This window comes from Papio anubis, chromosome 6 (assembly GCF_008728515.1).
Source record: "Papio anubis isolate 15944 chromosome 6, Panubis1.0, whole genome shotgun sequence".
In the NCBI taxonomy this organism is placed as follows: Eukaryota; Metazoa; Chordata; class Mammalia; order Primates; family Cercopithecidae; genus Papio; species Papio anubis.
Window position 1 is genome coordinate 39,932,916 of NC_044981.1, and position 69,779 is coordinate 40,002,694.

Below are 69,779 nucleotides of genomic sequence, written 5' to 3' on the forward strand. Positions count from 1 at the left end.
GTCTTTTGATGCCTTGAGCCCCCACAGTAGCTCACAGGGAGCTGGGAACTGAACTGGCCTGGAGATGAGGGGTAAACTGAACTGAAAGTGAAGGATTTCCCAGGGCAATCCCTCTGGGCAAGTGAGCCCATGTGTGAGGTACAAGGGCTGCTGCAGGAAGGGGACGGGAAAAGCATTCAGTGAACCAGCCAGAAAAGGGCTGGAGAAATCCCTCAGAGGTCACCTTATTCCATGGCCCCCTACAGAAATTCTCTCTTTTGTCTCCAAAGCCCCTAGTTCGCACCCCACCCTCAGCCTTTGCTGCAAGAAGGATGGGAAGGAGAACTGAGGACATAGTCACTGGCCCAGCTGGTCTGACACAAGGACCTGCCACTCCAGGCTTGGCCTGGGGCTGTCCACACACCATGACTTCCACCAGAGCTGGCCCTCGACAGAAGGTAAATCAGATAGTGCTACCAAGGGCTTTCTTTCTCCCGGAATATCCTTCCCCTCAGCTAACCCATAAGCAAGCAGTGCCACTTCAGAGACCACCATGAGCTTCTTTCTTGTTCTCATTGAAGTGGCTCTAGTTGGAATCTGGCTCATCACTGACCAGCAGCTGTGTAAGCCCAGGCAAGTGACTTGATCTCTTTGTGCCTCAGTTTCCTCTTCTATAAAATGGAGATAATAGAAATATCTCCCTCCTGGGGTTACTGTGAAGATTAAATGGCTGGTGAGTGGTACGACTCAGATGTTAGCTTTTATTTTATTCTTATGGCTATGGTTATCTCAGTTGCCACACTGGAAATAACACCGAGATATCCACATAAATGGCACTTAGAGTCTTCCCTGCACAATTTCACACCTAGAAATCTAAAATGCTCCAGCAAGACCTAAGTATGCCTGTCACACTTGCCCAACAGGGCAAATACATAAAATGTGGACCCGTGCAGGTGTCAATAACATTACAGAAAAGGGACAGAAGTGATGAAAAACAACCCAAGAGGGTGCCTCCTCTCTGACATCCCCTTTCCTTTCAAGGCCCACTGGAAGGGCCAAGAAATCCCCTCTCCCCAGGCAACTAAGCATCAATCCTTGCAGCTCCACCCCCACCCCTCAGGCTTCCAGCTCCCACTCCACAGGGGCTCACATACTATGCCTGCCCCTTGTCCACCTGCCTGAGGATTTAGGACCAGGGGAGGCTTCAAGAGCCATTGTCTTCCTGCCCTGATCCCACAGCAGGATCCTCCCTTGGTCATGGGGACCTGGTATCACTGAGCTGGGTTGGGGTACTTCATGAGGACTCCTGAGGCCTCCTTCACTTCTCCCCACCCCCAACACACGCAGACAGATGGGAGATGTTGCCGGCGTGTGTGGGGCGGGGAGGTGGGACGGGTATTCAGATTTCCATGGGACTCTGAGTGGTGCGTCTGCTACCAACACAGCCCTGCCCCTTGGGCCGTGGGCATTTCCTTACCCAGACCTCCCCCTCCCAAGCCAAACACACCATCGCCACCACCACCGCAACCCCTCCAGTCCCCCTGGGCAAAAGCGATGTTCAGAGACGCGGAGTTTTGTTTACAATCTAATTTGTCCTCAACTTTGCACTTCACTTTGCCCGCATGGCTCTGGCCTTGGGCCCCTTCTTCACTGGTTCGCAGAGCACTATACGGGAAATTCCCTTTCCGCAGAGGGAGGCAGTGCGCGCCTGGGGGTGACCGTTCACAAAGCCCTGAAAGGGCCTCCCCACCCCCTACCCTCGGCTCAGAAAGCCCACCCTCAGCCCCCACGCAGTGGGGAGCAGGAGGGAGGCCAGGCAGGGCCCGAGCCTGACGCTGGCTCAGTCTCTGGGCCCCCGGCCACTCCCCGCGCCGAGCGCAGCCCGCCGGGAACCAGTGAACCGTGTGGGAGCAGGACTTGGCCGTACCTCCAGACTCCAGGGGATGGCCGGGGTTTGCAAGCGCGCCATAGGATGAGTCCGAGGCCAGGGTGAATCCCTGGGGTCCCTCCACCTACCATCTTTTTCAGATCTGCCGCCCCACGTCTTCTCCCCACGTTCCCATTTTTCCTCCCCTAAAGTTTGGTGCACGTGGTCTTCTCTAGCTCTCAGCGGGCTGCCAGGCGGGGTGAAAGTTGCTGCACCTGCTTTAGGCGAATTATGGTAGCACTAGAAGTTGGTCTCCCCTCCCTCCGCCGCTTGCTCTCTCGCTCCCTCCTCCCTCGCGCTCCGCGCGCTCCCTCCTTCCCTCTCCACCCTCCTCCTCCTCCGCCCCATCCCGCCCCGCCCGCGCGCCGCCCGCTCGCAGCCACTCGCAGCCCAGGCTCAGTCGCAGCCCCTCGGAGTCCGGAGCCCACCGCCCCTGCGGACCGGACAGTGAGGCCAGCGGCCGGGACGGAGCCCCCAGCCCGCGAAGAGGGCGCGGCGCAGGCGGCGGCGGCGCGGCGGGGAGGAGCCCGGGCCGGAACCAGGGCCGGGCCGGGGGCGGGGACGCCGGGGTCCGGGAGCCCGGGAGCCGGAGCGAGCTGACGAGCGTCGCGGAAGGACTGGGAAGGAGGAGCGGAGCCGGAGCGAGCCAAGCAGCCCACAAAGTGCGATGCCCCGGCGGGGTTGAGGCGCGCAGCGGTCGGCGCGGCGCGCTGGGAGGACGCCCGGGAGCTGCGCGGCGCGGGGCGGCGCGGAGGGGCAGCCCCGGCGGGCGGCGGCGGGCCCGGGCTGCGACCGGAGCGAGCCCCATGCCCCGCGCGGGCTGACGGGCCGGAGCCCGCACGGAGCGGCCGGGCGGGACAGGTAGGTGTCGGGCCGGGCCCAGGGACGCGGGTGGGGGCTGGGCAGGCTACCAGACCAACTCCCTTGCTCGCGCACTCTCTCGCCCGCTCGCTGGCTCACTTTGTGTTTGCAAACTGCCCGCCCGAGACGCGCCGGGCGCCGGGAGGAGCCGGGCCCTGGCCGGCGCACTTTGTTCCAGCCAGGGCCGGCCGTGGCGCACTGACCCCACGCAGCCGCGACATTCCGCCCCTGGCCCGGGCCCCCGCGGGCCGGAGCTGCCTCAGGAACAGGTGGGGGCTGCGGCGCGACGGGAATGGGGGCAGCCGGAGGCCGGGGCGGGGAGGGGGGCGGCCGGAGAGGCCACCGAGGCCCGCCCTTCCCCAAGAATCTGGGCCCCGCCCCCTCCCTGCCGTGCCGCTGGGAATGGGGTGTACGGGGGCGCGACCCCCTCCCTGCCCGGAGTCAGACAAAGAATACTTCCCGGCCCAGACTTTCCTGAGCTGGGAAGGGACGTGGCTCACCCCAACTCTAGTCGGTACTGGACTCCCCAGGACGCGCCGGAGGCAGATGAATGTGGGGGCAAGAGAGCGGGGGATCGCGGTCCTACCCGCCGCGTCGTCTGTGGTGAAGAGGGGACTCGTCTTGCTGAGGTCGCACCTCGGAAGTGCCAGGGCCGGTCAGCCCCTTTCCCATTGCTCAGTCAGCTCGGGGATAGAGCGGAAAACTTCTTGGGGACTTGAGAGCGTCTGGAAATGGCCCCTGTGATTTGTGCGCCGGAGGTGGAGGGTGGGGAAACGATCTGGCTGACACCTCTACTCACCCGCTGTGGAGAGAAAGAGCTCCCGCTTCACCACGTAGGGGGAGAAGAGGGTAGCCGCGGGGGGCCCGGAGGCCACCAGGGAAGGAGCCCGGAGTGACCGAATAGGACCTCCCCTCCCAACTGAGGAGTCAGGTATCTCCCCTGGACAACCTCAGCACCTCTCTGGCCGGCGGCGCTTCAGCCTCGGGCTCCCCATCCACGCCAAACAAACTTCCTTGGGCTGCATTAGAGCCGAGCCAGTGGCGCTAGAATGCGACCTGGGGTCCCTACCGCCCGCGTAAAGGACCGCGTAATTTCGCGGGATGCGGATTTTGAGGCAGAGGCCCAGACAGCGGCGGATTCCCTCTGTCCCCCAATTGGGGCAACCTCGTGAACACACCTGCGTCCCACCCCGATCCTAGGTTAAGGGGAAAGGATATGGGAACCCTGAGCCCAGAGCGCGCCCCGCTCTTCCCTTTGCTCCCCGGCTTCCCTGACCAGCCCCCTCCCGGCTGGTTTCCTCGCTCACTCGGCGCCTGGCGTTTCGGGCGTCCGGAGATCACCGCGTGTCTAGCACCCCAACGCCTAGTCTCCCCGCAGGTTGACGGCGGCGCCTGGAGCCGGGGACAGGGGGTGGGGAGTCCGGAGAAGCAAACCCGAGTCTGGAGTTGCCATTCGGGTGGCTCCTGAGAAAGCCCGGGAGCATTTTGGCCAATGCGGGTTTTTACCTGAACTTCAGCATCTTCACCCCGGTTTTGCAGGGCAGCCTAGATTCGTCCCAGCACGCACTGTGTCGGGTCTGGGATTGAGGGTTAGGGCAGCACACACAACTTGAGGGGCAGTTGGTAGGACTGACCCGAGTGCCTGCAGAAAGAAAGAGCAGCGGGATTGTCCTATGGCCTGTAGCTGCGGAAAGGTCTGTGCCGGTCCCACCGCCGAACCCAGAAGCTCACTTTCCTCAGATAACCAGGGCTGAACGGCCCCTCTGACCCCCATGCCCTGCGGGCACCGGGCATTTTGAGCTCCCCTCCGCCCCCCCCCCGTGAACCAGCCGGTAGGTGCAGGGGCCGAAGGCCGGGCCCAGTGGACCCAGCCGCCTGAAGGGGAGCCACGGCCTCAGAAAACCTCTGCCCGCCCCCACGGAAAACCGCTGTAGGGAAGTCTGAAGGCCTTTTTTTTTTTTTTTTTTTTTCAACTGGAGAAACTTTTGCCTCAGGGTTTTGGGGCTCTGTTACCTGGTGGCTGGAGGGAGGATACTGAGGCTCTGCTCTTGGTACCTGGACAATTGTTGGCTCCCGTGGTGCGCTTTCAATCTCAGACTCTCCGAAAACTGAGTTGGGGGAGTCACTCACACTCTAGTCAGTGGGGCAAAGTGGCAAGGGGAAGAGGTGGCTTTGTGGTTGCCCCCTCCCAGCCTCCACACCCAGGGCCAGGGTGAGTGCTGAATCTCTCCTGGGGGACCCTCAGGACCCACTTTATCCTGGCTCCAGCCTTGCTACTAAGTTTGGGAGACCATGGTAACCTCTCCTGGCACTAAGGGCTGGGCGCCTGGGTGGGGTTTTCTGTGCTTCTCCCTGTCCTGGGCAGGTTTCCCAGGAGTTACAGAGTTGGGGAACCCTGAGCCCTGGGGAGAGAAAGACCTGACCCCAGTGCTGGAGAATGCCAGGGCCAGAGCACTTGCAACGGGTACCACTTACAAAGGGACCTGCTCCTGTCCCTTTCCGTGTAGGGACCCTCCTCACATCTGGACACCCCCAGCCCCCTTCCTCTGCCTTTAGAGCCAAAACCTTCGTTTCTGGCTGTAGGCAGGTAGGTCGCTTCTTGCCAGGAATGTGCATATCCTGCCGGGCCCCTACCCCAAACATGCCTCTTCCTTGGTGGGAGGGAAGTAGAGGGACTGGGAGAGGAAGTCTTGCTTTTGATTCAGTAATTCCCCCAAATGTTTGCTGAGCCCCTACTCTGCCTGGGCAGGTCCCAGGCTGAGTACTGGGGTACCCAAGCAGTGAAGGCTGGAGTCTGCTCTCTGGATCTCAGATTGTTGGGGTAGGAGAGACAGGTAAGATGTCACATCGGGGAGAGGAGGATGGGAACAGGGTGTCTGTTTCAGAGGAGAGGTGTGAGGTGCAAGGGGAGGGAAGGGTCGTCTCCCCAGGAAGCCCTCCCTGCATCTTAACCCTTCCTACCCCACTGCCTTGGCGGTTTTGTGTCTTTCTAGCCACAGTGCAAGCCCCCCAGTCCCATCCTAAGCAGGCACAATGTCTTTACTTTTTGAATAGCCTACACTGTGTGAAATAATAATTTCTTCCATCCAAGAAACTCCTCACAGTTTCCCTTCTTGCAGATCTTACCACGATCCAGCTTCCCCAGACCAAGGCAGGGCAGGTACTATTTTTGACAGGACTCTGAGGCTCCGTTGGCTGGAATGGCCTCCTCAGATTTGGTTCTAGAACTCTGGAACCCAGAGCAAGGAACTGAGGCCTCCCCAGGGCAGAACATGTGTCAGAGTGGAAAAGGCTTTGGGACTTGGCAGTAGAGATGGGACTCTGGGGAACTTAATTAAGCTCTTCGAACCTCAATTTTCTTACATTGTAAAGTAGGTCAATAATACCCACCTTAGAGATTCCGTTTGGGAGTCGAATGAGAAAGCAGATGTCAAGTACCTAGCACAGTGCTGGGCACATGGTAGTACTGATCAAGGGATGACTTTTATTAATAATTTGCTAGCACTGCCAGGCCACACGTCGATTGAATATGGAAATACTGAAGTATTAATCTTCATTTTATGGGTTGGGAAAATGAAGTCCAGAGAGAAGAGGCAACTTGTCCAAGGTTACACGGCTACATGGTAGCAGAGCTGGAACTAAAATACGGGGTCCTCGACTCCCAGTACAACCAGTAGGGCTTGAGCCTATGCTGTAGTGAAGGGAGAAAGGAAGGGATGGGAGGAGCTGCCACTCCTCCCCCTCCTCCACAAGCTTGGCCTAGGCCGCCTGCCTTCTAGTGTGAAGGCCACCTTTCTCTTTTCCCTTTAAGCGGGGAGGGGGACTATAGGTTCAGAATCTGGTGTTTCCACCTGCACACAACCCTGGAGCATTCCCCATTCCCCAGGCACTCCTGAGGTTCTTGTGAGAGACACATAAATGGGAGAGAGAATTCCCTAGAACGCGAAGAGGAAAAATGACTGATAACCCCTCTCTCCAGAAAGGGAGATTTTTAGGGTTTGGAACCCTAGCCTACACGTCCTTATGGAAGATTTTGGCAGCAAGTCTCAGACCAAATTGGGAGCTATCACTGAATGGATCATCTCAAAGAAGCAAAAGGAAACTCCCCTTGAGCCTGAAGTTATTGGCTCCCTTCAGCGTTGCCTCCTAGGATTCTCTGTGGAAATACACACCTTCAGCCCACTGCCAGTTCCACCAAGCCGGGATCACAGCAGGAACCCTCTTTCCTCCAAATTCTGCCACTTCGGATGCTATGATCTTGTAAGATGTTGCTCCTGGGCCCTTGCAGAGCCTGGACGCAGGGCACACCTGCCTGAGCTAGAAAACAAGAGCTCCTGGCACAAAAGGTACACATCTGGACAGGGCTGCAGGTGTTGGGCCGTGGAGTCAGTGTTGCTGTGGTGTGTCGCCCGGGCTGGGCAGGCCTGGGCCTGGCGAATGCCCTCCTTGCCTTGATCCTGGTCCCAGGATCCCTCCTGAGACCAGGGTGTTTTCCCGACTGTCCCTCTGGCACAGCCCTGCACCTTCCTTTCCCGTCTGGATGGTAGCCATACAACCGCCTGTGCCCTGAATCCCAGCTGCTCTGCCCACCTCCCTGGGCCCCATCCTCTGGCCAACTGGAGCCTCCACAGCCAGGCCTGATGGTGGGTGGAGCCAATTGATAGTGCAAGGTAGAGGTAAATGGTGTTTCCTTTCCTGCTGCAGTTCTGATGGTCTGTGACCCAGGCTACCATGTAAATGGAAAGTGGGGCGACATGGTGGGTTTTTCTCAGACTAACAGTATGTGGACTAGAGACCATTAGGCATTTGTTAAGGTAGTCAGGACTGGTGGGAGCAGAAGTTAACTAGCAGGAAAGGGGTGGCAAAATGCTGGTGACTTGAAGGCGAGGTGGCTTAGGGAATGGAGCCAGGGACTCGGTAGTTGTATCCATCCTACGAACACTGTGGAGAACACTGTGGAGCGCCTACTGTGTGCTGGTGGCCAGGGTGGTGAAGGGCACAGCGCAAGGGACCCAGAGAAGGGGTGACTCGCGTGCAACTTGGAAAATCAGAAATGGAGCAAAGGGTGGAGCACAGATCTGTGGGCACTGGCCACCTGAGCCGGCGTGGGTCCTGAAACCCCCAGCTGAGACAGGACATGTCTGCCGCCCAGAGGGCCCTTAGGAGGGCCTCCCTGTGTGAAATGAAACCGGGCGGTGGGGAGGCAGAGGGTGGGAGGTTGAGGTGGTTTCCGTTCTCATCTCCTCAGCGGAGCTTCCTTGGATTCCATTCCCGGCTGGCTTTACTTTTCTAGGAGAACATTTCTGTGGAGACTCAGGCCTAAAGAAGTTGCTCCAAAAGAGGGTGGCGGTGTACTTCCTCCTTTCCTTCGGGTTCCCCTGCAGGTGCACATCCGCATCCTGGAAGGAAGGGGTGCACTGGGGCAAGTTTTGGGGAGATATGAAACGTCAGGATTTGTGGGAGACCCAGCGAGGGGCTGCAGCTGTGAGCACTCGGAGCAAAGCGCCAGGCTTTTTGAGGCTGCATCTCTGGATGGGAGCTGGAGAAGCTGGAGAGTCAGGCCATGCAGAGAGTGTAGAGTTGGTGCACTGAGAGAATCCCTCCTTCAGGAAGCCTCTGAGCTTTCTTTCCCAGAGAGCCAGAGCTACCTGTTCCCCCTCCCCAGCTGAGCACTCGCTTTGGATTGTTCCCCCAGTGAGCTTTTACCTTTTTAACTGAGCGCATCAGTTCCGGTTGCTGGAAGCTTCTGCATGTCTGAGACCTGAGCACAGTGATGTAACACAAGGGCTTTTCGGCACTCACCAGACACAGAGAAAATAACTGCAGCTGGGCCAGCTCGGGCCGGCAGCTGGGGATCCGGAAACACTGGAAGAGGGGACGGCTCAGGCAGCATGGCAGTTTTTAGCCACAGAGAGGGCTGCCCACCCATTGTGGTCAGAGATGATTTCGTGGGTCTGGGCCTAAATGGTCTGGACCCACACGGGTACATCGTGAGGGGCCCTGGTAAGCCCACTGCTGCCGACTTCCTAACTCACTCTTAGGCCTTAGGCATGACCCGTCTTCTTTCTGGGCCTCAGTTTTCCTAACTGTACAGTGGGTGAAGAGGGTGCCTGCAGCCCCACGTCCTCGGGCTCACCATCCTGAAGCTGTGGGTTGGGAGCCAGGCAAGAAGAGACCTGAAGGTCTCAATGCACACCCTCTTTGTTCCAAGGGCGTCGGGAGCCTACTGCTTCCATGGGTCCTTCCTGAAAGGGGAGCTGTGGAGCTCGGGGCAGGGGACACCATGACCCTTGCAAGTCTCCTCCTTCCCAATTAGGCAGTGGAGCCTGATTAAAAGGGGTGCTGCCTGCCCCCTCCCGCCCGATCCCCATCGACGAGATTTCCCTTCATCAGAATCTCACATCCTCCAGAAATTAATTTGATGCCTCGTGTTATCAATTAATTGAATCTCGTTGGGAGAGAGCTCCGCGAGGCGAGGCGGGCTTCAGCTTGGCCCTTGTGCGCCGCCGTCCCCCCTCCCCCTCACACCAGGGCAGCCTTCCCCTCCCCCATTCCTTTTCTTCCGCCTTTCTTTTAATTGCACTTATTTTCTAAAATAAAACCACTGCTCTGCGCCTCTTTGCCCAGTTTGGCTTGGATGGATACCCATGGACTGGATACTGGCTGGGATTTGCCCTTTCTGGGGTGGGGGCAGGAGGACTTCCCCTCCCCTGGACCCTGTCTGATCTCTCCTTAAGTAAACAGAATCTCACCCTTTGGGAATTTGGCCGAGATCCTGTGGGCTCCAGGGGCTACTGGTGAGAAACTTAGAGAGCAGGACTAGGGGAGGGAGGAAGAGCTGGGAACAGACTCCACCCTAGTTGGGAACAGGGGAGGTATAGAAAGACCAAGCTAGGGACCTTTTAACCCTCAGGATTTTGCCATTCAGAAACTGTTAACCCTGCCAGAGCTGATCCATTAAATGCAGGGCAGAGGGCACAGGTGTGTGGTACCTCCAAGCCTCCCAACAGTCAGGTCAGGTATCTGCAGGAACAAGCCCTCAGCATTTTCAAGGACACTTGGAAGCCCTTGGTCTGCCCCCTGCATGGAAGATGGGGGACAAAAGTTCTAACAGGACATCCCTATTAGGAAACCTGGGAGGGCGTTGTGGCAGGTAGAGCTAGGTAGTCACCAGGCCCTGACTGAGGAACTGTGTTTTGCAGTTTCACATGCCTCCTTGTTCTTATCCCCACAACAACCCTGAAAGATTCTCTAAGCAGTGGTAATGATCACTCTCATTTGATAGGTGAAGGACCTGGGCCCAGAGAGGTTACCTGACTTGCCCTGAGTCACAGTTAACTGGAACTTGCATTTCTGAAATGCTGGCCGTAAGGGCTGAGGTCACAAATGGACTAACTTCATCCCTGCTGAGTTTTATTGACCCATACACAGTTCATTACAATGGTAAATTTCACATAAATATCCCCACTTCAGCTCCTTTTGAAAAACCCAAGCCCTCTCAACACTGAACCTGCATTTCTGTGTAGAAAGGATGGACTGGGATTGAGTGACACCTGCCTCCTTGTGCCCTCCTAACCTTGCCTCCTAAGTGACCAGCCTAGCCCCTGAGGGCATTTTGGTTAGCAGTTTTGATGTGGAGATTCACCTGTCCCCAGTATTCCTCAAGGAAAATCTAGTGGGGGACAGTGTCTGAAAGACTCTGCAGGGTCTGGCCAGGCACGGTGGCTCACGCCTGTAATCCCAGCACTTTGGGAGGCCGAGGCAGGTGAATCACCTGAGATCAGTGGTTCAAGACCATCCTGGCCAACATGGTGAAACCCCATCTCTACTAAAAATACAAAAGTTAGCCGGGCGTGGTGGCAGGCACCTGTAGTCCCAGCTACTCAGGAGGCTGAGGCAGGAGAATTGCTTGAACCCGGGAGGTGGAGGTTGCAGTGAGCCGAGATTGTGCCACTGCACTTTAGCCTGGGCCACAGACTGAGACTCTGTCTCCAAAAAAATAAGACTCTGCAGGGTCTGTACAAGAAGTGTACAAGAAGAGCTCAGAGAGGACCTATAAGGACACCGTGACCCAAATCTTACTCCCACGCAGCTACCTAATAACTGATGGTGGGATGGGCACAGTGGCTTATGCCTGTAATCCCAGCACTTGGGAGGCCAAAGTGGGAGGATCGCTTGAGCTCAGGAGTTTGAGACCAGCCTGGGCAATATGGTGAAATTCCCTTTCTACAAAAAAAATACAAAAATTAGGGTGTGGTGGTGTGTGACTGTAGTCCCAGCTACTCGGGAGGCTGAGACCAGAGGTTCACTTAAGCCAAAGAGGCAGAGGTTGCCGTGAGTGAGCCGAGATCGCGCCACTGCACTCCAGTCTGAGCCACACAGAATGAGACCCTGTCTCAAAAAAAAAAAAAAGTGATGGTGGTGGGTGTTTCTTTTTCCCTTCTTTCTACCATAGAGGTTAGGTCTTCTTACCATAAGCCCTTGTGTCTCCGGGGGCCTGTTTCAAGATGAAACCAGCCCATCCCTGACAGGGTGAGCCCCTCTATGATAAAGTTATCACTTGTCCCCTACATCTGGGGAAATGAAGGGAGGGGCCAAGGCATGTCTGGAGCAGGCTGGGCAGAACAGCCAGAGGCCCAGAAATGGCCATACTCAGTGGTTTGTCCCAGGCCCACTAGAGCCCCTCCTGTGCCCACAGGAAACCCTGGTGCCAAAGGCACTACCAGAACCAGGCTCCAGATGGCCATTCAGGCCCTGGGCGAGTTGCCCCTACCCCTTAACCAGCAGGCCCCCCACGTAAGACGTCACTATTTAATTAGCCGTCTCTGATTAACCAAACTTGGCATTCGGCTCCTCTTGCCCTCATCTTTCCCAGCTCCGAATCAATGGCTTTGATATGCTAATTAGGGAGTAATTTAATTTCAAAAGGCCGCAATTAACAAGGGTGTTGTGGACATGCTGTAGTTAAGCGGAGTAATCTAATTTGCATTAGTAACAAGCAGGGACTAATTAGAAGCTTAATTAGACACTTAGATGGCTCTTATGTTTACTTTCTTAATGAGATGGAGTGGGATCTTTGGTTCTCTTTCTTTTTTTCCCCCTTTATTGTTAATTCTTTTTTTTTGGTCTGTGTAGTAGGAAGGGGTATTGAGGGAGGCCACCTTGCCAGGGCCTGTGGGAGCGTTTCAGGGCTGGAGCCAGTAAAAGGTGAGCTGGAGGGTGGTGGTAGGGGTGAGGGAAGGCTTGGATTCCAGAGCGACTCGGGGAGTTAGGACGCGGAGAGGAGCACTGGTTTAGGAGTCAGAAGAGCCACCTGGTTTCAGTTTGGCTCAGCCACTTAGCAGTCAGGTAACCTTGTCAAGTCTTTGGCATCTTTGAAGTGTGGTTCCATCCTCTGTCAAAATGAGCGCAAAATTGCATGGGGGGAGAGAGGAGGGAGAGGCTGTAGAAAAGCACTCTTGCGGACTCTGTGAATCGAATGTTTTTTTTTTTTTTTTTTTGAAATGGAGTCTCTCTCTGTTGCCCAGGATGGAGTGCAGTGTCGCCGTCTGCCACTGCCCAGGATGGAGTGCAGTGGCACTCACTGCAAGCTCCGCCTCCTGGGTTCATGCCATTCTCCCACCCACCACCACGCCCGGCTAATTTTTTGTATTTTTAGGAGATGGGGTTTCACCGTGTTAGCCAGGATGGTCTCGATCTCCCGACCTCGTGATCTGCTCGCCTCAGCCTCCCAAAGTGCTGGGATTATAGGCGTGAGCCACCGCGCCTGGCAGTCGAATGGTTTTTAACAATAAAATATATTCACAAATTGTGTGCCAAGGCCTTGCTGCATCATGGCTCAGCTCAGAAGCCACCTCCTACAGAAAGCCTTTCCGGAGCACCCCTTACTCCCTCCAGGCTCCATGGTCCCCAGTGTCTAACATAACATTTGTAAAGCTGTGTGTGTTGTGTAAGATGGAAGTTCTCAATCCTGGCTGCACTGGGAATTTAGAATGCTTGGAAAGCTTTTTAAAAAATCCATGCCTGGGTCCAATTCCCTGAAGAGTGCGATTTAATTGACTTAGGGTGGGCCATGGGTATGGGTTGGTTGGTTGGTTTTTTTAAAGCTCCCCACATGATTCTGATGTTTAGAAGGAAAGCTTACCTGCCCATTAGTCTCTCCTCTCTCCATTTCAAGCCCTGCAAAAGCAAGGTCTCCGTTTTACTCACCTCCATTTGCCCCAACCCCAGTGCCCATTGTGCTCAGTATCAGCTGCAGGTGAAGGCTCCCTGCCCCACTCTGACCTTAGGGAACTCACCCAGACTTGATAGGGCCTATAGTGTTGAGTTGCAAATGCCTTATTCGGGCTCTGAGAATCTCCTGGAGAAGGAGCTGAGGAGAATTGAGGGAAATCACTAAAGAGGTTAGGGCCCGAGAGTCTTATGAGATGTGGCTGCCTTGCTAAAGGAGAATTGGACAAAATTGGTATGAATTTTATGGGCATCAATTTGGGAATGAATATATCAAGAACCTTAAAAATATGCAGTTCCACCTTCTAAACATGTATCCTAGGCAAATAGTCAAAAATGTAGAGTATCCTGTTCCCATAAAGGTGTTTACTGCAGAGTCATAGTAAAACATAGCTAACAGCCTCGATGTCCAGTTCTAGGGAATTGGCTCAATACATTCTGGAACATGCGGCCCATTCAAGCAACTGTGTGACCATTAGAAACTTGCTTAAGATATTTGATGGCATGTGGAAATGCTTATGATAGTAAGTGGTGAGTGGAAAAAGAAGAAAATTCAAACCATGTACAGATTATGACCCCAATTTCACTTTTTTGATGTTTATATGCCAAAAGAGAGTGAGAGTGGATTGACTGGAAAGGCTGTATATCCCAAAGGGCTAGATCTCTGTGGGGTAGGATTATGAGTACTCTATTTTTTTTTTCCTTTTTTTCAAAATTTTCTACCAGGATGTCTCTTACTTTTAGGATTCAGAAACAAAGTTAGTTGGAACTTGGGAGAGGACCTGGAACAGACAGCACAGGATGGCAGCTTCACCTTCCAAATCGAAGGCTTTGTTGGAGGCTTTCAGATAGGAATGTCTTTGCCCTGCCACTTGTACTGAGCTCCTCTGAGCACCGAAGTGTGCTGAGAGGCCTTGAATGGTCCCTAGAGTTGAGGTAGGTGGCTTCTAGGATATCACAGTCATTTAGGGAGACTCCCAGGCCAGGAACTCAGACAGAGGTAGGGGTACAGAGGGAAGCCCAGGGTGCCTGCCTCTGACCCACACAATGAGAAGTGCCAAAGGAGGGCAGGGGCTTGGAGAGGGATTAAGCCTACGCTGGAACTCACAGAGTCCCATGTGCTTGGGGAGAGAAACTGCTGGCATGATCAGGGAGCCAAGCAGTGCATGACTCACATCACCCAGCTCTGGCTTCAGGACCTATTTTGGAGCTATAGCCACATTCTAACCCATGGGTCTTGCCTCACTTTCTTCAAGTGCTGACCCAAGGGCTGGGAGAGCAGGGTGGGATCAATTTTTAAACCATAGCCCACTCAGAGGTAGGTTGTAGCAGGACTTTCTGGACTCCCATAATTATAGTAACTACCTTTCTCTAAATGTCTTCCTCATGCAGTGTGTCTTATTTGATACCACTCCAACCCTGGAAGGAAAATGTATTGGCATTAACCTCACATTACAGATAAGGAAACCAAGGCTCAGACTGGTGACCTCAGTCCAGAATGTCACAAAGGTAATAAGAAGCCAGGAAGGGTTAGCAGGTCATCTGGCAAATGAGTGGTTGGCTAAGTAAGCCAGAAGCCCCAAGTGGCCACTGCCCTGGAGCCCTCCCCTTACCTGGAGCCTGAAGCCAGAAGCCACTGGGCCTCTGGGGCCAGGGCTGAATGGGGGAGGCTAGTCCCTGGGACTTTGGATTGGGAAGCATCCTGCAGTTAAACTTCTAGGGCCAGGGCTCATTGCTCTGAAAAGCCCTCTGTTTTATATCTCTTGACACAGGTAAGATATAGCAGGATAGCTAGAAAGAAACAAATAGAGAAAGAAGGAACTAGAAGACATCCTTGTGCTCTGGTATCCACATGTGTGTCTTTTTATATAATCTAGAAATGTATGTATTTCAAAGACTTTTAGTTCTGGAAAACTCTGAAACTGATGACCCTTCTTTTGTAAAATAAAGGCCTTTGCATATGTTTGCCCTGCATTCATTGTATACTTTGCTTGGCCAATACCTACTCAGCCTTCATATCTAAGCATAAATGCCCTTTCCTGGGAAAAGGAGACTTTCCCTGCCCCTCTCCGCTTATGTTAGATCCCCATTTATTTCCTGTACCCACACTTGACAGAATGTATCTGACTTAGTAGGCTTCTCCATTTACTTATGTGTTTAGTTAACATTTGTACCCTCTTCATGGGAACATAAGCTCCACAAGAGCAAGGCCTGTGTCCTGCTCTGCTGAAGTCTGCATACACAGAACCTGGCACACTGTAGGTATTTAAATATTGGTCGTACCAATGAATGGATGAAGGGTCATTGCTGATGAAACATGCTCCTGGCCAACCACTGGAGGAGAGAGAAGCATGACTTTGTTCATGGCTAAAGCCCCACTGGTTTTTAGGAAACTTGTTTTGAGGAAAAACAAGTGCCAGCTTTATCTAGAAAAAAAGAGAAGGGGCTAGGACCTCCGGCATTACCAGTTGCCCTTGCTGAGTCCTTTACCTACAGCTCTCAGCATCTAAAGACACTGCTGCACTGCCTCGTTCAGTAGGGCCCACATTTCACTTTCCTTCAGGTAGATCCCCAGTGCTTCACTTAATGGGGCCCTAAATGCATGTTGAATGATTGAATGGCTTTTGCAGATATATCAGGAAATATATATTTTGCCCATCAGGAAACTCAGAACTAAAGTTACTGTTCATCATTGGAGCCCCACTGCCTGGGACAACCACCATCAGCATCACCTGGGAACTTCTTAGAAATACAGATTCCCAGGCCCACTCCAGACCTACTGGGTTAGAAACTTCTACTGGGGCCCAGTAACCTGTGTTTTAACAAGCTCTCCAAGGTGATTCTGATGCACTCAGGTCTGCAACCCCTGATTTAATGTTGTGGTCCATCATTCTCACCTTCTACTCCGTGCTATTGTATTTTAAGAAATCTTACCTCTTACTGCAGTCTGCTTCCTAATCTTTGTTGGAATTATAAATTATAAAATAGATGGTTACATCTAGTCCAGTTCTCCCCATTATACAGAGGAGAAAAGAGGAGAATCAACTTGCTCCAAGTCACTCAGTAGGCCAGGTGCGGCGGCTCAGGCCTGTAATCCCAGCACTTTGGGAGACTGAGGAGGGAGGATCACTTGAGCCCAGGAGCTGGAGACCAGCCTGGGCAACAAAGTGAGACTCCCCCCTCCCCCTTAAAAACACAAGTCACTCAGTAGTAAATTGGTGTTAGAGCTGGAGCTAGACACCAACTTCCAGGGTCAGGCTGTCAGCTGGTTCGCGTCCTGCTATCTCCCAGACTAGATTATAGGTTTCCCGAGAACTGGAAACAATACCTTATTTAAATTCCAACTGCCACCATTGCTCTGGGTATGGGCCACCTATGGTCATTCCCCATCCGTGTATCCCTTAAGAACTGAGGCCGCCGGGCGCGGTGGCTCAAGCCTGTAATCCCAGCACTTTGGGAGGCCGAGACGGGTGGATCACGAAGTCAGGAGATCGAGACCATCCTGGCTAACACGGTGAAACCCCGTCTCTACTAAAAAAAACAAAAAAAAAAACTAGCTGGGCGAGGTGGCGGGCGCCTGTAGTCCCAGCTACTCGGGAGGCTGAGGCAGGAGAATGGCGGGAACCCGGAAGGCGGAGCTTGCAGTGAGCTGAGATCCGGCCACTGCACTCCAGCCTGGGCAACAGAGCAAGACTCTGTCTCTAAAAAACAAAACACAAGCCAGGTGCAGTGGCTCAAGCCTGTAATCCCAGCACTTTGGGAGGCCAAGACGGGCGGATCACGAGGTCAGGAGATCGAGACCATCCTGGCTAACACGGTGAAACCCCGTCTCTACTAAAAAAATACAAAAAAATAGCCCGGCGAGGTGGCGGGCGCCTGTAGTCCCAGCTACTCGGGAGGCTGAGGCAGGAGAATGGCGGGAACCCGGAAGGCGGAGCTTGCAGTGAGCTGAGATCCGGCCACTGCACTCCAGCCTGGGCGACAGAGTGAGACTCCGTCTCAAAAAAAAAAAAAAAAAAGAACTGAGGCCGCATGTCCACTCCAGCTGCGCGTGCACGTGTGCTCCCGGCAGGACGCGCGCCCAGGAGCGCGCTGGGGGCTGCCCCGCCCCTCTCTCCCTCCCCCGCGGGTAAACTCCGGGCATCCATCAGTCTGTTAATTGCACTAATTAGAGATCGCAGAGGTGTTAATTGGAAAACCCTGGTATTGTGCCTGTTTGGGGAAGAAAACGTCAATAAAAATTAATTGATGAGTTGGCAGGGCGGGCGGCGCGGGTTCGCGGCGAGGCGCAGGGTGTCATGGCAAATGTTACGGCTCAGATTAAGCGATTGTTAATTAAAAAGCGACGGTAATTAATACTCGCTATGCCATATGGGCCCGCGAAAAGGCACAAAAGGTTTCTCCGCATGTGGGGCTCCCAGTCCCTTTTCTCCTTCCCCAAAAGCACCCCAGCCCATGGGTCCCCCCTTTGGCCCCAAGGTAGGTGGAACTCATCACTTCCGGCCAGGGAGGGGACGGGGCCGCCTCCGGCGAGTTCCAAGGGCGTCCCTTGTTGCGCACTCACCCGCCCAGGTTCTTTGACGAGCCAGGAGCCTCCGGGGAAGTGGGAGCCCCCAGCGGCCCGCAGACTCCCCCAGAGCGGAAGAGGCAGGGGCGGCTTTGACCCAGCTTCCTTCCGACGGCATCTGCAGGAGCCTCCAGGCCTGACATAGGCTCCGAGGTGCCCTGGCTCCCCCACGGGGAACGCTGCGAGTTGGGCGACTAGGTCCTGCCTAAGTGCAGGACCTGAGCCTCAGACAAATCCTGGACCTGCCAAGATAACTCGGCCTCCAGTGCTATCTCCATTTGCCCCCAACATGTGGTAGGAGAGGGGTATGGGAAGTCTAGGGTGGGGGATAAGAGCCCAGTATTAGCGAACCTTAGACCCCTGGCCAACCCCTACCTTATTGTATGGAGGCAGAAAGAGCACCCTAGTGACTTGCCCAAGGTCACACAGCTGAGCCTAGAAACCAGATGGTCTAATTCTCAGAGTCTCTGCCTTACTGTTCCACAGGTGTTCAGCTGCTCCTTGCTGAGGACCTTGGTGGCTGGGGGAGGAGCATGGATTGGGAGGATAGGGGTGTGTGGAGAAGAAAGGAGGACCTCTTGGAGCTTGCTCCTTGGTACCAGAGGAAGCAGCTCAGGTCTACACTGGGTGGAGTCCACTGTGAAAGGGACCGGGCTGTGACTCCAGCAGACCGTCAGTGCCTCCAGTATTCACTGAAATACTGTGTTTTCATGTCCACATGCCAGGCTGAGAGTGAGAAGAGACCTTCAAGACCACCTATTCATATAGAGATGGGAAATAGAGGCTCAGAGAAAGGGGAAGGCAGAGGAATCTCCATGGTGTGTGGCTGAGCCCAGGTCCCTGCCTGCTCCCCTAGCCAGGGCTCAGGCTCCTGTGGACACTGACTTCTTCTCCACACCCCACACCCTTGTAGTTACAGGGGACTGATAATCAAGGCCTCCCGCTATCACCTTACCCCATCCTGTCTCTAGCTGACTGGGTCCCAGGCACCCAGAGCCTGCTCGCCCACAGTGCAGGGAGCACCCTGGTGCTATCACGGCACCCTGTGGAGAGATGGGCAGGAGACATGCGGCTGCTGGTGTGCTCATCCTTGGAGGGCAGTTATCCCAGGGCAGAGGTGAGAATTCGGAAAGCACCTGGGTGTGCCTGTGTTGCAGGTTTGGGGGGTATGTTGGTAGGTGGGCGGGAGCATGGAAAGAGGCGTATGGGTGTGTGTCAGTGGGGTAAAGACCCTGGAGGGGACAGAGCATGCCACATGGGAATTAATGCCATTCATACACCCTGCGGAAATGACTTTTCAAATGCATATAATCTCAAGCATGCAAATGAGAGGCTTGCTTCACCCTGTTTAATATGAATGATCAGCCCCTGAATAGCTATTATTATACACCACATTGCAGCAATTATGTTGTTCACTGGGTGTCGCTCTATACTCCCCCCCATAAGAAGAAAAGAAAGAAGTACCTCTGTCTGCAACCTCCTCCTCCCTTTTTTCTCTTTTTCCAAACTTACTGTCTGATCTGCAACTTTATGGTATTCCTTGAGTGTTGGAAGGGGGCCACTCTCCCTAACCCCAGGGAAGTAACTGCCAGATTCTCTTTCCTTTCTCCTTTGCATGCATACACACCCCTGAGGCTCTGGTCTTTGTCCCCTGGGGCCCAGGAGTTCTCAGATCTCAGAGAAGCTAGACTTGGAATCAGAGCGGGCAGCTGCTTTCCACCACCAGCAGAGCCAGGGTTGGGGGAGAGGCCCCCCTCCCTGCTGTCTCCCCATCCCCCTCATGTAACTGAGGCCCAGGCCCAAGTGGGGGAAGGTGCTGCTGGCTGGGTGGTTTCAGGGGAGGATGATGGAGCCCTGTGCTGTGGCAAGTGGAGGATGGTGCCCACCCCATCCATCATTTCACCGCCACTAGCCCTCAGGCTGACATGGCCATTAAGGCCTGAGACCGAGTGCTCAATCTCTTCCGAACCATCACTCCCATCCTGCCCTTACTCCAGCCCAGCTCCTCTCAGAACTTAGGAGTGGAGCAGCAGCTGGGTTGGGGGAATAGCAAGCCCTTGGAAACATACAGAGAAATTCACAAATACAGGGCACCCGGGAGGCCACTCAGGCTCACTGGGACAGTGACACCCAGAGTCACGGATGAAGATGGGCCACAGGAACAGGGATGTGGCTTCTGTGGACCCCTTGCAGTTCTCTGTCTCCTCCCCACTCTGCATCCAGCCAGGATGAAAGCTGAGCAAATGGCTTGGTAGAGTGAGGGAGAAGAGTTCTTCTGGAGTGAAAGGAGAGAATTTGGGAGTGGGAGGAAATGCTTTGGGGAGCTGCTGCCTTGGGGGAAGGAACTAGAGAAATCACAGTCCAGTCTCTTTCTGCAGTTTCTCATTGTTACCTACAAGGCCCTCATCTGTCAGTTGAGTCAGGGAGACCATGTGGTTATAGGGTCTGCCTAGGCCAAAAGAGATCAAATCAGGAGGAAAGAAACTGGCTGGCTTCCATGGGGCTTGCTAAATGTTCATGTGGCTTCTCTCCCTTGATGATCTCTGTGCAATCTGGACCAAGTCCTTGACCTCTTTGGGTCTCAATGTCCTCACCCTTACAATTAGGGTGGGTGGAGAAGGCGCTGATCATTATTGGGGGTGCTGTCAGGTGCTGTGTGCATGTTTTATTTGCCCCTCAAAAGACTTGGAGGTCGGGATGAAATATACTTGGCTCTCTTTATCCGCAGGTTCCACATCTGTGGATTCAATCCACCACAGATGGAAAATACTATGCAGTATTTGCAGTATGCAGGACCCACAGATAGGGAGGGCCAACTTTTGTATCCACAGGCCCTGCAGGACAAACTGGGAGGCTTGAGCATCTGGAGATTATGGTATCCACAGGGATCCTGGAACCAATCTCCCATAGGTGCCAAGAAACATTGTCCTACCACAGACAAGGAATCTGAGGGCTGGGGAGTTTAAGATGGATCAAAAATCAGTAGTAGATACCAACCATGGTCTGACCTGTTTGACTGAAATCCATGTTCTTCTCAAGGGACTGTGACTCGGAGGTAGTTGGGGAGCCCCCAGAATTTGAGAACAGCTTTTCATACTAAAGGTATTGGAACCTTGTCAGGTGCAGTGATTCATGCCTATAATCCCAGCACTTTCGGAGGCCGAGGCAGGTAGATCAGTTGAGGCCAGGAATTCAGGACCAGCCTGGCCAACATCTCTACTAAAATTAGTCAGGCATGGTGTTGCATGCCTACTATAGTCCCAGCCACTCAGTAGGCTGAGGCAGGACAATTGCTTGAACCCGGGAGGCGGAGGTTGCAGGGAGCCGAGATTGTGCCACTACACTCCAGCCTGGGTAACAAAGCGAGACTGTGTCTCAAAAAGATAAAATAAAATGAATACACTAATTAATTAAATTAAATTTAAAAAGCTGTTGTAACCTCTGTGAGTTATAAAAAGCAGCTCAGGCCTCCTCCTCCTCCTCACTGTCCTGGCCATCCCAAACACCTACCGTCTCTTTCTGAGGGGATGTTTCAGCCACTCCTTGAGAGGCATTTCTGGGGTCAGGGGATCCAGACCTTGACTCTTTGTCTTGGGTACGTAACCTAACTCTCTGGACCTTCAGTTTTTCCATCTGTAAAATTGGCATGATAACTCTCTCCCACAGTTCTCAGGAGGAGAAATCATGGTTCCTATGGAGAGTGAGTTAACCTTACTGAGTGTCTACTTTTGACCAGGTGCTAGGCTGAGGGCTTTAAAATGGAAGATGGAAAGTGGAACCAGGTCTTCCTTCATTGCACACCTCCATGCCCAAGACCAGTGTCTGGCTCCCAGTAGGTGCTGGGCAAGTGGCAGCCTTTTTTATAAAAGAATAATTGTTGCTTTGGACCTTCTGTGGCCTGGGATGGGAGCAAACACAAAGTCCATTTCAGGTGGGGGTAGGAAGGCAGTAATCTAGTGGGTTCCTAGTGAATAACTTTTGATTTTGCTTTGTTGGTGTAGGTTTAAGACCCAGAAGGGGGTTGGGTGCTGTGGCTTATGCCTATAATCTCAGCATTTTGGGAGGCTGAGGCAGGCAGATCACCTGAGGTCAGGAGTTCGAGACCAGCCTGGCCAACATGGTGAAACCCCTTCTCTACTAAAAACACACACACAAAAATTTAGCTGGGCGTGGTGGCAGGCACCTGTAATCTCAGCTACTCAGGAGGCTGAGGTAGAAGAATCACTCAAACTCGGGAGGAGGAGGCTGCAGTGAGCCAAGATCGCACCACTATGCTCCAGCCTGGGCAACTGAGCAAGACTCCCGTCTCAAAAAAAGCCACTTCTTCATGTCATTATTATAAACAGTGCAAAACCTCAACTGGGGCAAAAAATCCCCACCCAGAGGGGCAGTGCAAGGGCTTTATCTCCTCCCTTCCCCACCCCAGCACGAGGTCTCCTAGAAGTCAAGAACACATGGTGGGGGATGTGGAGCCACCCCTCACCTGGGGGGACTTCCAGAGGGGCCATACTCCATCAGGCATCCCAGGAGCAGCCTCTGGGAAGTTGAGAAGGAGTAGATGCCCAACTGCTCCTGTGGCGATGGTTGTGTTTTTGGGGGTCAGCAGTCACTGCCCTTTCAGCCTTCAGCCTCAGCCTCTCCCCTGGGTCTCTCTTCCTCCTCCAGGTACCACTAGAGCGACATGATGGTGGAATCTGCCTCAGAGACAATCAGGTCGGCTCCATCCGGTCAGAATGGTGTGGGCAGCCTCTCTGGGCAAACCGATGGCAGCAGTGGTGGGGCCACAGGGACAACTGCAAGTGGCACGGGCAGGGACATGACCACAGGTGCAGACAGCAATGGTGAGATGAGCCCCGCGGAGCTGCTGCACTTTCAGCAGCAACAGGTAGGAGCTGGTGCGCCTTGGGGTATCTGGGAGTGGGAGAGGGGGCACTAGGCCGCATTCCACTTCATCCTGGCTGCTGGAGCACCACTCCCTGCCAGGCAGCATCGCTTTACCGTTCTTAAGACAGTCCAGCTTTCAAGGACTTCCTGTCCACCCACCCATTGTGGTGGCCACCTTGAGCCTGGGCTACCACAGCGTTTTCAAGAGAGAGAAGTGGGACTCAGAGGTCTGAGATCATGAAGCTTGAAACTATCCCAGAAATGCCAATAAGAAGAGACAGACACACACCTGGGCAGCAGGCTTGAGATTGGCATGTTGGATTGGTGGGCACTCCACTTTTCACCTGCACACTGGCTAGGAAACTAGCTAAATGAACAGGGTTAAGAGGTTGCTGTGCACACGGGGATCTTCACATTATTTCTGTTGCAAAAGATTATCTGCCTGAGTCAGCCTGGGCCTCCATTTCAAGCAGTGAAGAGAGGCCCAGGCAGCTGGGTAAAGGCCAAGAGAGGTAGGCAAAGACAGGCCTCCATTTTTAGGGCTCAAACTGGGAACCTCTTTCTGTGTCTTCTATTTCCTCTTCCACCCCGAAGTGCAGAGTTCAGGAGTTTAAAACCAACCTCTCTGAGGATCTAGAGACACTAGAATGGGTCTAGATCTGGTTGGGTGATGACAGAGCAGGGGCCTCATGTCCTGGTCCCACCTGGGGAAAAAAGTAGAGTCATGCTCAACAAGTTGAGGAGAACCTGCCCAGCCAGCCCTGGCCTTGGGATTCTCTTTCTGTGTTTTGACTCTGCTCCTGGAATCACTGCTGGTGGTGCTGGCCCTTGGGGTGTGGGGGTCTGCTAGGAACAGGGAGAAGCAGGGCTCTGCGTGTACCTCCCTGCTCAGTACCCCACTACTGCCTCATGCATGCACACATGTATGTACCACAATGCCCTCATGTGCGCCTCCATGGCCCTGCCGTCTCTCCCAAGTTCACCCTGGGACTCTGTCCTCCTTTTCCCACAGCCCAACTTCATTATCCCTAAGGGGCCTTTTCCCATCATATTCGTTGGAGCCAAAAGTCAGACTGGAGGCAACACCATCAGAAGCCTGACTCCCCTGCATGGAGCTGGTCAGCCAGCGCTAAAGCAGGAATTGAAGAAACTTGATTTAAGTCCCAGCCAGCCCCTTATCCAGTGGCATGACCTTGACCAAGTCATGAGCCTACCTGAGCCCTGGCCTCCTTGGCACCTAAAGTACAGAGTTGTTGGGATCAGATGCAATTTGGGTGTGCAGCACGTGCAGCTCACTTGTCGATGTGGATGTGAACAGAACAGAGGACTTCAAAAATCACTTTCTCTTGCCAGCAGTGGAGGCTAGAGCAGGGAAGGGCCTGACTCCCTTCCCCAGGGAGATAGTCTTCAGGAGTTCGCTGGCATCTCCCAAGCCTTCCTAAGCAGGTTCCCTGGGGAAGAGACCCACAGAGTGTGTGCCATCTGCTGGAGACAGAAGGTTAAAGGGCAAAATCCTACCCCTTACCAACATAATAGCAAAACACACCCCACCAGAAATCTCCAACACCACCCATTTTGTATGGCCAGCTCTTCCCTCTCTGTGACTGTGCAGACAGAGTTATGAAAAATTTTAAATGCGGTAGGGGTTGGGGAGTGCTGAAACTGGAAAGTTTCTTTTAAAAAATTACTGAAAGTGAAGAGCGAACACAGTTCTCTGGATGACTGGGGAAATGTTTGGGGTGGGGAAAGACAGAACTGTCTGTACTGATCAGGTTTCTTGGTTCTGCGTTGCACATGAGCCATGTTTTCCCATCTATATTCCACGTTCCAGTTATTCCTGTTTGTTTTGGGGAATATCCCACAGTCCTGGAAAATCCTATATCTGTTTCACAAATAAACTGGGGTGGGGAGTTGGAGGCAGGCAGAGGGCTGTTTTATCCATTTGGGCTCACTATGGGCAGAGCGCCCAGGGCCAGGGAACATATTTGAGACTTAAAAAAGGTTTTCTTGGCTCCAAACTATGAAAAGAACCTTACAAAATTAAAATTATAAGATTTTCAATTAAAATGAAATAGTCCATGGGCTATTCCTCTACCCTGAATGTGTGAACGAGGCTTTTGGGGGAGTTTCAAGGGTAACATTTTCTGGTCCCCAACAAATGTTCGTAATTGGAGAATAAACAAGTTTGGGAAAGAGAGCCTGGCCCTTTGGGCTTCTGCTCCTTCTCAACCCCACCCTGAAAGGACTTAGAGGACAAACCAATGCCTTTCGTCTCTTTGGTGCTTTGGGGCCTTCACGTATGCTGTGTCGTCTCACCATCCCTGCAAGGTGGATATTATTATTCCCATTGCACAGATGAGAGCCAGAGGTAGGCACTGACGTGTCAAGATGGCACAATAAAGGCTGCGTAGACCTCACTCTCCCAGTTCCTAGTTCAGGGCTCAGCACACCTGCCCCTTTGCTGGTTCTCCATCACACAGTCGCCGTGGGAAATGGAGGCAGCGAGGCCTTGAGCATAGTGGGTGCTAAGGAAATGTCTGTTGATGAGTAAATGAGAGCATTTCATTTCCAACCTGAAAGGGTTCTGTGATAGAGAAGCAATGCTGCCCACTGGTCCTAAGTAGCCACTCTAGCGCCATCTGCAAACTTGATAGGAAGTGGAGTGGGAGAGGGTCTGTGGACCACACGCTGATCCCATTCTCCTTGTACCCTCTGTGGCTCTCGAAGCCCCTCTGTCTTTGTCTGTCTGTCTGTTGGTCCTTGTCCCTCTGCTCTCGGTAAACAAGCCCTGGAAATGCAATCCTGGCCTTTGGGAGTAATGAGTTGACAGAGAGGAGAGAGATAAACGGGGCGAGTCAGAAGTCAGGCCTATGACAGGACTTTAGGCTGAAACAAACAGTGCTGAAGAGGGTGGCCACGTCACTTTGGAACAAGAGCAGGCGCTTGTTTCCATGCAACGAGCAGGCTGGGAGCTTGTTTAAACAGAGGCTGGGGGGTGACCTGGCTTGGCTGCCAGGCCAGGTCTGACTAGAGGGAGAGGGTCCTTAGCTGGCTGCCCCATTTCAGCCCTTGAGGCCCCAGCTTCCACCTCCCTCATCCCAGCCCGGTCATTGGTGAGTGACAGAGCCATACCACCTCCACGCTGTCCTTGGAGCTTTCACCAAGTCTGCAGTCTTATGCCCTGTGAGGACTCTGTCTACCCTGAGGAGAAGGTGCAGGAAGTACAGTAGGCTCTGGAGCAGTCAGTCAAGCTGCAAACACACCTTCAGCCTTATTTTGCACTGGGCACCATGCCGGGCAGCTGGCATTACTGATCCCCAGCTGCTCTTAAAGAATACCCTAGACTGTGGACACACCCGCGGCCCATCCGTCCCTTCCCTCACCAAGGCAAACGCTTCTACCACAGTGCCCCTCCCTGCATTTTTACCCTATGGGGTGGCTCTTTTCTTTGAAAGTTGCCCTTGTGTTTTATCCTAATCTGATTTCATTTGTATGAAAATGTTCCCAGTGTGGGGGTTTTCTCAGGCACCCCACAAATACCCTTAGGACACTCTCTGATAGGGGCCATGGAGCCTAGGAGAAGTGTGTGCCAGATTTTGGGAGGGGAGGTCTTGGGGGCTGGTCTGGGTGCGCTAGCCAAGTTGGGGCCAGGAGGGCCAGGCTGGTGGGGTGGGGGCAGGCAGAGCCACTGGCGGCGGTGCTGAGGCCATGCCGAAAGGCGTCCTGGGCCTCTGGAGCGCGCACTCCCATTGTCCATGGGTTGTGGGGGTGACAGGTCAGCAAGGGTCACGGGAGGGTTGCCTAGAGTCTGGGAACTCCCACCGCAGTTGCCGTGGCAACTGGGCCAAATCCCACCCCGTTCACATCCTGTGAGGAGATTCAAAAGGGTTGGGGGGTTCTGCACATTAATGGGCTTTTAACTCACCCCCCTTCAAAGAAAGGGGGGGATGTCAGGCAGTTGGGGGAAGGGAGAAGAAGAATGGGAGAGGCTTTTCTTTCCTTTTCCTCCCCCATCTGGCCCTCCTCTGCCCAAGCTACTTAGAGGGATGACAGCGGGGGAAGGGGAGGATTCAGAGGGTGAATTTACCCCCCGCCCCCCCGACACACACACACACACACACACACACACACACACACACACACACACAGTCAACAGTTGTCTTTCGTCTGCAGGTCCGGGGCCCATTTCTCTTCAGGACTGCTGCCTGTGTGCCCCAGATTCTACTGTTTCCTGTCTGGTCCCAGACCTTCTGCATTCTCCTTTTTCTTCTGGAGAATGAGCCCCTCCCGTGGAGGAGCCATGGCATGGAAGGAGAGTTGGGGCCTGCACTCACCAGAGGGGAGGCTTAGGGACATCACACCAGTTCATACCAGCTGCTGGGGAACACTCAGAAACTGCCCTTTTCTCCTTGGCCTGGACACAGTGAGAGGAGGGCAGGTGGGAGGTGGGAGGAGCCGGGCCAGGAGAGGGCCTTAACCATCCCCCTTGTTGTACCCCTCCCAGGTCCTTGAGAGCCAAAGACCGCCCTGTTTCCTATGTTGGAAAATTCCCCTAGGAGGGAGTAGTGCTAGGAGGGCAGAGGGCGGGACTGGATCCTGGAGGAGGGATCTGCAGACCCTTGCTTTCTTGGGACTAAAAGGAGCCAGCCCACTCTACCAGCAGGAGAGCCCCCAGCTTCCCTCCTAATATGGAATTCTGAAATCCCTCTTCTTCCCTCCCTCACCTCCCCTTCATGGCAGAATTCTTGTCCCTGCTGATTAGAACTGGGGATACAGAGGAGAATTTGGGGAAGGGAGGTAAATGTTCCTTCTGAGAAGGGATTTATCTTGAGGATTGAAGTGGAGAAGGCTGCATCCTAGGGTCACTTCATCAGGGCAGAACTTGGCCTGGAACCCTCAGTCAGAGAGCTGGCTTTTCCCCTGGGGTAGCACCTTTATTCTGAGAAGGCCCACTAGGAATCTCAGGATGAGAACTACATCCCCCCTCACTATTGCCCCCATTCCAATCCTACATTGCAGAAGTGGCTAGAGTGAAGTGGCTCAGAACCCAGACCTCAGCACAGACCCATTTCCGGGGAACTCCACAGATACTGGTGGGAGGGATGTATGTCTGGTAGCCATCTCCAAATGCCACCAAGAATGGGGAAGGTGATCACGGGAACTTCTGCATCACCGCCACTTGGCCACCCACCACCACCTTGGTGATTTCACCTCCTTGCTGGAGGTCAGAGGGTTCCTTCCAGGCACTGAGGACTCCGGCCGTCCTTCTCATGACACCCTGCAGAGCTGGTTTTGGCTACAGGAGCTGGATGAGCCCTGGGCTGCATCATCGCTAGAAGCAGGCAAAGGCCGGGCACTGCTGATGCGAAGCCTGCCTGAGTTTGAGAGCAGTGGTGCAGGGAATGAAGAGAATGAAGGAGCCCTTTGAAAGATCGCAGTTCCTCATTCACGCTGTTGAGTTCAGCTGTAAATTCTCATCTCTCTGAGGCCAGAGACTAGTTCCCTGTAGAGAGGAGGCATTTTCAAGGCACTTGGTGGGGAAGGGGTCTTGAAACCAGGGCTGTATGCCCAGGATGTGAGTCGTCTTCCACCCATGTGGGCCTGTCTGTGTCTGTGCATTGCTGGTTTTCATTTTAATGGTTCTAATTTGAGAATGTGCCGATGTCATTTTTACGAGGTTGGTGTAAAAAAAATTTACAGCCTTTTCCAAAAAGCTTTTTTTTTTTTTTCCAAGGGAAAAAGGTGCGGAATAACTTCAGGGGTTTTATGGTCTCCTCTCCCCACCTTCCTTGTCCCCCTTCTCTGTGTAATTTCATTTTTATGTCTCTTTGCTGGAGGTTACAAAGCCTGGCTGGTCAAGAACTTTCCTCCCCCCAGGTCAGTTCCCTCAGTGGTCAGGGCCACTAATCTCTAACTCCTCCTCCTTGTACCCCTTTCTTCCATCCTCTGGTCCCTGAGGAGTTACATTTTGAGGGGTAGATGAAGAGGTATTCCTTCTTTACTTTGAACCAGTGAGTACTTACTGGCATCCATTGTTTACCAGCAGTAAGTATCTACCCTGAAAGACAATATCACTTCGTACTCAAAATCCTTCGGCGATTTTTCAAGTATAGAATGAAATAAAAAATCATTGTCCCTGTGTAATCTGGCCCCTGCACACCTCTGGGACTTCTTCTCTTGGCCACACTGGCTTTTCAATTCATAATGCACTCAGCTTTTCCCACGGCAGGGCCCTTGGACCATCTGTTCCCTCCACCTCAGATACTCTCCCTTGGAAGAGTGCCTCCTCCTAATGCTGTGTCTCCTCAGAGAGGCCTTCCCTGGCCACACACCCTAGAGCCAGCCAGCCAGCCAGCCAGCCAGCCAGGGTTTGCAGGACACTCACCACCAGCTCAGAGTTTGCATGTCTGTCTGTGTAGTGTCTGTCTCGGCCCATTAGAATGTGAGCCCCATTAAAGCAAAGACGCTGAGTCCCCAGTACTGAGGACACTGTGAGTGCCCTGCAGGGCTTGATAACCACTCATTAAATTGTTGCTAAATTCATAGTCATGCTGTGGCTCTGGAGGTAAAGGTAGTAGGCTTTCCTAGGGATGCTTTTCTGGCTTGGAATGGGGTGAGGTGGGCCAGCACCCTCAAATACCCTTCTAGTCCATTCTTTTCCTGAATCCAGCCAGTTTCCAGTGAAAATTAATTATGGAGACAATTTAGATAAGACTGAATCCCAGTTTTGCCAAAACCAGCCAGAGGCAGACAAAGGAAGTTTGGAGTTTGTTTTGGCTGCCCCTCACCACAATCCAAATTAAACCAGAATTTGCTAGTACCTCCTCCGTCCTGCCCTGCCGGCGCTTGGTGTCTCTTCCCTGTGCAGAGCCCAGTTTCAGGTCTGGTTCATTCAGGTTCTGCTTTTGCCACTGTGTCCCGTTGGACAAATCATTGCCCATCTCTGGATCTCTATTTCTCCATCTATCAGTGAACTAGAAAATACCTATTTTTGACCCACTAAATTGATATTATGACCCACTGCTGGGCCATGAGCAGCAATTTGAAAAATACTGGACTAGATACCCTCTAATACTTGCAGCTCTCCAGGGCTGTGGCCCATGCTCTTCAACTGCTCATTGTCAACAGTCCTTCAAGCTCGTCTCCCTGATTATCACTTCCCTGCCCTCCCGCACACACACAGAATAAGGCTGGTACCCCAACACAGATCTAGGATCCTCCAGCCTGCTGAAAGGACTGATAAATAGCCCCACACCTGGTTTCTCCTGAGAGAGAATGACCCCTTTCCCACCCCTCCCACCAACCCCAAATTCCCAGAACCAGAAATGGGGGTGTGGTCCCAAGAGAGAGACCCCACAGCACCAAGACTTGTTTTTCTATTCATAGCAGCTCCCTGTTGCCCTCAAAGCTACAGCTTCATTCTCCACCATCCCAACCGCCCTCCCTGGATGCCATCCGTTATAAGCCATTTGTTCCTAATTGCGGAGATCCTGCTAATGACTTCTGAATGGGGGATGGGGGGAGGAGAGTTCAGCTTCATTAGCGAGACTGAGTTCTTAAGCTTGAAGGGGGGATGGGGGCTGGGCTAGAAGAGGGTTTGGTTAGCAAGGCCTTCCAGGTGGCACCAGGCAAATGACCAGGAGCTGCTGGTGAAAGATCAATCATAATAGTGTTTGTCCAGGACCTACTGGATGCCTGACAGTGTGCTGAGTACTCCATGTACACAGTCCCACGTGTTCTTCCCAGGAACCCCATGAAGAAAGTATGGGGTTGTTCCAGTTTTGCAGAAGAAGAAATGGAGGCCCAAAGAGATGGCAACTTGCCCAAGGTTACCCAGTATATGGTGGAGCCAGAACTTGGATCCAGATCTCTCTTGAAGTCCATGCATGAATGGACAGTATGCCTCCCTTAGAGGGAAACTGGACATCATCCCCAAACCACAGAGCTCAGCATTTGGTTTTCAGTCTCAGGGGTAGAAGGAGGAAAAATATGAGGTTTGAGAGGCCAGATAGCTCCCAGTTTTCCACTCTGCCTAAGCCCCCTCTTCCTTCCTCCCCTAGGTTTTCCATAATGGCTTCTTCCTGGTGTGGGTATCTGAACACCTTTCTCACCCAGGGCTGTGTTTGGATATCTCTTGTCCGTAGGGAAGGGAAACTGAGCCCACTTTTCCCCTGGAGTTTCCTTTCTTGGTCTTCTTCCTCTACCTCCACCATCTTCACTTCCCCTTTTCACTGGAGGGCTAAACACATGCAGATTAGGGAGAAGGCAGATTTGAAGGCCTCACTGGACTGTGCATGGGATCATGGAGACCCCTCAGTGGGGTGAACCCTGAGCAGTCAGAGGTGTTTGGACTCTCCCACTTCCTAGCTGTGGAACCTCAGGCCTCAGTTTCCTTGTCGGTAAAATAGGGACATCAGTACCTGCTCCACCTAGCTCAGTGTTGTGAAGCTTCAGTTAAATGTTTGAAAAAGTGCTTTGGAAACTGCAAGGCAAATGCTAGCTGCTAAGCTTAGTGTCAGCCTGTGCCAGCCTCCCATATTCAGCCTAGACTAAAATGAATTTCGTGAGTGGGTATCGCATGTCTGCTCTGTGCTGGTGGTTGACGATGGGGGTTCACAGCTATATTTGACAACATCTGTGCTTTCAAGGAGGCCCCAGTCTGGTTGGCATATTCAAAGAAAGTGGGGCTGGGGATCTGCCAGAGTTAGAGTTAGGACCCATTATTTCCCACATCTCTCAGAGGTGGGCAGTCCAGTGGCCTCCAGGCCCCAGTGCCAGCAGGCATGTGAACACATCTGGTGCAGCAGCGTGGTAGAAGTGACCCTCCTCGTTCGCCGTGTGAATTCGCCCTTCAGGTGGCGAGACTCCAGTTAGTGCTGCAGCCACCTCTGGGAAGCCTTCCCAGACTTCCCCAGGTAGAAGAAAGCCTTCTCTGAGCCCTGGCACCCACCCTCACTTCAGGCTAACTAGTTCCTAGTTCCTTATTCTTTTTTTTTTTTTTTTTTGAGACGAAGTCTCGCTCTGTTGTCGCCCAGGCTGGAGTGCAGTGGTGCCATCTCGGCTCACTGCAAGCTCCACCTCCTGGTTCACACCATTCTCCTGCCTCAGCCTCCTGAGTAGCTGGGACTACAGGCTCCCACCACCATGCCTACCTAATTTTTTGTATTTTTAGTAGGGATGGGGTTTCACCGTGTTAGCCAGGATTGTCTCAATCTCCTGACCTCATGATCTGTCCGCCTCAGCCTCCCAAAGTGCTGGGATTACAGGCATGAGCCACTGTGCTTGGCCTATCATTCTTTATATAAGAGGCTATCATCACAGAACCTGAGCTGTGAGCCCTGGGGGGCAGAGGCCATGTTCTCTTTCTCTGTATCCCCAGCCACTAGCCTGGTCCCTGGCACGAAGCAGGTACTTCATAGATGTGAGAGGAGTGGGTGAGTGAGGACCTACGTATGAGAAGAAATGGTGGGAGGGAAGCCTTGACCAGACCTAAGGTCTTACCTGGCTCTCATCTGGCCTAAAGGGGAGAGCCCTGGCCTGGGCACGAAGAAGGAAAGGGGTTGTGGGTACGGGTGTGGGGGGAGGAAGGGCCTGTCACAGGGAGGGAGAGGTCTCAGGAATGAGATTGCAAGGCCTTGCCATTTTTTTCCTGTAAATCGTGTAATTTCATGCTCCAGGGGACCACAAAGTAAGAGAGTCAGTGGGGAGTGAATTCAACTCCCCTGGCCACCCCCCATCCCACCCCAGGAGACTGAGCAGGGCTCTGCCCCCAACTTCCCCCAGAAGCCCCTCCCCTGCTGCTTGCTCCCTCCTGTCCCCCAGGGATATGGAGTGCTTCATCTCCCCACCCCAACCAGTGTCCCTTTTGGGTCTCCTGGGCTGGCCAGCCTCTCTGAGCCATCTTCTTCCCCTACCCTTGTCCCCTGGCCTCTGACCCCTGTACCCCCTCCACCCTACCCTACCTCCACCTTTGGAGGACAAAGAGCACTTGTCAGTAGACTGGAGGGGTTTGTAAAAGGTAGTAGAGGCAGGGGCTCCTTCCTGATGACCACCTGACTCCCTGCCCTTCCTCACCCACCCACCCCACCCTTCCTCCTCTTTCCACAGAGCCTTTTGACTTAGAAAGGTCAGATTTCTGCTTTCTGAAGTGAATCTAGAAGAGGAGAAACATCCTGTTTCCCTCTGGAAGCCCAGGGCACTTCTCTGGGTGTGACATCCGGGGAAGGAGGTGGCCTGTGAGGAGCACACCAATCTGAGCTCCAGGTTTGCTGCAGGACACCTTCCCGTCAATAGGCCAGTGCATATTTAGATGCCCTCCTAAGATAAACTAGATTTAAAGCCTCAGGAGGCTCGGCTGTTCGCACTGATGATAAACAGGCGGGAAGGTGGATGTGTGTATATGCTTGCTACACAGTGGTCACTCTCTTTGCTTGTTGAGCGATGGGTAGTGCAGCCATATCCCACCTTAAAAGGTTTGCCTTGAAGGTGCTTGTGGTGGGGTAGGAGAATAGGGGTCCATATGGCAAAAACAAGTGAATGTGTGGACAGATGTGAAAGCGAGCCACAAGCGGGCGCATTTCGTCTGATAAGTGCGCAGGGCACGAGGCTATGTTGGGGAGAGGCTGTAGGAGGTGAAGTGGAGAATTGTTGAGAGATTAATGAGAGTTGAAGGGAGTGAACACTTCCCGAATGCCGACTGGATGCCAAACATTGGTCCTTTAATCCCCCTAGTAATTTGGAGATGGGTAGTTTCCCAGTTTTGCAGATAAGGAGACTGAAGTGCAGAGAACTGGAATAACTTGCCCAAGGTCATAGCTGGCAGGCCGCACAGCTGGGATTCAAACCCAGGACTGCCTAAGGTTGAAGCCCTGTGTCAAGGGCTTGGATGCACCTGCACTGACTCCCAAAGGGGTCTTGAGCAATCTGGAAGCAGATAAGTTTTTGTGCTCCTGAAATGTGGATTCAGAACTTGCCTTCAAACCTCCCACTGAACCAGAGTGAGGACATAGAGGTCTTGATTGGCCTCATAGATAATTTCCTGGACCCTCCTGACCCCTCACTCCTACCAGATGTCTCACTTTACCTCCCAGGCCCCTCCTACTCCTTGACTGTCACACTGACCCACTAGAGCGATTGCTCCAGCAATCTCCATATGCCTTTCACTTCTGTGACCCCTCTGGCTCAGTTCAGTCTAAGCCACTGTGGCCACCAAGCCCACAGCACGATGGTCCATGCATCTCTGCTGATAGTTCACCTTTCAGAACTTGATCTAATTCCTCCAGCACCATGCATGTTCAATCCTTGAACTCAGAAAGTCACATAGTACTCAGACCTTGTGCCACTGACCCCAGGGCTCTTCCCTCATCCCCCCAAATGTGTGCTCTGGCTCCACAGTGAATACTACTTTTTAGCCCCCAGACTGACCACCCAGTAAGGCAGTTGGCCTTGGAGCCAGGCTTCCTGGGCTCAAATCCTGGCTCTGATGCTGCCTAGCTGTGTGATCTTGGGTAAGTTACTTAACCTCCTAGAGACTCAGTTTCCTCATCTGCAAAATGGGGCAATAATCCCTACCTCACAGCCTTACAGAGGAAGATTAAATAAGCTGTTGCCTGTACAGTGCCTGACCCATAGTAGATGCTCAACAAATAGTACTGATTTACTAATGCCCTGAGTCTACCACCTTTATTTTCCTCTAGAGTCCCTTTTTGACCATGGGCCCTTCCATTTGCTGCCCCCGTTGGGTCCTAACAAAACTTCACTGGGTCCCAGGCTGAGTCTGTAGAGGCTCTGATCCCTGACCTCTGACAGCTCTTCTCAGTGACTCCTACTGCCCTTATCCCAAGCCCTTATGGACCCATGACCCTGTGACCCCCAAGACCTTCCACCTTAACCTAAGCTCCTTCTCCTTACTGCCCCAAACACTCCCTAATCTCTGGATCCCACCCAGCCTCCCAGGCCATTGCTGACTCAGCCCCTGTCTTGCAGGCTCTCCAGGTGGCCCGGCAGTTCCTGCTGCAGCAGGCCTCAGGCCTGAGCTCCCCAGGGAACAATGACAGCAAACAGTCTGCCTCTGCTGTGCAGGTGAGGAGGAGAGCACCCTGCTGGCTCTGGGTTGGGCTGGAGAGTGGGCCTGGCACAGAGGGAGGGCAAGGACCCATTGGAGAACTGCTCTTGCCAGTTCCAACACCAAAAAGTGGGCAGCTTTTCAAAGGAAATACAGTCACTGCAGGGGTGGGGCAAAAAGACTTCCACTTTCTCTTGTCTCCACCTGATCAGCCAGACCTTCTGCTAGCTTAGCCTCTTTATCCCTGTCACTCAAAGTTTGTCTGCAGCTCCCCCTGTCTCTTTGTACCTCTCTCACTGTTTCTTCTCCCCTGCCTCTTCCCTTTAGGGTCTCTCTCGGTCACTTCTCATGTTTCTGCATCCCTGTGGGTCACTCCCTCTGTCCCTTTCTGTTCCTGTGTCTGGGTCTCGGCTCCTCCCAGGCGATCTCTGTTGCTGCAGTCACGTCACGAAGTTCCCCCTTCTCTTATCCTCCCCCCTTATCCCTCATCTACCAACTCTCTCGCAGTCTCTCCATGCTTCCTGTCTCTTGATGTCTCTCTGTCTCTTTTGTTTTCCTTTGCACAATCTGCCCTTTTTTCCCCTTCTCCCTTCCCCCCAGCTTGCCAGCCCATCTGGCTGGCTGTGGGAGGGGAGATCTGTGGGGGTGGGTGGGGGGTGGGGGAGCCAGGCCTTCTGTTTACCTTTTGTGTCACAAAGAACTTGGGAGAATTGCAGTCTGAGTCCGGGTTGGGTCACTACTCGGGCAGCCGCTCCCCTCCCCCTCTGCCCAGCAGCCGGGCATCCATGCTCCCCCCCACCCCTCCCCCAGCAGAGGGAGGCTCAGAATTGGGGAAAGGATTAAGCCAGGCTTTGAAAGGAAGTTTATCTAAGGGAAGAAGGGTGAGCATGGTTGGTCCTGAGCTGGAGGTGCTCTAAATTCTGGGGCTGGGTGCTGAGGGAAGTGAGGAGGAGGGTGGGGTGGGTGCAGGGTGCTCAGAGAAGGACCCAGGATCAGGCTTTGTCCTGGGTGGAGATTTCCAGTGCTCTGACAAAGTCTGGATTTTATGTAAAACAAGTTTATGTTTGGAAAAAGTTCATGGTGCCCAACAGATGTGCAGCCTTAGCAGTAACGCTCTTTTAAAATTCTTGACCCTAAGGAGACAAGCCTCAAAGGGGAGGAGCTGGGCAAAGATCAGGGCGTGGCCTGCGGTGGAGGAGGGGAAGACACTATCTGGAAAGTCAATAAAGAGAGGAAGAGAAAGATCTCATCAGGTTGAGATCTAAAAGGTTCTTCTACCCATGCTGGTCAGGATTGGGTCTCTTTAAATTAATGACCCCCACATACACTCCTAGGTTTTGAAGTGTTTCTCCAGCTTCCACTCTGAATCCTCCCTGCCCTGGGCCCAGCTTAGAACAGGAAGGAGTAGGCTGGGCAACAGCAAACATTCCCCCAAACCAGAAAGGGGCAGCTGACCCAGGGGCAGGAGGGAGGGAGCTTGATGGTAGTGGGAGGGACTGGGGTCAGACGTCCAGAAGGACTGCTCAGCTGGGGATTAAGGGTCACAGATCTGAAATGATTGAGAGATGAAGGAAGACTATGGAATCTTCCTTAGGAAACTCCCTCCCTCCAAAAGAAGAGAGGCCTAGAGGTTTCAGGGTCAGAGAGACAGATAAAATCATCTTTTTCTCAGGCCTGCTTTCTCCTTGTCTCATTACTTCCAAAAATTGATTGATTGATTGATTCATTCATTCATTCATTCAACAAATACTTACTGAGTACACTCCAAACTAACAACTGACATTTACAGAGTGTTTACCGTGAAGTGTAGACACTAAGCACTTTACAGCTATCTCGTTTATCCTCACAGTTCTATGGAAGAGGTGCTGTTCTAGCCCCATCTTGCAGATGAGGAAACTGAGGCCCAGAGAGGTTATGAAACTTGTCCAGAGTTATACAACGAATAAAGGACAGAGTGAGGCATTTGAACCCAATAGCTCCAGAACTCACTTTTTTTTTTTTGAGATGGAGTCTCACTCTTGTTGCCCAGGCTGGAGAGCAATGGCATGATTTCAGCTCACCACAACCTCTGCTTCCCGGGTTCAAGCAGTTCTCCTGCGTCAACCTCCCGAATAGCTAGGATTACAGGCATGCACCACCACGCCCACCTAATTTTGTATTTTTAGTAGAGTTGTATTTTTAGTAGGTTTTAGTAGCGTTGTATTTTTAGGGTTTCTCCATGTTGATCAGGCTGGTCTCAAACTCCCAACCTCAGGTGATCTGCCCGCCTCTGCCTCCCAAAGTGCTGGGATTACAGGCATGAGCCATCGTGCCCGGCCAGTAGAACTCACACTTTTAATCTCTGCATTGTGCTTGGCATGGTAATAATGCCAATATTTGCCAGGTGTAGAAGCCTAGGCCAGATAGTTCTCAGGGTCTCAGGGAGATGGGGGTTCTTGGGGCCATGGAGCCATGCTCCCCCAGGAGCCTGGATTCCCCACCTATATTGATCCCTCTATTTCTCCTCCAACCCTGGACACCTTCCTTGCCTTCTGCCCCTATTCCTAAGTTTATTATCTCCAAGAAGGTTGGATCCTTGTCCTGAAGTAGGGCTCAGGGCCTTGAAATGCTCTTCTGTGAGCTCAAGACTGGTGAGAGCAAGGCCTGGGCTCCCCACCTGAGCAGAAGAGTGCATCTTGAACCTGAGTGCAGTGGATAATGGAGGGAGATCAAGGGCAGCTCCTTTCCCAGGGCTCCCCACAGAATGCTGCTCTGCTCCCCAGCAGGATTTTCTGCCCGCGCACCTCCCAGCCACGTTCACCACCCTTCTCCTCCAGAGTCAGCTTTAGAAGAGTTTCCAAAATTGTATCAGGTCTCCAGCTCCAGCCTAGTGAGGGGCCCTCCTTCCAGGCCTGGACCCCACCAGGGAGAGGGCTGTCATAGAAGGCGGCACAGGTGGCCAAGAGTTGAGGACATGGGGGGGGGGGGCAAAGGTGGCTGGGGCCTTGGCTTCGTCCATCCCCATCTGGCATTTCCAGAAGTTCTTCTTTATATTGCGCTGCTATGTTTCCTTGCTGCAGCTACAGCCCAGAATTAGTTTGAGGCCTTCTGGTCATTTGCTGGAGAGTTTAAGCCAAACCAAACTCTGGCCTGATCTCCCCACATTGCCCCCAACTCACAGGACCCCATACTTAAGAGACAATTTGGGTCCTTGACCCTGGCACCAAATTGCATTCGTTCCCACTCTCAGCCCCCAAATAAGCTTCCTGTGTGTCAGGCACTGTCCCTGTTCCTTCCAATCAGACCATCCAGCTGAGCACACTGTATTCATGGCTGGGTGCACAGTCCCTGAGGGAGGGGCTGGAGGCAGCTGCCGGTGTTTGGCCCGGGGCTCACACGCCAGGGCTTTAGTTAGCACTTAGCTGCCCAACTACTCTTCAGATGCTTGACTCATGGGCCCTGCTGAGCCTGCTAGCTGCAGAGCACCCATCCCGAGGCATCTGAGCCTGGCGAGCGGCCAGCAGGGACACCAGAGGAGCTCAGTTCTCAGACCCCCAAGGGGCACAGGGAGAGGTGGATGAGGTCAACCAGCTCAAGAGATCAGCGTGCGACAGCCACTTCCCAGACCCTTTGTGACCCCAGTAGGCCACCTCAAGATGAGTGCACACCATGTAATCCATCCAGATCTCTGTAGCAGCCTCCACAGGCAGCTGCTCAGCCAAGTGGCAGGAGCAGCAAGTGCCAAGGAGGCCTTCCAAGGTCATCTCTTCCATTCCCCTGCGTCCAAGTAGGAAAGGCCACATCCTTTTTTTGCATGCCCCTGTCAGTGACTCACAGTCCTGGTGCCTGGAAAGATCTTCTGAGTGTCTGGTCTCAGTCTTTCCTGTTGCGGGCCACGTTCATCTCTAGTTCAGCTCTCAGAGGAGTGAGAATGAGTGTCCTAGTGCCTTGGTCCTCAGTGACCTTTGTCTGGCAGTAACCTAAGGCACACCAGGGGAGGAGACAGAAGAGGGGAAAGGGAAAATCCAGAATGTTTTAAAAAGTGATTTTCTTCATGTTTACATGGAATTTAATGGCGTACAAGTCACTTTCACCCCTGCTCCCACTGTCCCTTTGGGGTCAGGGCAGGTAATTTAACCTCTCTGGGCCTCAGTTTTCTCATCTCATCTGTGAGATGTTAATGATGATGACACCATCCTCACAGGGTTGCCCTGAAGATTCTATGAGATATACGTGTAAAGGGCTTAGCCAAGTGCCATGCCTGGCACGTAATAAGCAGTCAACAACATCCGCTAATGATGCGGGGAGGGCAGGTGCCCCAAATCCCAGTTAGCCAACAGGGAAAGTGAGGCTTGGTGATTTCAAGACTAGTAAATATCAGGGACAAAAACCAAGGTCACCTGACCCAGAAATCTAGGGCTCTGAGCTCACCCCCACCAGGATGCCTCTCTTTGTTGGGCACCCCCTTGGGAGGAGGAAAGAAAGGACAGTGGTACTTGTTCCATGTCTTTGGATGGCAAAACCCACCTTCTTTGAGCAGCCTCCCCAGCTGCCTCTGGAACACCCAACAACAGACTTAGGGACTGGCTCTGGTGTTGGATCTATGCCACTGTCTGCCTCCAACCCCAGGCCCCCACATCCACCCTTGCAGCCTGGCTTTCAGAGAGTCCTTCTGGGATATAACCATAGAGTAGGAAGTTAGCCTGTGGGATCTCAGCCATATCAGCCCCCTCAGCCTCTGGACGTCCCACCTCCACATTCTCTCCCTAACCCTTCCCAAGACCTGCCCTGGGGTGGGGCAGGCAGCATAGGACGTGAAAACCCTGAGAGCTATGGAGTATGCAGACCTGGGCTTAAATCCCAACACTGCCACTTAAGGCCACCAGACTTTCCTAGTCTCCTCATTGGTAAAAATGAGGTTAAAAAAAAAAAAAAAAAAGAACTAAAAACACTTCTTTTTTTTATTTTTTTATTTTTATTTTTTATTTTATTTTTTTTTTTTGAGACGGAGTCTGGCTCTGTAGCCCAGGCTAGAGTGCAGTGGCCGGATCTCAGCTCACTGCAAGCTCCGCCTCCCGGGTTCACGCCATTCTCCGGCCTCAGCCTCCCGAGTAGCTGGGGCTACAGGCGCCCGCCACCTCGCCCGGCTAGTTTTTTGTATTTCTTAGTAGAGACGGGGTTTCACCGTGTTAGCCAGGATGGTCTCGATCTCCTGACCTCGTGATCCACCCGTCTCGGCCTCCCAAAGTGCTGGGATTACAGGCTTGAGCCACCGCGCCCGGCCAGAACTAAAAACACTTCTAAGGGTGCATCCCCCACTGGCCTAGAGGTCCCTGGGAGACTTCATTCACGTGGTATGCCCATGACTAAAGAGCTAGGTGTTACCCCTCCCAGGGCCCTGTGGATAGAGATGGGCTGGGATAGAGGAGTAAAGCCCAGGGGCAGGGACAGCCGCTAGTGGTGGGATGAGCAAGAGGTGTTGGGAGCAGTGGGATTCCCCGATGTCCTTGGATTCACTGTACCTCCCCGGTTGCTTCTCTGCCTGGGGATTTCCTAATCCATGGCTTAAGGGGTGGTTCAAGACTGAGTCCTGCCCCTGCCGGGCATTGAAAAGAGAACCAACTCCTCCTCCCCTACCCCACAGGTGAGACTGAGGCTTGGGGGAGGACCCTGAGGACCTAGCCTGTCATAGCCTAGGACAAGTCCCTGCACAGCACTCCTCCCTGACTGGGCTAGCCCTGTACCCTTCCCTTCCTGCTCTGGGGCTGGCAGAGGGGCCTCTGAGGTGCCAGGGAAGGCATTTCAGCTCCGGGGGGCAAACACTTAGTGAGTACCTACTGTGTGCCAGGCACTCTGCCAGAGCTTGGAAGTGAGAGAGGAAATTATAGAAGAGTCCTGTATGCATGAGGTCACAGAGTGGAGGGGGCAGCAGACAGCCCCATCAGAGCACCTGTCCTGCTAAAACGGGAACAAGACAGAATAGCAGCTGAGACCTGCCCGTCCATGACTGCACAAGCCTAGGGGGTTCAGGGGAGGTGGGGCTGGGAAGAGAATGATGTCATTGCTTTTCTCTGAATCTTTTCCCTATAGCTGGATTCTTTGGGCCTTCTTTAGAGGCCTGACCCAGGGCAGGGGGCAGAAAGCTGTTATATTTTGAGAATCCTGAATGTTCCAGCCTAGAAGGAATCATCTCTTACAGCCCAGTCTCCTATGTTTTATGTTTGAGGAGACCGAAACATAAGAGAGGGAAAGTGACTTGCTAGAGTCACACAGCCAGTTCAGTGCAGAGCTAGGAGCAGAAGCCTGCCCTGCTAACTCCCTGCCTGCTGTTCTTCCCACCCCACCCTAGACATAGCTACACACATGCACACACACCAGGACCAGGATGGCACCAAGAGCACTCTGTGGGCTTCAGCTCTGGCCACTGTGTGTGCCCTCCAGGCAGGTGTGCTGGGGTGTGTGAGAGGAGACAAAGTGCAGGTCCTCGTGCAAAGGTGGGCCACGTTTTGAATCCTTCCCATGCTGTAGACTGCCCTCCCAGCCAGGCCCACCTTGCAGGAAGTGGTCTCACAATAGACTGTGTGAGACTATGGGTGGCCTAGTGTGCTACCCCTCCCCATTACTGGGGGGAACCAGCCAAAGCATGGGTTCTGCTGACCGGTGTCACTTCCTGCTCTGAGGACAGCACGTCCTATGGTAATAGCCAACCCTTATATGCACTTGCTGTGTGCCAGGCCTTGTTTTAAGTATTCACTGATTAGTCCTCATGGTGACCTTAATAGGTAGGTACTATCACTGTTTTCATTTTAGAGATAAGGAAAACAGACAACAAGGAGGTAAGTCACCATCCAAAGAGAGAGACAGCCAGCAGGTGGCAGAGCCAGAATTGGAACCCAGGCAGCCTCCCTGGGAGCCATTCTGCCACGCTTTGAGTGGGGCCCTGGGTGGTGCCTCCTCCTGGGGTGGGGTCGAGGGGACAGGGCTAACGGGCCGAATCCCGCAGGTGCCTGTGTCGGTGGCCATGATGTCGCCGCAGATGCTTACCCCGCAACAGATGCAGCAGATCCTGTCACCCCCGCAGCTGCAGGCCTTGCTCCAGCAGCAGCAAGCCCTCATGCTCCAGCAGGTGAGTCTGGCCCCAGGGCAGCTGCTCCCTCCTCCTCTGCCTGACCTGGCTCCTCCCACCCTGTTTACACCTCACCAAGGGCCCAAGCTGTCCCAGAAACCAGAGAGACTGCTCAGGCCAGACTGATCTGCATTCCTCTAGGGTAGTGGGGAGAGGTCAAAGGTCAGGCATCTCTCATGGCAGCCCTGCCCCCACAATACTCCCCCTCCTCCCTCCCTGCAATGCTGGCCCCAATTCTGTCTTCTGAACAGGGAAGGGCAAAGTACTGGAACATCCTGGCACCTTGTCCCCTATGACCTGTTCAGGAGATCCACCAAAAGCTGGGAGGGTTCAGAGCTGTGGGAATGAACCTACTCCATCCCTTGCTCCCTCCCTCTCCACCCAGACCTGCTCAGGGCCCCTCCAGGCTGACTGGGGAAAGCTAGGCCATGTTTTAGGGAAACTCCCTTCTCCTGCCCCCAGGAGCCCAGATGGGACAGGGCTGGGGTTGTTGTGGGGATAGCAGTCCCCTGCCAGTGGTAACCTTCCCCCACCCCCCAGCTGCAGGAGTACTACAAGAAGCAGCAGGAGCAGCTCCACCTGCAACTCCTCACCCAGCAGCAGGCTGGGAAGCCACAGCCCAAAGAGGTAAGGGGCCGTAGTAGGGTCCACCACCGCCTTCACCCCCTGCCCGGAGGCTGGGTGTCCAGAGCCAGTCAGGAGGGAATTGCCTTGCAGGAATAGTAGAAAAATCAAGGTTGAGGAAGGGGATCAAGGAGCAATGTGGGGGAAATGAGGATGGTGGTTCTTGCGCGTCTCCATCTCCCCTCATCTTCATTCATTTTTTTTTTTTTTTTTTTTTTTGAGACGGAGTCTCGCGCTGTGTCACCCAGGCTGGAGTGCAGTGGCGCGATCTCGGCTTACTGCAAGCTCCGCCTCCCAGGTTCACGCCATTCTCCTGCCTCAGCCTCCGAGTAGCTGGGACTACAGGCGCCCGCCACCACGCCCGGCTAGTTTTTTGTATTTTTAGTAGAGACGGGGTTTCACCATGTTAGCCAGGATGGTCTCGATCTCCTGACCTCATGATCCACCCGCCTCGGCCTCCCAAAGTGCTGGGATTACAGGCTTGAGCCACCGCGACCGGCCTATCTTCATTCATTCTTTCTCTCCTTGCCTTGTGTTGTTGTCTCTGTGCACACGGGTGTAGACAGGTGTGTACGTGTCACCCCCGTGTGTGGTGTCTGCCGGGCCACGCTCGTGTGCAGCTGCCTTGTGGTCACACCATCTTCCTGTACCCTTGTCTCTTCGTGACCCAGCACCTCAGCCCTCCCCTCCTTGTCCTGCAAATCTCTGAGTCCCTCAGCAAACCACCTCCCCTTACCTCAGCCTGCCCCCAGCTTCTTCCCGTTCTTGTCATGACTTGCCCAGCCGCCCCTCAGTCTCCTCTCAGAGCTCCCTAGACTACACCCCCTGCCCCATCAGAGCTTCTATACCAGGCCCTGGAGGCCCTTCTCCCATGGGTCCCAGACCTGTACATCTCTCCTGCTGCCCAACCACAGTCCCAAGCTCTCAGTTTCCTCTTCCCAGAAGGCTGCCCTGACACCCAGGCATTCTCCAGTACCCCCAGCCTCCCCCTCCGCAGTCTTATAATTGCTCTGTTATTGGCAGGTAAATCTCTAGGCTAAGTTTATCCTGTGTCTCTGTATTGAATAGCTAGCCCCCACCCTACCTCATGCTTCCCACCCCCAGCAGGCAGGCAGAGACATCTCTGCCTCTCAACCCACCCAGGACATGCTTGGCTTCTGGGGCTCAAAAGAGACTTGCTGACAGCTTGACTTGTCAGTGCCTGTGTGAAGAACTGAATGGGTGGGGGTAGGTAGAGTGGGTGAGCCAGCAAGCACAGGGCGCCTGGGCAGTGGTGATGTGACTCTTCTCCGAGCCTGGATCCCAGTGAGTCCCGTCAGACTCCTTGATTCTGTGTATCTAAAAAGCAAGAGAGGAAAAGAGCTGGGGGAGAGAAAACTCCCTCCCCAGAGCAGAAGGGGGGCACCCCGGGCATGTAGGAAGAGTGCCCTCCAGGCAGGAGTGGCCCCCAGAATCTGACAGGCTCATCGATCATTGTGATGAGGCCCCCCCCAGGCGTGCACAGCTGCGGTGCAGGGAGCTGAAGCAGCGGAAGGAGGGAGGCGGGAGGAGGGAGGGCGTCGTGCTGCGTGTCTGGGTCTGGCTGTGTGTGTTTGCGCGCGTGCGTGCGTGCGTGCATGCGTGTGTTTACTGCGAGGAGGCATGCAGCCTTATGGAAGCTGGGCCGGGAGCAGAGACACTGCAGCTGCAGACGCCACAACGACAGCTCCAGGGGCTGACAGGCCCTGGGAGGGGGTGGCCGCAGGGTGGGGGCCAGATGGCATGCCTGAAGCTGATGGCACCCCTCTCTGCCCGCCCCCTCGGGCCCCTCACCAGGCGCTGGGGAACAAGCAGCTGGCCTTCCAGCAGCAGCTCCTGCAAATGCAACAGTTGCAGCAGCAGCACCTGCTCAACCTGCAGAGGCAGGGGCTGGTCAGCCTGCAGCCCAACCAAGCCTCGGGGCCCCTCCAGACCCTTCCGCAAGGTGAGCACCCATCACTCCTCCCCTCCCAGCCCCAACCCCACAGCCCTGCCTGTACCCAAGAGCTGGCAGCCCCTGCTCTTGGGGCCAGGTAGAAAGCCGAGCATTCGTGGGGCCCTGCCAGCCTCCCCTGTCTCTCCCACAGCAGCTGTTTGCCCAACAGACCTGCCCCAGCTGTGGAAGGGTGAGGGTGCCCCCGGGCAGCCTGCCGAGGACAGCGTCAAGCAGGAGGGGCTGGACCTCACTGGCACGGCCGCCACCGCTACCTCGTTCGCCGCTCCCCCCAAGGTCTCACCCCCCCTCTCCCACCATACCCTGCCCAACGGACAGCCCACTGTGCTCACATCTCGGAGAGACAGGTATGGGGCCCAGGCTGGGAGGGGCACCAAAGCCCTCCCTGGGGGTAGACCTGGCCCCCAACCCCCCGAGGGCTGACTCTGTGATGGGGACTGGGAGGGAGGGGGTGGAGCCCAGGGACCAGAGGTTCACTCCCTCTCCTGGGGTGTACAGATGGTGCTTGGCCACTAGGAAACCTGTATTAAGGACAGAAATGTCACCAGCAGGGGAGCTGGTGCTCAGCTGACTACAGGGCCGCTGGGGTCTTCAGGGTCCCTGATCGGCCACCTCCCTGCTGTCCTCCCAGCTCTTCCCATGAGGAGACCCCCGGCTCCCACCCCCTGTACGGACACGGAGAGTGCAAGTGGCCAGGCTGTGAGACCCTGTGCGAAGACCTGGGCCAGTTTATCAAGTAGGTGTCACCCCTAGCCCCTCCCCCAGCAGCCTTTCCCCACAGGGCCCCTCCCCCATCCCTGCCCACTAGCTTGCCCCTTCTTGGGGCCCTCCTCACTAGCTGTACTACTGTCCTCACTCCAGGGGGTTCTAGTTCTTTCTCTGCCCCCCACGGACTCCCTGATCTCCCACTCCCTATCCCGTCTATATTTCTGGGCCTGCATTTCTCCGACCCCATCCCCAGCACAGCATGCGGGTAGGAGAAGGAGAGGACAAACATAAGCATTTCTCCTCCCCCTACCCTCCCCAGCTCCTCTCCAGCCTCAGCCCCGGGGAGTGATGGCGAGTGACAGGCTGAGGGCCACAGACAGGCAGGGCAGGAGGTGGACAGGCGGCTGGCAGCAGGCGGCCAGCTGCCACAGCCGTGCCAGGCTCTGTCACTGACTGATTAACTCCACTGTCTCCCAGACCCTTGCAGCATCAGGGTCAAACAAATTGTTTTCACGCTTCGTCAGAGGTTTACTTAATTAGTTCATTTGCAATTAGATCTCTCTGTAGCTGGGATTTTAGCAAAGACATCAAAGGAGGCTGACGAGAAGGGAGAAGCCTTCCTCCATTGCCCCGTTTTCCCACCTCTCTCTTCTTTGTATCTCTTGGTCTGTCTGCTTTTCAGGCCGTGGGTGGGATTAGAGGATAGGATGGGAGGATGGTGGCAGCAGGGAAACCGGAGGCAACTTTCTCTCCTCCCTTCCCCTTGAAGACACCTCAACACAGAGCATGCCCTGGATGACCGGAGCACAGCCCAGTGCCGGGTACAGATGCAGGTGGTGCAGCAGCTGGAGATCCAGGTGTGGCCCGGAAGATGCTGGGGAGGGACGTGGCGGACTCCAGCCCCTGCCCACCCACAGCACTGACTTGCTAGGTGGGCTCTGTTGGGAGGGTCTCATGGAAGGGTCCTATGGTCAAAGCCACCATCTTATGCTTTCTAGGTCCTAATGACCATGGTTGTGAGGTGAGGACAGCTGGATTCTGAGGGGTAAACCAAGGTTGGGGGCGTCTCTGCTGGGAGGTCCAGAAGAGACTCATGCTACATAGAAACATCAAAAATAATATTAACAGCTAACATATGGAGCACTTACTTTGTGCTGTACTAAATACTTTATATAACTCAAGGAATCCTCTCAACAACCTTATGTGGTGGGTACCATTATTGTCCCCATTTTCCAGACGGAGAAAACAGGCCCACAGAGCTCAAGTAACTTGCCTGTGAGCGGCAGAGCTGGGATTAGAACCCAGGAAGCCTGGCTCTCCCAAGGGAGCCTCCCAGCTACTTGGGAGGGGACACTCGGCAGCACAGGGTTCCTAGGAAGCTACTCAGGGCAGCTCCTCTGTGCTTACCCCTCTCCCTCCAGCACCTGCCCGTCACCCTCAGCCCTGCCGTGAGAGGGTGGTCATGAAAGACCCATTGAGTTTATGAATGGGGTGTCTGAGCCATTCATCCATTCCTGCATCTGCATTCAGTATGTGAGGCCCTCACACACAAGTGCCACTGCACAAGGCACAGTGGCCACCCCCTGTGGGTGGGGAGGAAGAAGCCCCCCAACACGTAGAGGCAGGGATAAGCTCCAGCCAGGACGCACTGGGAAGGCTCAAATGGTTGCCATCCAGGGGAGAAAGGGAGAGGCTTTGTGGACCTGGCAGCCCCTGAGGGGCAGAGCATTGCTGAGGCCTCCCTGGAGCGGGGGAGAGAGGGAGCTGGGATGCTGAGGCAAGGAGACGAATGGGGGTGGGAACCGGTGACCTTCTGAAGGGCCTGGCGGTGGAGGGATGGGACAACACTACCTCCAGGGTTCAGCCTCCTGCTCACCTCCTGCCTTGCCACCCTCCACAGCTCGCCAAGGAGAGCGAGCGGCTGCAGGCCATGATGGCCCACCTGCACATGCGGCCCTCGGAACCCAAGCCCTTCAGCCAGCCAGTGAGTGCTGCTCCCCTCCCCGCCCCCCCAGAGCCTTCCACGGACCCCGGAGCCTTGGGACCCCCACCCTCGGGCACTGGTCTCAGTACCCTCCCCGTTGCTCACAGCTGAACCCGGTCCCCGGCTCCTCCTCATTCTCCAAGGTGACCGTCTCTGCAGCAGACTCGTTCCCAGATGGTCTCGTGCATCCCCCGACCTCGGCCGCAGCCCCTGTCACCCCCTTACGGCCCCCTGGCCTGGGCTCTGCCTCCCTGCATGGTGGAGGCCCAGCCCGTCGGAGAAGCAGTGACAAGTTCTGCTCCCCCATCTCCTCAGGTGAGGGTGGGCTGGGGGCTGCAGGGTGATAGCAGAGTGAGGCTGTTTTTCCCAGCTGAGCCCATGTCTGGCTGCCTCATCCTCTGCCTGTCTCCCCAGAGCTGGCCCAGAATCATGAGTTCTACAAGAACGCCGACGTCCGGCCCCCCTTCACCTACGCCTCCCTCATCCGCCAGGTGAGCAGGGCAGGTAGGAGGAGGGTAGGGAATGGCACACAGCCTGCTTCCCCAGCCCCCGCCACACCCCTGCCTCCAGGAGGGTCCTGGGGCCAATGGAGCTGTCCCATTCCCTCTCACATGGCCATGTTCCCTCTCTGCTATGCGGGGCTATCCTGCAGGCTGGGCCCCGTCAGCCTGCTGGGTAGGGTCATTTGTCTCTGGGGGTGTACACACTGCTCTTCCTGCTGACACCCACCTTGACATTTGTGTGCTGATTTCCATGTACACAGCACCCCATGATAGATTTAGAGTCGCTCTTCGTCTGTCTTCTTCCTCTTTCCTCCCTCAAGCCCATGATCTTCATGTCACCGGTGTTCACATAGTATTCACACTCAAGCGTGAACATACATGGACACATATGTTCTCCCTGATACCCACGCAGGCATGTACACCCTCACACACTCTCTCTCTCTCACACACACACACACACACACACACTGTGCTTAGTGTGCCTTTTGCCAAAATCAGGATAAATTCCAAACAGCCTCCACCTCGTGGATGTCTATCCCAAGAAAGACAGGACTGACTGCTTTCACCCTCAGTCCAGGGCTGGGTACTAAAGGCATTTCCTCTCCAGAAGCAGCTCCAGTCCTTTTTGCGCAAATATATAGCCCTTGGAAGCTCCTGCCCTCTTTATCCTTGGCCGGGCTGTAACCAGCCTGTCTCTCTCAGGGGACCCACCAGCCACCACCCATCTTGTTATCCACACATTTCTGAGCAGGTCTTCTCACAAGGTGAGCTCCGGGCCAGGCAGAAGGGAGAGAAACTGGGGGAGGGATCCCAGAGGTGTGACCCTTCGAGGCCCAGGCTGACTGTCCCTTTGCTTGTTCCTTGCCCGCAGGCCATCCTGGAAACCCCTGACAGGCAGCTGACCCTGAATGAGATCTATAACTGGTTCACCAGGATGTTCGCCTATTTCCGCAGAAACACTGCCACCTGGAAGGTGAAGCAGGCCCCTTCCACCTTCTGGGCCCCAGTCACCCTTGGACTTACCATATCCCGTGGAGACCAAGGCTGCCTAATAATTAGTTCCCTAAACAATTAGTCCTGCAGAAACAGCCACCCAAGAGCCCAGCCAGGGCTGCGTGCCCACGCCCACCTCAGCAGGAGCCGTGGATTGTTCCATAACCTCCTTTTAGGGATCCCTTCCTTCCAGCCTGGTGCTGCCTCCTTTCTGGGAAGCAATCCTTCTCTAGGGCACACCCCCAAGGGCCCCAAAGATGCCAGCTCCATGAAGTAGGGCCTCTAGGAATTGTTGATGCCCAAGTTGGCTTAAGGTACATGTTCTGAAGCCTGGGCTGGGGCTAGGAAGGTGCAGGTATAGACACATGGATGGACCAAGAGCCGTGGACCACACTCTGGGGCACTGACGGCACTCACAGCCCTCCCCAGCACTGCCGTCCCTGGCAGGAAGATAATTGTCTCCATCCAATTAGTCATTTCAACACCTTCAGCCATAAGTTTTCCTGGGAGAGCAGAAGCAGGCAAGAGGGGGACCCTAGAAAAATAGGACACAGAGATGCTAGGGCACTAGGCCATTTATTTTTCTATAGCCAAAAGGGGTGCGTGTGTGTGTGTCAAGGTGGGAAGGCGATATCTAAATTGGGAGAGTGGGCGGGGTCGGGGGGGCGGGGCTGGGGGAAGGAGGAGAGAGTGTTGGCCCCTGCAGGGAAGCTTAGACACGGGGAAGGACTCTATCTCAGAACGTTAATTGGATCCCTGGCTCTTGAGTCCCCCTGCTGGCCACTGAAGAAACTGCAGTTAAACGGGCTACCTCCCCCAATCCCACTAGGTTTCAACAAGTGTCACTGAGCCCCTCCTCCCCACCAGCGCCCAGGACTTGGTGGGGTCTGCACAGTGCCTGCCTACCTTTGCCCTGGGAGTATGCTAAATGCAGCCGAAGGGACTGCATCATGACTTTCATATCCCCATGCCCAATTCCCAAAGCTTAGGAGAGAAGCTGGGAGGCTGGGACAGCTGCTCTAATTGGCTGTGAGTGATGTCATTTTCTGCCAACCACATTCCTGCCCTCTTTCTGAGCCAGCAGGGCTTGCTTGGGACCACCTGGTCCAGTCTCCAACCTCCAAGTCAGTTCAGATACTAGATTTTTATAAATGATAGAGCCCTACAAACGTAAGGGATCGTTATAATTATTACCTAATGTTGAATAATGCATATTAATCCTTTGCCTTTAGGGGTAGCAATATAGAGCTTCCTTTCCATAAGACAGCCTCCTTTTTGGGGGCAAAGTACAGCGAAGCCACCTTCCTTCCTTCCTTCCTTCTGTCTTACCTGTTATGCCCTGCTGCAATTAATTCTCTCTTGAGATCAGATTAGGTGACTTCCTTAAACCACTCAGTGACCATTCTGAAGCCACCCCCCAATATTCTAACCCTGCCACCCTTGCCCAGCTCCGCCTTTGACATCTCTGTGGTGTGTTTCTCCTTCCTAGTTCTTCACCCCCATCTCCCCTCACCTAGTCTAGGGTCCAGTAAGAAGCATCTGGGCTGGGGAAAGTGGTGGTGACTTTCCCTGTTAGCAGTACTCTGCTGCTGCCTTTGTTGCCCGAGGAAACTGCCTGAGCCTTCCTCATGGCACAACAGAATCCATCCAACTTGAGGTCCACTTTGACCTTCTGGTTTTTTTCAACCAAATTCATTCATGTTACTTTGGAAATAAGCCATCTACACCCAACTCTGCTTCCCTTCTACCTCTACTTTCCACTCATTTCTCAGCCCCTCAGGTCATCTCTCCTCCTCTCCCACATTACGTGTGCTTCCTTCTTTCCCTTCTTCACCTTTGCTGGCTCCCACCCTGAGATACTTTCCACCTCAGACCAGGGCAGAAGGGTTGGGAGCCGGCATGGTGTGGGCCCAGCCAGCTGCTGTTCATCCAGGGACAGAGCTGCCATCTGCCAAGCTGATGGTCCTTGCTGGCCCTCCCTGTGTCCATCCCCTCCCAAGGCCCGTGTTGTGGGCCCGTCCTTTTGTTTACGCAGCCCCCGCCAGACCCCTTAAATTGCCGTTAATGTTTCAGCGTAACGAATTAGTCTCTCATCACGAATCAGGCTTCGAAATGAGGGAAAAAAGCCCCGGTGAGGCCATCCTCGGAAATTGGGGTCATTCTCATTTGCAAAGCGGAGGATCGGAGCCCCGTAATGCGGGCAAATTTATTCCGAGGCAGGAGCCCCGGCGTGATTAGGCCCTTTGTAATTATCGCTCCGAGAGATTCCACTCCAGCCGCCCGCCTCCCTCGTGGATTAGCAAGCGAGTCGGAAAAATACACAGGATTTAATTAGAGGCAAATTAAAATTGGTAATGAAATCGGGCCAGTTGCAAGTGGCAAGAGTTGGAAGGGAGAGAGGGAGAGGGGATCTCCAGGGGCACGGGCTGCCTGCCCTACCCACTTTCTTCCCCGTTTAGAAATGTAAAGAGGAGACAAGGATGGGGACGAGGCGGGGGAGGCTAAGGGAGGACAGGTAACAGGGACAGGGATGCAGGCAGGGATGGTGATAACTGGGAGCTGTCGATGGGGGCAGTGCTGATGAGAGAGGAGGGTGCAGGGACAGGACTGAGGGACACGATGAGGCGGGGCAGACTAGGGCCCTAGTCCGGGCTCCCATGGTGATGAAGGGGGGAATTGGGCCAAGCACCCCGCCCTCACCCAAGCGTCCTACAAACCAGATGACCTCAATTCTTGAAGTTATCCTTCCAGGAGGAGGTGGGACGGACAAGGTGACTTATCTTCTTTCTCTCCACTTTCTGCCTCTCAGCTGTCAACCCACACTCTCCTCTTTCCCTATTTCAACAAGTATGTATGAGGCCTCTACTGTATACCTTATGCTCTCAAAATATGAGCTGCCTGTTCTGAGCCACAGCTCAAAGCATGGCTCCCAGGCTCCTGTGGGTCAGTGGAGGTGGCAGTGAGGGTTTGTGAGTTCCTTCCCAAACTTTTAAAAGCTTAGTGGAAATTCTGCATGCACCTGAGATAAAGCATCCTGGGCTTGCAGAGATGCTGGGGCCCGAATGTGATCTGCTGTTGATCCAAAGCCCTGAGTAACAATTACATGTGTCTTTGATTAATAAAGATGATGAAACAGATTATTACTAACTAGATGGCATTTAGTTAGTAGACAGAACTTTCCAAGATGCGGCAGGGAGAGAGGAGGCAGCTAATAAAATGGGTCATCCATGGTGAAGAGGCTGGGAGGCCCTGGCTCTATGGAAAGGGTAGGGGCCCGCCCTCCGTTTGGTTGGGTCTCTTTCCAGCCCACGCCCATCCCCTGCTCATCCCTGAGCTGGGGAAGGTGGGTCACTGCTGCATGGGACGTGGGATGGGATGAGGACTGTCCTGTTTGTGCTTGGCCAAGCAAACCGCCTCTGAGCTCCTCTTCACTGCACCCACAGAATGCCGTGCGCCACAACCTCAGCCTGCACAAGTGCTTCGTCCGCGTGGAGAACGTCAAAGGTGCCGTGTGGACTGTGGACGAGCGGGAGTATCAGAAGCGGAGACCGCCAAAGATGACAGGGTACGTGCATCCAGAGCTGGGTGGGGTGTACCTGCCCAGGGGGTAGAAGCCAGCTCACCCCCACCCCCTGCCTCTCCAGGGTACCCATGTGCACCAGATCCTTCCTGGCTGGGGGAAGGGGTGTGGGGAGAAAGGAGCAGAGGAGACTAGTGCTTGGGGACAGGGGACTGGAATCTGGACGTGATGGATAATCAGAAGGCAGACATTTATGTCCTCTTCTGTCCTCGCTCTGACTGAGGGAAGGGGCCAAGCGGGAGGCCTGGTAGCAAAGAGAGACAGGGGCCCCAAGTAGCCCTGGCTAGAGCTGACACATAGGCAGATGCTGGCCAACGGGCCATGGGTGAGGGGCTGCCACCCCCAGGACACCCGCTTTCTCAGCTTATCAGGATGACTAGACCTCTGAGGTCCTGGGACCCCACCAGTTCATCTTACGGCAGAGGAGGGCCAGTGAGGGCAAGGGGCTGGCAGGAGGCCCCAGAGCAGATTTGTGGCAGAGCTGGTTCCAGGACCAGGTCTCTGCCCTCCTAGTCTTTTGTGCTCGGCTTCACCACCTGGCAATTTATTTATTTATTTATTATTTTTTAATTTTGTTATTTTACTTTATTTATTTATTTATTTTTGAGAAGGAGTTTCACTCTTGTTGCCCAGGGTAGAGCGCAGTGGAGCGATCTCAGCTCACTGGAACCTCCACCTCCCGGGTTCAAGTGATTCTCCTGCCCCAGCCTTTCGAGTAGCTGGGATTACAGGTGTCCACCACCATGCCTGGCTAATTTTTTTTGTGTTTAGTAGAAATGTGGTTTCACCACGTTGGTCAGGCTGATCTCAAATTCCCAACCTCAGGTGATCCACCTGCCTTGGCCTCCCAAAGTGCTAGGATTACAGGTGTGCACCAGCGCACCTGGCCTAGTATTTTTTTGAGAGGGAGTCTTGCTCTGTTGCCCAGGGTGAAGTGCAGTGGCACGATTTCAGCTCACTGTAATCTCCACCTCCTGGGTTTAGGCGATTCTCCTGCTTCGGCCTCCCAAGAAGCTGGAATTACAGGCGTGCACCAGCACGCCCAGCTAATTTTTGTATTTTTGGTAGAGACGGGGTTTCACCATGTTGACCAGGCTGATCTCGAACTCCTGACCTCAGGTGATCTGCCCGCATCGGCCTCCCAAAATGCTGGGATTACAGGCATGAGCTATGGCACCTGGCCTCCACCGGGCAGTTTAAATGGAAACTGAGGAGCCTGGGACAGGGTCAGGACCTCCCTTTTGGCTTCCACGTAGCAGCAGTGGCCTTCTCCCCACCCCAAACACCCCCACCCCAGCCACCTGCTTGCTGTGCCCCTTGGGCCAAAGCTGTTGGGTAAGGAGAGGAGAGCAAGTTAGATGGATGTCTCTGAGGTGTGGGGTGTCTGCTCCCCTCAAAGATGCCTGCTCTCCAGGCAGGAGCCTTTGCACCCCAGGCAGTGTGGGAGCGTGGAGAATGGAGGGAAGCCATGCCCTGGTGAATGCCCGGGGCCAGTCTCCAGGCTGGGTATTGGCATGTCTCATCACTGACTTACATCAGAAGACCTGGCTGTGCTTGCACCTCTGCTTTCACCAGTGTGGTGACCTTTGGCCGCTTCCTTAGGCCCTGTGAGAGCTCTGTGATGGTATCATCACTGGAAGAGGGACAGCCCTCAGCCACTGCTTCTCCTGTCCCAACTCCCAAACACCTTCCTGTGCAGAGAAGCCTTCTGTATGGAGCATGTGGGGACAGGCTGAGCATATGTCTGACATGTCCCAGAATCTAGGATGGCAAGACAGTGTGGGCAGACTAGGTGTGTAACTACTGAGGCTATAGATCGGACCTTGCCAAACACTGGAAAATCTAGACCGGAGAGAGAAAACGGGTGGGGGGCAGCATGCTGTGAAGGCAGACATTGCGGGGATGCCAGTTCCCACTTCCCAGCTCCGAGACCTGGACAGGTCCCTGAACCAAGCCCCCTGCACCCACCTGTGAAGGGGCTGCTCCTGCAGGGCCAGTTCAGTGTGAGGACCAAATCAGACCAAGCACACACACAGCTCCAAGACAGTGGCTGATCCGCACTGGCCTCCCGGAATAGGGAATGGGACCCATTCCCAGCACAGGCCTTGACTTAGTAAGAGTAAAGAGATGCGCGTGAAGAGCTAAGTGAATGAGTGAGCCAAAGATGGCCTTCTCTGTCCTCCAGGAGCCCCACCCTGGTGAAGAACATGATCTCGGGCCTCAGCTATGGAGCACTTAATGCCAGCTACCAGGTGACCGGCCCAGAGCCTACCCACTCACCTCTACCTCCCACCCCCTTGCTTTCTTATACAAGAGACGCTCATCCTCCCCTGCAGAGGACTCGCCAGAGGAGGGAAAGAGGGTGAAGACCCAAACTCTCCAAGACCCCACCTCTCTGCCCCACCCCAACTTGGGGCCAGCCTCCACCTCTGCTTTCAAGGCTGGGTTCAGACAAGGCGGGCAGCTGGGAGGATGGCATACCCATAGCATCCCCTTTCCTGGTTTGTCAGTCTGGGGATTCTCTGTCCCCTGGGAGAGGGGATAAGCCAGGCCCAGGTTCCAGGAAAGCTGGGAGATAGGACGTCGGGGGTCAGAGTTCCAGCCATGGGGGAAGGGTGCTACATTCAAAGGCTGAGTTGGGGCTTGGGGTTGCCCAGAGCTGCCCGCCCAGGGGGCCAGTAGCAGACACGCAGGCGGCTCTCCAGCAGATGGGGAAGGCACAGCACCTAACTGAGTGTGCCCCATCCTGTGGAGCCATTGACAAGGCCCAACCCTGTGCCCCTCTAGGCCGCCCTGGCCGAGAGCAGCTTCCCCCTCCTCAACAGCCCTGGCATGCTGAACCCTGGCTCCGCCAGCAGCCTCCTGCCCCTCAGCCACGATGACGTGGGTGCCCCCGTGGAGCCGCTGCCCAGCAACGGCAGCAGCAGCCCTCCTCGCCTCTCCCCACCCCAGTACAGGTGAGCACACAGCACGGACCCCCACCCACCCCAGTGCCCCTCAAGCACCAGGGAGGAGGCGTCATCCCCCACTCTGGGTGAGGTTCCCCATCCCACCCCCAGCACGCCTCTCCCCAGAACAAGTGGCTTCTCTCTTCCTTCCCTCATCAGCCCTCTCAGCCCTTCCATGTCCCACCTGCCTGTTCTTCTTACCCGCTCTCCCCACCTCCCCACGTTCTCTTCCCCCTCTTTTCTCCCTTTCTTATTTTTCCTCCTCCTCTCTTCTCTCTCTCTCTTTTTTTTTTAAAGATGGAGTCTCGCTCTGTCACCCAGGCTGTAGTGCAATGGCAAGATCTTGGCTCACTGCAATCTCTGCCTCCTGGGTTCAAGTGATTCTCCTGCCTCAGCCTCCCAAGTAGCTGGGATTACAGGCATGCACCATCATGCCCGACTGATTTTTTCGTATTTAGTAGAGATGGGGTTTCACCATGCTGGCCATGCTGGTCTCGAACTCCTGATTTCAGGTGATCCACCAGCCTCGCCCTCCCAAAATGCTGGGATTACATGTGTGAGCCACCTCACCTGGCATCTCTTCTCTCTCTCTTCTCCTTCCTCCGTTCGCTCATCTCCCCTCTGCTCCCCTCTTCTCTCCTCCCCAACCCAGAGCAGTCTCTGCCCCAGCACCAGCTTTTCTTTGAAGAGAGCCCTAGGGGAGATCAGCCCTCAGGGCTGATGCGATCCTAGGGAGGGGGCTGTCAGCACCCTACTGTGCTCCAGAGTTGTGGGTGCGTTTGGGGGGCAGGGGGCAGAGGGGATCAGAGGACAGCCACCGGGTGCCCATGCCATACTTTTGCCTCAGCCACCAGGTGCAGGTGAAGGAGGAGCCAGCAGAGGCGGAGGAAGACAGGCAGCCCGGGCCTCCCCTGGGTACCCCTAACCCCAGCGCCTCAGGGCCTCCAGAAGACAGAGACCTGGAGGAGGAGCTGCCAGGAGAAGAACTGTCCTAAGGGCCTGTAGGGACCGACAGGGCTGGGGTGAGACCCCTCCCTTCCAGAATCCAGGCCCCATCTCCCCTCACTCCACAGCCCCTCCCGAGCCTCAAGGCAAGTCCAGGACTCAGATGGGGGAGGCCCGGGCCAGCAGCTCCCAGTGTGACCTGACAAAAACACGTGGGGGCAGGGACGGTCCCCACCCCCAGGGACACAGCCCCTGGTCTGGGACCAGCAGAGGACACGGAGGGTTCAGACCCCTCCTCAGACCCTCCCCACATCTGAAACCGCCTCCCCCCAACCACCAGCAGCAGCAGGGCCCTCCTCCCCCACCAGCTCTCCCCACAGGGCCCCTCAGCACCATGGAGACCCGCAGGCGGGGCTTAGCCACCCCTGTCAAACCCAGGGCCCCCTGGCACCTGGCTCTGGCCGTGTTTTCTGGCCAGAGGCCCCCACTCTCCTAACTCGTGCTCCCTTCCGCCGCCTTTTCCGTACTGTGAAGAAAGAACTCTCCACCCCCAGCTCCCACCCTGCCGTGGCCTGGGTGGAGGAACTGAAGTTCCAGACCATCCCCAGAAGAAGCAGCCCCCTCTGCTGCTGGGGTGGGACTGTGTGTGCCCTGTGGGGGTCCATGCGAGCAGGCCCACCTGGCTCCAGCCCCGCCCCCAACCTGAGACAGAACCAGGCTGAGCCAGGCCTCCTCCCCCACCCCCACCCCTGTTTGCTGGGGGCTCCTCCAGCCACCCCCATAGGAAGAGGCCTGGTACCGCCTCACCCACAGAGATCTGTGCCAGGTGTGCTTCTGCAGGTGGAGCCAAGCTCCCCCTGAGGCCAGAGGCGGGGCCTGGGCCGGGAGCCCAGGAGAAGGCCAGGCTGGACCCCGGCTCCACACCCACATCCAGCCTGCAGGCCTCTCTGCAGTCCTCTCACCCTCCCTCAGTTCCCCTTCCTCTGCAGTCGCCCTCAGCTCCCCTGCCCTGCCCGCCTCCCACCCCTGCCCCTCCACCTGCCCCAGTTAAACGGATGACCAAAGACCTTTCTTATGCCGGAAGCAAAAACCAAAACTTTTTGTTGGCTTTTTCCTTTGTCGCCTCCCCAGCACCTGCCCTCCCAGTCTCCCACCTCGGCCCCAGGCTGGAAGCCCTCCCTCCACTTAAGTTATTGTTTTAAACCAAAGTTTACAGTGTCTGTTGGTGGCCAAGACCCTCTCTCTCCACCCCTCCTCCATCCACCCCGAGGACCCTGGGGCTCAGTGGAGGCAGGGCCCTGCTCCCCTCCCCTCTGCTCCTGCCCAGCCTGGGGGAAGGAGAAAGGAGGGGAGGAAGCGGGTTCTCACCCTCTCGGGAGTGGGCACGGGAGCCCTCCTCCCCGACCCTGGGCTGCTTCCTGGGGGCTCTCCAGACCCCTCTCTAGGACCAAGTCACTCGTTGTGCTGGGAGTGTGGATTCCAGCAAAAGAGCTGGAAAAAAGTGAGACTCTCCACAGACCCCCTATGGGGGACCCCAACTCAAGGCCAAGGACTGGGCGTGTCGGATGCTCATAACACCCCTGGCCTGGCCCCTTTACTGAGAAGACTCTGTGCAGGCTCCCCCAGCAGCGCGCTCTTTCCCCCCTCACAAGCCACCCCTCCTGAGAGGCAGGGGGCCCTCTGCCCCCTCCCCATGTATTCCCCACCTGTGTTCCGTTTGACCAGCACAGAAATATTAAACGTCCTCTATTCACCGGGCCCTGTGTGTGTCGCCAAGATGCGGGAGGGGAGGAACATTAAAGCTGAAAGATCGCTCTGCTGGGGGAGCCTGGGCAGAGCAGCAGCAACGTGAGGGTCGCTGTGGTGATGGTTTCTGTGAGTGAACGGAATGAGTAGCCATACGGGGGAGTCCCAATCCTTTGCCCTAGTTCCTTCACTAGTTTGAAATCCAAGTTCTTGCCCGAGTGTTGAAGCAAGGCAGCTGAATTGCTGCAGGGATGGAGAGGACCACTGCCGCAGGATTCCTTTACCTGTGTCACCAGCTCTGGAGCCGTCCACCCCCATGCCCAGGTGTCCTTCCGGGCCCATTGTCCACGTCTTTGAGGGGGCTGCCTGGATAGGTGTGTGTGTGTAGTCGTGCCCAGGTGTGGCAGTGGCACCCTGAAGCAGGACCATTAGTGTGCATACACACACACGTGGCACACTGCGGTGACCACAGTCATCATAGTCATAGAGGGCTCATGGCGGAAATGGGATCAGGCAACCTATACAAAGGGGACCCTGGATAGACCGCAAAGAAAGAGGCCAAGGGCCAAGCTGTTAAGCCGAAGATGGGCCCTGACACCTCCCCCAGCCCCAGCACACCAGCCTGCGCCCCTCATCCCATGTTAAGTTCTGGTTCCCCACCTGCTACCCCTCCTTAACACAGAGCCCCTCCCGCCACCTCAGACCACTCTGCACATCCGCAGGGCCTCGGCCATCTCACTGGTCTTTTTTATTTTTTATTTTTTTTAAGATGGAGTTTCGCTCTTGTTGCCCAGGCTGGAGTACAATGATGCGATCTCGGCTCACTGCAACCTTTGCTGCCTCGGTTCAGGTGATTCTCCTGCCTCAGCCTCCCAAGTAGCTGGGATTACAGGCATGCACCACCACGCCGGGCTAATTTTTTTGTATTTTTAGTAGAGATGGGGTTTCTCCATGTTGGTCAGGCTGATCTCGAACTCCCGATCTCAGGTGATCCGCCAGCGTTGGCCTCCCAAAGTGCTGGGATTACAGGCATGAGCCGCCGCGCCCGGCCCTCATTGGTCTAATGCCACCTTCTGGACACTCCCTCCTTGAGGGCAGAAAGGAGCCCCAGGCCTGTCCCTAGGGACAAGGCCCAAGAAAGAGTGTATTTGGGGATCGGGGAGGGGAGGGTGTTGAGAAAGCTGAACTGGAGTCAATCACCCTTCCCACAAATCAAACTGCTGGAACTCTCCAGCTAAATGTCGGGAGGAGGACCTGCAGGGTGAGTTTGCTGACCTCTGTCTACTCTCAGGCCTGTCTTCTGTCCTTTTCCTCCATCTATTTCTGTCTGTCGCTCACTTGCCCCGCGTTCTCTTGTCTAACCTTCATCCACTCCACAGGCCTAATCCTCCGGACGCTTGTGTAGAGCCTCAGGTGGATTCCCTGTCCCCTGTGGTACCTCGAGAGGGGCTGGGGAGCTCGGCTTGGTCCCAGGATTTCCCCACCAGACACTATTTAAAGAAGTAGCACTGATGTGTATTGTAATCTGTCCCTCCCAACCCTCCATGGAGGCTGCCAGGGCCTTGTAGGGTAAACCTAGCTGCATGTAATCTGTGGACAACAGCATTCTCTACAATGCAATAAAACGATTACCCATGAATTTGCTGCGGCCGCTTCCCCCTTCCCCTTCTTCCCCTCCCAGCTGGGACCTACCAGAATGCCCCAGAGAATCCTTAGGTGTTGGCTGCCAGTCTCCCAGCCCCCTTACTCTACGCCCTTGAAGAAGAGGGTCAGTTCTGTGGACAGCCCCGGGGGCATTCTTCCTATGCCAGACTCTGGAGGGACAAGACTGCACCTAGCTTTATTCTCAGGACTGTCCTTCCTGCAGTCTAACTTTAGTTTCTCCTGCTTCAACTCGAGTCCTCTTTTTATTCCTCTCACAGGGATATAGTGAATGGTTAGTGCATTTGCAGGTGGGGTGATGATCTATTTTGGACACTGGTACAGGAGAGGATCTTGCAATATAAGAAACGAGCTGTTATGAACCACCACTTTCTGAGTGCATTGGGCTTATAGACCCAATAATTTGTTTTCTTCCTGATCTGACATCCTACATGGGGCAGTCCCCCCACCATTATTACCTCATTCGAAGTAAGAACCAACACGTCCACCCCCCACCCCCATCACGCTTTGCCGTCAGGAAGCCCTGCATGCTGGGTAGGTAGTTTCTCTCCTTCCTACTGTTAACTCACAGCCAGGGAGCAGGCTGTGGTTAGCTGCGGCTGGCAGCTTGTCCTGGTCTTAGCATTGCTGAGCCCTGTTGGGGAAGCTATCTCTGGAACCCATTTTCAGGCTGGGAAAAAAAGAAATACTCCAAGCCGGACATTTTGGGAGTGGGATAAGTAGCGCTCAGGGCCCTGTATCCAGCGGAAGTCCCCCTACCCCTTGGCACTCAGCACTTGGCTCCTGCACCGTGAACTCGCCACCTTGCCCAAGACCTTCTTGCCGATGGTCAGCAGAGGGCGCTTTAAACAAAGCAGACCAGCTCCTCTGGACAAACTTGCTTGTCTCCCACCGCACAACTTCCTGAGAACGCCAGCCGCCCGCACAGCAGAGGGCTCAGTACCTGTTTTTAATAGTAATAATTATTAACATTTAATGAGCCCTCATTATGTGCCAGGCACTATCCTATAAGTTTTATATTTCATTTCATCCCCACAATGACTCTGAGTTAGATACTATTATTATCCCCATTTTACAGATGAAGAAACTGAGGCAGAGTCAAAGAGATGAGCAGATAAAGCATTAAGAATAAAGAATCTTTGCAGATGAACAATCCGGGTTAAAAAAAAAAAAAAAGGAACCTGTGGCTGACGGTGGGGAAAGAGAAGAGGGAGACCTTGTGGTTTGCCCCAGCTTTCTAGTGACACGATTTACTTTGGTGTTTGCTGCCTCCCTGCTTCTCTGGAGGCTCTGAGTGGGGAAATGAGGCTCCAAGCGCCTCGGAGCCGGGAATTAGGCCCTGGCTTCTGAGTTCCCCAGCTGCCATTCTTCTCTAAGCAGAATTAGGTAAATTGATCTTGGAACAGTCGCTGGAGGACAGTGAAGCAGAGAAAGAAGTCTGAAATACCCTATAAAAATAATCAGACAGGGGCCCTTCTGATGGGATGGCGAGGCAGAGCAGTGCAGACAAAGATCCCCTTGTCTGTGGTGGGGAGTTTAAAATGACACCCCTCACGCACAGCACACACCTTCACACAAACATGCACATGCTACTACCCGATATGCTGACACCAGAGGTCCCCTCCATCTGCAGTCATCTCTAGGTGACCAGCCATGGACCCCCAGGGCGGGACATCCCACCACACAGAACCCCCGACAGCTCACTGCAGTCTGCATCCGCCTCAGGATCAAAAGTTTAGAAAAACAGCCCCTCCCGAGAAGGTGATCATGGCGGCAGCCCAGGCTGAAAGGCCCTCTGTCCTAGCCAGGAGGGGCCAGGGACAGGGCGTGGGGCTGGCAACCTTCAGAAGACTGGCTGAATTAACAGGGACAGTGCAGCGGCAGGCTGGGTAACCAAGCCGGCACTCTGGGCTTCGGGCCCTGGCCCTCCCACCAGGCCCTCTCCTGCTCTGGGACCTGGAATGCAGGCCTGTCTATACAAGGCCACCATGCTTGGGCTCCAGGAGTGGGCCAGGTGCGGGGGTAGAGGTGGGCGGTTACCAGAGAAGCACAGGGTGGGTCTCTGTCCTCTGAGAGCTGCTTCTCTGGCTGAGAAACAGAAGGAGATCATCCGAGTGTCATGTGCTGTGAGGGAGTAAACACAAGGGTTCAAATCCTGCCTCTGCTGCTCGCCAGCTCTGTGGCCTTGGGAAAGCCACTGGACCTCTCTGGGCCTCAGAGTTCTCATTTGTAGAATAGGATGGGATAATATTCTCTACATCACTGGCTTGTTGAGAAGGTTAATGATATATAAAAAGATGTCTGGTGCATAATATGCCGTCAATGCATAATGGCTGTTAATAAATGGAGTCCTGGGTGCCAGTCACCATAGGGGCTCAGGGGGACCCAGGTGCTCACTGGGAACCAGTGTATCCTGGAAGACTCCCTGGAGGAGTTCTGGAGCTGAGGAGGGGAAATTTGGGTAGAAAGAGGGGAGAAGAGAGAACATTCTAGGCCTGCAGGGGAACTGAGACGGAGCTTAGGGAAGGTTAATGTGGCAGTAAACAAAAAATTAAACGGAGGCAGCAGAGACAGAGGCTGAGGCAGGGAGGCCAACAGGGTCTTAGAAACCCGGCCCCATCCCTGCCATTACCAACTGACTGACCCTGGGCTTCGGGCAGGTGAATTGAGGTGTGGTTTCCTTATAAAGTGGCCCTAAGACTCCCTGACCACTCAGAAGGTTAAGGGGAGAATTACCCGTCTTGGTGGCATAAGCATGCCGACACCTGCTGACGCCAGTAAGCGGTGATGCTGCCGCTGCTGTTGATGCCACTGGGGAGTTTCCATCCACAGAGGGACTGTCTCGGACTTAAATGGGTACTTCACAGGCGTGGCAGGGGCCAGTGAGTGGTGCCCACACTACATGCTGTGAACTTCAGAGGTGCGCAGAGCAGAGCTGTAGAGATTCGACTTAGCAGGAAAGCTTTGCAAGGCAGGGGATAGCTGAAAACGGGCAGGACACCTGGGGACAGCCAGGAAGGCCGGACAGGGAGACTGGGTTACTGGGAGGTGATACTGAAAAGACAGGCACCAGACAGGGGAGGGCCCCGCAGGTCAAACTGGGGACCAAGCTGGACTTGGGGGAGCTGTGCCCACAGGGGCATTTAGAGCAGAGGAGTAATGGGATTGACCTGAGATTTGGGGAACAGGCCAGGTGGAACCATGTAGGGTGACAGAAGCCAATTAGGTGACTCTTGGGATTGTCCAGGTGATAGATGATGAAGGCCTAAGTAGGGTGGGGGTTTCTTTGGAAAATAGTGTCGGGAGGCTTTCTGCGTAACCACAGAGTAAAAGAGTGGCTATTGGCTACCTGAGAGAAGGAGGTCAGGAACCAGCTCAACAGGGTCTTCCTAAATGTCTATTCACAGGAGAGAGGGAAATCAAGTGTGGCACATTTGACAATGGAATATTATACTGCAGAGAGAGTAAATAAAGAGCTCCCATCAGCAGGGCAAATTTGAGCAAAAAGAAAAGTAAGTTGAAGAAAGATACATAGAGACCATTTTCATTTGTATAATGTTTGAAAATGTGTAATAATTCTATGTATCATGTATGGGTACACATACATGTGCCAAACATTTAAATAATTTGTAGGAATGATAAATAAATTCAAGACGGTGGCTGTCACTCTGGGGAGGGGGATGCAATGGGGAGCAGTATTCAAGGGGCTTCAAGTCTGTTGGTAATGGTTAGTATTGGAGCGAGGTGGTGGGAACACAGAGGTTAAATCTGTTCTCTGTACTTTTTTTTTTGGCTGGAATATTTCACTTAAAAAAAGAATGGGCCAGATGCAGTGGCTCTTGCCTGTAATCCCAGCACTTTGGGAGGCCGAGGCAGGCAGATCACCTGAGGTCGGGAGTTCGAGATCGCCCTGGCTAACATGGTGAAACCCCGTCTCTACCAAAAATGCAAAAATTAGCCGGGTGTAGTGGTGCGCCCCTGTAATCCCAGCTACACGGGAGGTTGAGGTGGGAGAATTGCTTCAACCCAGGAGGTAGAGGCTCCAGTGAGCTGAGATCGTGCCACTGCACACTCCAGCCTGGGCAACAGACTGAGACCCCGCCTCCAAATAAATAAATAATTAAAGGGGGAAGAAGGAAGGAAGGAAGGAAGGAAGGAAGGAAGGAGAGAGAAAAGAAAGAAAAGAAAGAAAAGAAAGGCTCCAAGGCCTGGGGTCCATGCCACAGGAAGAATTCTTATCCTTTCAGCCTCTGTGGGCTCAAGACAAGCAAGGGAAAAGATAAAATGTTAGAGGGGTTTGCAGGGGTGGCAGGACATCAGGTGGCTCCCGTGCCCAGGGCTGGACAGATGGAAACTGGCAAAGCACATCTGGGCTCACATCTGTTCGTGGGGCGGGAGATGTGGCCACAAAGGAAGGTGCTTACAGCTTACAGAGTCGAGCATGTTCTTTTGTGTGGGGCCTTATCTTGACTTATTTTACTTCTTTACCTATCAGTGTTACTTTTCCTTCCTTCCTTCCTTCCTTCCTTCCTTCCTTCCTTCCTTCCTTCCCTCCCTCCCTCCTTCCCTCCCTCTCTCTCTCTTTCTTTCTTTCTTTTTTGACAAGTCTTGCTCTGTCGGCCAGGCAATTCTCCTGCCTCAGCCTCCCCAGTACCTGGGATTACAGGTGCCCACCACCACATCTGACTAATTAAAAAAAAATATATATATATATATATAATATATATATATTTTAGTAGAGATGAGGTTTGGCCATGTTGGCCAGACAGGTTTTCAACTGCTGACCTCAAGTGATCCGCCCACCTCGGCCTCCCAAAGTGCTAGGATTACATGTGTGAGCCACCGCACCCAGCCAACATATCAGTGTTCTTTTTCCAGCTGCTCTGTTAGCCCCTCAGGATAGGGCCTGTGCCTAGTCATTGCTTTCCATATTCCCTGTAACACCCAGCCCCAGGCTGGGTGTAGAATAGATGCTCAATAAAGGTTTGTGGATTGACTAGGTGTGCTCTGGGGTAGGGAAAGATACACAGGTCAGTTTGGGATGATTCTCCAATGCGGAAGCAAAGTCAGGAAGCTGGGGGTGGGTCGTGGCAAAGGTGTGACAGCCAAGGACCAGAGTGGGTTGTGAGAGAGAGCATCCGGGGACAGCCAATGGGAGCTGAGAATTATTTGCAAAGCAGGAAACAAGAGAAGGATGAAGAAGGAATTCCACGGAAGAAGTAGGAGAGAAACTTGTGTGAATGGCGTAGTGGTTGGGTGGGGGTGGAGAGTGCAACAGGGGAGGAGTGCAGGGAGGTGAGAAGGCTCCCAGGGTGAAGGCCTTAGCAGGTCTAACAGGCAGGCCAGCCCTGTCTTCCCTGCCACCTCCCTTGCCTCCTGTTCACACAGGTGCTCCACACTGCAGCCCATCTGCCAGAGCCGCCTTTCTTTCTCTCTCTCTCTCTCTCTTTTTTTTTTTTTTTTTTTTTTGAGACAAGAGTCTTGCTCTGTCGCCCAGGTTGGAGTGCAGGGATCCCGGCTCACTGCAAGCTCCGCCTCCTGGGTTCACGCCATTCTCCCGCCTCGGTCTCCTGAGTAGCTGGGACTATAGGTGCCCGCCACCACACTTGGCTAATTTTGTTGCTGTATTTTTAGTAGAGACGGAGTTTCACCGTGTTAACCAGGATGGTCTCGATCTGACCTCGGCCTCCCAAAGTGCTGGGATTACAGGTGTGAGCCACCATGCTCGGCCCAGGGCTGCCTTTGTCTTAACTATTGAGGAGCCCCTGAACTGCCCCACCACCCCCCTGCAGTGTCATCAGGCCTAGACCTAGGACTCTGCTTGGAGATGGGATTCCCACCTGCTTTTGACTTCCCACTGCCAGCTGTGAGTCCCATGACTGTTTCTAGACTGCCCTTCCCAGAAGGGGTCCCCACCCCTGTTCCTGAGTCCTCAGGGAGATAACAAGGAAGAAGACATGAGAACCAGGGGGAACTGCTGAGTCTGATGGAGAACGGCCGGCTCATACATGCACTCATAAGGAGGTATACAATCTGAGCCCATCCTGCCTTTTCCCTTGCTCCTTTTTTTTTTTTTTTTAATTGAGACAGAGTCTTGCTCTGTCTACAACCTACGCTGCCTGGGTTAGGGTTCAAGTTATTCTCATGCAGACAAAAAGCAACACAGAGGATATTACTAGGCAGATAGAGGAAAACTTAAAAATCATTTATTCTCAAGGAGATGTGATATTGCATTCATGAAATAAGATTAAGATGTTATAAAAATGAACATTCCAAGAACAAAATGAGGTCTTAGAAATTAAAATATGATAGCAGAAATGAAAACTACAGCAGGAGGGTTGGAAGTCAAAGAGATTTTCCACAGAATACAGCAAATAAAACAGCAGCAAAGGGAAACGGAAGAGAAAAAATAAAATTAGAGGACCAGTTCAGGAGATCCAACATCTAAATAATAGGAGGCCTAGAAAGAGAGAATCAGGGAAGAGAAAACTCCTAAGTAACTTAAAAGCATGCCCCAGAATTAATAGACATGAGTTTCTATCATGTCTAACTGAATGGGTCATAGTGTGTGTAAAAATATACCTTCACCAAAGCTCATCATCATGGAATTTCAGAACATGGCAGACGAGGGAAGATTCTACAAACACCTGGAGCACATTAAAAACAGTATTGGATTGTACAACAACACTGTCATAGAAAATAATGGAACATTGCCTTTGAAGCTCTAAGAGAAAATTGTTTCCAACCTAAAATGCCATGCTCTGCCAAACTATTAATTAAGTGCAGGATAAAAGCATGTCAAGACATGCAAATTCCCGAAATGCAGCTCCACTCACCACTTCTCACAATGGGAGGGTGAATGATGTGCTCCACCAAAAACAAGAAAAGGGAAGCAGAGGGTGGGCATAAGGAAGAGGTTAGAGAACCCCATCCCGGTAGGAAAGAGCTACCAGGACAGACTGAAGAAGGCAGAGGCTCTGAAAGGGAGTTCCCGCAGAAGATGAAACTCACAGAATGCCTGACATGTGAACACACTGGTGAGATCTAGTGTACTGTGGGGGACGATTTGGGGTTGAATCCCTAATATGATAATAAAGAAAACTAAGCAAGATGTTGAAAGAAAAGTAATAATAACATACTACGTGGTTTAGCTGTACATGACAGTTAGTCCTAATAATGAAAACATGGAATCCTAATCTAACCAAAAGGATGGTGTAACCATATTGGGAGAAGGGGAGACAGGCAGGGATTGCTGGGGGAAGGTTACAAGGGGGTGAGCGGGTGAAAGGGATTGAATCCATGTCTCTCATAGAGTGCGGGCTTAATGAGTCCCTGAAACTGAAAAATCAAAAAGTAGCAATGCAAATCTCTTTTCAACCCATACGATATTGAAAGTCAAAAGAATCCCCTAGAAGAATTGAAAGTGGCTGTGTCTAGGGAACAGGCAGGAGAGGCAAGGGCAGTCAGGAGACTCCTGCCTTTCTTAGCAAGCCCAGTGGAACCAACTGATGCTCTCAACCCCGGTCCGGAGCCCTCTGTGTTGTCACTCTGTGCTAACTTGTCTGCCTGTCCTCCAGAAGGTAAGAGCCACTAGGACAAGGACCAGACCCCTTCATCCTGTGGCCCACCACCTAGCCCAGAACCTGGCAGACTGCAATTACAAGCATGTCACTAAGCCACAATAGGTCAAAGTGTGTGTAAAAATGTGAGGACACCCTGCTTGACATGCTTGACATGCCTGGGGACATATTAGCATGCTGAACAGTCAAACTTACCCCTCCCCTCTTGCCCACCAGGGAGAGCGTCCAGCTAATCCAGAGGGAAGAGGGATTTCAGGGTTAGCTTGGTGACCCAAGAAGAAGGTTGGGCAGGATGCCTGAGTCTGAGACAGATAAGGCTGCAGAGCAGTAAGTGCAAGAGAAAGGAAGCAGATGATGCTCTCCCCAAAGGGAGTCTGATGTGATCTCTCAGCTCATGGAATCCAGTGGTTACCCTTCTGAGCCTTTGTTTTCTCATCTGTAAAATGGAGCTGGAGATAACACTCTCATAACACAAAGAAATGATAAATGACTGAGGTGATGGATATGCTAATTATTCTGATTTGATCACTACACATCATATGCATGTATCAAAATATCACTCTGTATCCCGTAAATATGTACAATTATTACATGTCAACTAAAATTAAAAAACTACAAAAAAGAAATGTTTATTTGTGCAGTTTCTATGCCAAAACTCCTAAACTTCAAACAAGAACATGACCAATTTTATATGATCATATCAAACAGTCTCCCTTATTTTTAGAGCAGAATGAGGCAATGGATTTAATTTAGCAAATGGCCGGGGTGGGGGATGCTTAAAATAATTTTTATTATAAAATTTTCATATAAAAAAAGATAACACTCTCATAGGAATATTGTGGGGAACATTGTGTTGTAAAACAATAACACATGGAAAGCTCTACACAGTGCAAAAATCACTTTCAAATGTGGTGACTTAAAACAGCAGCTAGGCTGGGCGTGGTGGCTCACGCTTGTAATCCCAGCACTTTGGGAGGACAAGTTGAGAGGATCACCTGAGGCCAAGAGTTCGAGACCTGGCCAACATGGTGAAACTAATAAAACACAAAATAAAAATACAATAAAAATACAAAATATAAATAAAATTTGTATTTCTCTAATAAAAATACAAAAATTAGCCGGGCGTGGTGGTGGGTGCCTGTAATCCCAGCTACTCAGTAGGCTGAAGCAAGAGAATCCCTTGAACCCAGGAGGCGGAGGCTGCAGTGAGCTGAGATAGCGCCACTACACTCCAGCCTGGATGACAGAGCGAGACTCCATCAAAAAAAAAAAAAAAAAAGCAGCTACCCATTATATTCTGGCTGGCATTGCTCATTTGTTTGCATTCAGCTGGCCATTCAGCTGGGGTGGTTGGAAGGGGTGGAGGCTGGCTGACCTTCTTTCTCCAGCAGGGTGGACTGACTTCTTGTATGGTGGCCCAAGGCTCCCAGGGAATGCAGGCAGAAGCAGCCAGGCCTCTTAATGCCTAGGCTGGAACTGACACGGCAGCACTTCTGGTGCATTCTGTTGGTCAAAGCCAGTTCCAAGACCAGCCCAGAATCAAGGGAAGGGGAAATAGCCTCTACCTCCTGGTAGGAGGAGTGACATGACCTAGGGTCAGGAGAAACTGTGGCTGTCTTTGAAAACAGCGTACCCCGCACGAAAGTTTGGACAAGTGGTGGAAGTGTGGCTTGCCCAATTGAACTAGCACCCTCTCCCAGACTTTCCCAGACCACGGTGACTGTATCCCTGGGGTCCTGAAGATGATTTGGTGGACTCTGGGAAGCAAAAAATTTGCATTTTGAATTCCCTTTCAATTCTTCTGACACCATCAAAGAGAATCATCTCAGCTTAGTGCCGCCTGACTACAACGGTTCTCAAGCAGGAGTGAATGAGTGCATCGCTGGTTCAGAATTTAGCAGCATCTGGCAGCAACAGTATTAAAATGTAGCACCTTGCTTTGTTTTTTTAAGATTGCCAAGTGACACTGGCTTTCCATTCCTGAGGGCAATAGGGAGTTAGCTAAATAAAGAGAGCCATTTCAACACAGGCATCAGAGCCCAAGGGCTGCTCAGCTCCAGGCCATAAGCTCTCTTCTGATAACACCTCTTGGTCCCCAGAGAAATACTCAATACCCGCAGATCTCACACCCTTAATCTGTCCTCTTTACCACCCTCACCTGTCAAACATTTCCTCCTCAATATTAAATTCCAGCCCCACAGAGCTTTTGTGGCATATTTACAGAACCTCTTCCAGAAACTTCTCCATGCTATACTCTTCCCAAACACTCTCCCCACTCTCTCTTCCCATGGAGGATGGTGCAGTGGGTCCTGGGGCCAGACCACCTGGGTAAAGTCCTGGGTCTATCACCTGCCAGACACACCCCACCCCTCACATTTGCAGCCCAGGGCAAGAGTGCAAAGGAGGCCCCCAAATCTATTTCTTGATAGTTAAGAGTTATAAATAAAGCTGTCAACCCATTACATAAACTATGCCCCAGCTTCCTAGCTGGCAAACATATCTTCCTAGTAACCAAAAAAATACGTGTGTGTGTGCATGTGCACCTGCAGAGCTAGGTTTTTATATGATAAAAGATAGCAAGAAATAACAGTAATTGAATTTATTTATTTATTGAGACAGAGTCTCACTCTGTTGTGCCAGGCTGGAGTACAGTGGTGTGATAGCTCACTGCAACCTCCACCTCCCAGGTTCAAGCAATTCTCATGCCTCAGCCTCCCGAGAAGCTGGGACCACAGGCATGTGCCCCCACACCTGGCTAATTTTTGTATTTTTAACAGAGATGGGATTTTATCATGTTGACCAAGCTGGTCTCAAACTCCTGGCCTCAAGTGATCTTCCTGCCTTGGTCTCCCAAAGTGCTGGGATTACAGGTGTAAACCACCGCTCCCAGCCTAAAATCACTGGATTTCATGAATAT

General features: G+C 53.7%; 1 protein-coding gene across 8 annotated transcripts; it reads left to right on the forward strand.

Annotated features, from left to right (window-relative positions):
- The first annotated feature begins 2,207 nt into the window (after window positions 1-2,207).
- Window positions 2,208-57,632, forward strand: FOXP4 (forkhead box P4). 8 transcript variants are annotated; one of them, XM_009205115.4, is made up of 18 exons: window positions 17,018-17,858; window positions 18,536-18,681; window positions 22,230-22,449; window positions 34,434-34,529; window positions 41,495-41,617; window positions 42,158-42,244; window positions 44,057-44,204; window positions 44,326-44,560; window positions 44,845-44,949; window positions 45,691-45,778; window positions 46,822-46,905; window positions 47,013-47,220; window positions 47,320-47,396; window positions 48,280-48,381; window positions 51,845-51,966; window positions 54,167-54,233; window positions 54,769-54,938; window positions 55,777-57,632. In XM_009205115.4, the coding sequence occupies exons 3-18, from the start codon at window positions 22,246-22,248 to the stop codon at window positions 55,922-55,924; spliced, it is 2,064 nt and encodes a 687-aa protein (XP_009203379.1). In that variant the 5' UTR covers window positions 17,018-17,858; window positions 18,536-18,681; window positions 22,230-22,245; the 3' UTR covers window positions 55,925-57,632. The 8 variants fall into 8 exon arrangements, with proteins under 8 accessions (XP_009203378.1, XP_009203386.1, XP_009203379.1 ...); XM_009205114.4 differs by lacking the exons at window positions 17,018-17,858; window positions 18,536-18,681 and adding an exon at window positions 2,208-2,767; XM_009205122.4 differs by lacking the exons at window positions 17,018-17,858; window positions 18,536-18,681 and adding an exon at window positions 2,334-2,767 and having other exon boundaries at window positions 44,350-44,560; window positions 47,049-47,220; window positions 55,777-57,627.
- The last annotated feature ends 12,147 nt before the right edge of the window (window positions 57,633-69,779 follow it).

Excerpts from the sequence above, each read along its gene's own strand:
- FOXP4 (XM_009205114.4), top strand. The coding sequence starts at position 22,246 with ATGATGGTGGAATCTGCCTCAGAGACAATCAGGTCGGCTCCATCCGGT. Across the intron at positions 44,561-44,844 it reads CTCACATCTCGGAGAGACAG|CTCTTCCCATGAGGAGACCC; the intron begins GTATGGGGCCCA and ends CTGTCCTCCCAG. Across the intron at positions 45,779-46,821 it reads TGCAGCAGCTGGAGATCCAG|CTCGCCAAGGAGAGCGAGCG; the intron begins GTGTGGCCCGGA and ends CACCCTCCACAG.